The sequence below is a fragment of the Medicago truncatula genome, chromosome 6 (assembly GCF_003473485.1).
Source record: "Medicago truncatula cultivar Jemalong A17 chromosome 6, MtrunA17r5.0-ANR, whole genome shotgun sequence".
Taxonomy (NCBI): domain Eukaryota; kingdom Viridiplantae; phylum Streptophyta; class Magnoliopsida; order Fabales; family Fabaceae; genus Medicago; species Medicago truncatula.
In genome coordinates, this window is record NC_053047.1 from 6,753,900 (window position 1) to 6,825,988 (window position 72,089).

Sequence of the window (72,089 nt, forward strand, 5' to 3'; positions counted from 1 at the left end):
AATTTACCACTATTTATAAAATACACATACAACATACATGTTACTTCCATTCGTTTTCATGGACGACAACCTCTATTACATGGTACCTTTTGCACCACATGGAGTTGGCATTGGTAAAAAATAGATTCATATTTACTTTGGAGAAAAATAGTTAGACCTACAAATTCCAATTGATCAAATGTTTAGAGAAAAAATTCGCTAATCAATATTAATTATAAAAAACTCTCTTTCATATACTTGACAATTAGCACGGGACAATAACAAAGAATCAAGCGATCTAACAAAACAAAGAAACATTTTGAGACATAATCACATAATGCATAGTTCACAACTTATCATATTATATAAATGGTTTCATCCACAATAATTAAGGATGATGCTAAGGATGAAGCAAATGTGGTTGTGGGGTTAGTAGCTACAGTGGCTTCAGATGTTAAACCTGAACCAAACTCTGAAGATGAAAATGAGGCATACTCTAAAATTCTCAGAAAAGAACTTATTGAATCACTTAAATAGCTCCTCACACACTTTGAACACAGAACCAATGAGCTGAAAGATTTAAAAGATAAATATGTTGATTTAATGAAACAACAATAAAAGACTTTATTGGATCTGAAAGCATCTAAGGAAGGGCTTAGAGGTTTTGACTTCATTTGTAAAACTTGTGAAATACAAACTCAAGTTTCTTTGTCAGAAGCTTCAAGAAAAGTGTGAAGTAAAACCTTTAAGTAAACAAGATATTGCTCTTGAAGATTTCATTTTATCAGGCATTGACAGAAGGAAAATAGCTTCTACGATTTACAACATATACAAGAACAATGGTAAAGGGATTGAATTCCCAGAAGGGAAACCTAATGAAATCAATCTTAAATCATGTTGTGCATTCATTAAGGAAGGGTTGAAAACTTATTTTGTGACTGTAGGTGTTGAGCCTGAGATTAAAAAATTTCCTTGCCTTGTCCTGAATCGCATTCAAATCCCGACCAAACAGTTTTTCTTCATCCCTTATGTCTTTCCAACCTTTTGCTTCTAAGAAAGACTTGTGCGCATTGTTTTCATCATTTGACCATGGCTTACCAATATTGTATCTAATTTTCGGATCTTGTCTTTCCTTTTAAAAAATTTCTTGGCCTTGTCCTGAATCGCATTCAAATCCCGACCAAACAGTTTTTCTTTATCCCTTATGTCTTACCAATTGATGTCTTTCCTACTTTTTGCATCTAAGAAGGACTTGAGCGCATTGTTTTTATCATCCGACCATCGCTTACCAATATTGTATCTAATTTACAGATCTTGTCTTTCCTTTTTAAAAAGTTTCCTTGCCTTGTCCCGAATCACTTTCAAATCCCGACCAAACAATTTTTCTTCATCCCTGATGTCTTTTCAATTGATGTCTTCCCAACTTTTTGTATCTAAGACGGACTTGAGCACATTATTTTCATCATCTGAGTTGGCATTGGGCAAGAAATAAATTCATTTTTACTTTGGAGAAAAATAGTTAGACAAATTCTAACTTATCAAATGTTTAGAGAAAAAGTTAACTAATCAATATTAATTATAAAAAAACTCTCTTTCATATATATGACAATTAGCACAAGACGATAACAAAGAATCAAGCGAACTAACAAAACAAAGAAACATTTTGAGACATAATCGTATAATGGACAATTCAGAACATATCATATTATATAAATGGTTTCATCCACAATAATTAAAAAGATTTGTCATGTTGAGGAATTTATTTTTATTTTGTTTTAACAATCCAGAATGAATTATATTAACAAAACTACAACAATCCCTTCAGCACAAAGCATGCCAAAGAGACTACTAAAAATACAAGCAGTCCAATGCGAAATAACAAAATAGTTCTAGCCGATACCCAAACACAATAGGGGGTTCGACCACCATATTTGGGTACCAAAAACAAAAGTAACCTATTTAACTTTCAGCCACCACAAAGAATTATATTTTACAAATACTATTATAACATTATTTAAAAAGATAAATCCTACAAATTCATAGGAAAAACAGACACCTTAAATTAAAAGATTTAATCAAACTAAAAAATAATAGTAAATATGGAACAGTAGATACGTGCATCCACCGTTTTTACCTTCATTGAAAGAAGCCAAGCGCAGAATCTCCTCGTACTTAATCAAAGAAATTACACTCGTCGAAGAAAATACTTGATATGATAGCCAATAAGGCGACCTTTGTTGCATCGGCCGTAGATCTAGTCGAGGAAAAACAATACAAACTTAAACAGGAGAAAAATCCCAACAATAAAAGATGCAATCAGTCATCTATAGAATCACATGACTTGTGTTTCGCCATATATGAATATGTTGTTTGAGTACAATGAATCAAAAATTGATGCATCCCTACCTAATTTATCATCATAATATATTCAATCATTCAACTATATGTGTGTGCTGTTCAAAAAAATAAGTATGCATATGTGCATGCGAACATATCTTAAATATCTAGTGATAATTGGATAGATAAAATAAAAGATCACTTTACCAGATCTCTGCAAATTCAAGATAATAAGAGAGGAGACGAAGGAAGAGATGTAATTTGGAAAAACGGCGCCGCTAACTCCTGTAATTGTCAAACTGATTGCAAGCTCAACATGTATAAGGGGTTTATAGAGGAAGGGTTGGTTTTAGGTTAAAAATTGACTTTACCTAAATTCATAATTATATAAATAAAAAAAGTAAAATTATTTTTTATTCATTACGCCAAAGCGAATTTCACAGTTAAAGATGTGATTAATCACGGGTTAATTTTTTAAAATAACCATGTAATATGGGCAAGTTTTTGAATTTTTCATTCCATAAAATGTTACAAAAAACTTGCATGTTTATAAGCTATTTTCATTTTTCACGAGTTATTTTTTTGAAGAAGCTAAATTTGCCCACCTAAATTGACACCAGAGAGAATCGATCTTGAGACCTCGAGGTGGAGCACACTCCCAAATCCTAAGCCAATACCACCAGGCCAACACAAGTGGGTATTTTTCACGGGTTATTAAAGATGACTTATGAACTATATGAAAATAATTTAACTTTATTTAAAAAAAGCATCAATTTATTTTGTAAACTATGTAAAGATTTAAGTATGTTTGGATTGAGCTTATGCAAAACAACTTATGCAAATAAATAAGCTTTTGTTTATTATCCATAAGCTTGTTAAGGTAGTTTATGAAAAATTAACTTATCAAGATACAAATTTCGTTAGTGAGAACTTATGAATTAATATAAAAAGCTTATTTATTTGCATAAGCTATTTTTCAGAAGCTTAAAATAAGCTCAATCCAAACGGGGAGTCTCTAAACTATCTTTGTAGGGACTAAAAACAAAATTTTGAAAATTTATAAGAGGGAGAAGCATATGTAACCCAAAAATAAATAATTCTTAAATTATATGAAATAAATCAATTTAGTTTATACTATTAAGATTTTAATTTAGAGATTAGATTGACAAAATTTTATATATTTTAAAAAATTTCATATAATTTAAAGGGTTAATAGTATTTTACACCCTTGTAATATTGACCACTTTTGTTTTGTCCACTGTAAAAAATTTTTATTAGATTCCGTCCTTGTAAAATAAAGATTCTTCATAAATGAACCCTAGTCAATCTGACTCAGCAGATTCGCTGATGTGGCATGCAAAGTGAACATTTTTTTGATGATGTGCCATGATGACTAATGACAGTAAAATAAATTTTGTTTTTGATTTTTTTAGGTACATGTGGCATTTGTAGCTAATTTTTTTTATTAATTAAATATAATAAAACAAATTATAAATTATATTCTTCCAAATATTCCTTTCAACACCTCTTCATCTTCTTTAAACTGTAAAATCCAAAAAAATTTCAATTCAACACCATCTTCATCTTCTTTAACTTATAAACTCATGGTGTTCATCGTAAATCCAGATTTTTTTATTAATTTCTTTTACAAATTCATTAAAAAAACAATTCAAACACAACAATACAGCAATAACAACAACACACCAACATCAACAACACGGCTTGCTTTCCATCTCTTCACAAGAAGAACAATGATAGAACATCATTAATTAATTAAAAAAACCCAAAATTTATGAAATTAAAAACATAATTTTTTTAACGATCTTCTTTCTTTGTGGTTTATTTCATCTTCTTTCATCTCCACTCAATCTAAAAGCGGAAGTCATAGAGTCTTCTGGGTGATGATAATTGCACAAATCCATGACTTAAGGTACTTTCAACTCTGTAATTTGATGATTCTTTAGTTTTGGATTTTCATGAGATCAAATTTCAAAATTTAAGGTACTTTCACCCCCTTTAATTTGAGCGAGTTTTGATTTACCTACCATATCATCAATTTTGTAGAGTCAAGATTCATAAAGATTCAATGCCAAAGAATCTTCAAATTACATGGTTAAAATCTATTTTTTTTACAGGGGTAAACCAAAAATATTACAGAAGATAAACATATATTAACCCAAATTTGAGAATTGCTGTTGACACATTACCTTTGGCTGAGAAACACTAGTAATTTACCCAAATGCCCCTCGGCAGTAAACTAGCGAGGAAAATTGAAAACTTCGGCAATTAACTGCCGAGGAAACCTCAAATCTGTTTGTTTGTTTTTTTTTTTTTGATTTGCCTTCCTTATTTATTTGATTTGCCTTCCTTATTTATTTTATTGATTTGCCTTCCTTATTTATTTTAATTGTATTACTCCTTTGATCTTCTTCTTTTTTTGTTATAATTGTTTTGATCTTCAACAATAGTGAATATTTTATTTCCAAAGAACTTTCACGGAATTTTCTTCTTTTATTTCATTTTTACGGAAATATTCACAATTATTTTAATTGCATTACTCATTTGATCTTCTTCTTTTTTTGCCTATTTTATTTCCAAAGAACTTTCACGGAATTTTCTTCTTTTATTTCCTTTTTCTTTGTTTTAGGCTTAACATTTAAGTCCTCAAAAAACATTTCAATAAGTGTAAAAATTAAGTATTTGAATATTGTTTTGCAAATTACTTAAATAAAAAAAAAAAAATCTTTGTACACAATTATTTTAATGTAGAAAATATAACAACATATTATACCTTAAAAAAAATCGTTGTGCACAATTATTTTAACGATTTTTTTATTGTTATTTGTATTTAAGTAATGTGCAAAATAATATTCAAATGCTTAATTTTTACACTGATTTAAATGTTATTCTTATTAAGATATATACGCATAAGTATAATACTGCAATTGTTTGAAACGTACCAAAATAATGATTGAAACATTCAAAATCAATAAATATTATTAAAGACAATTTATGGTTTTTGTAAAAAAAAAAAAAAGTTTGTTATTAATGACAATTTATGGATTTTATCAAAAAAAAAAAAAAACAGGTTTGAGGTTTCCTCGGCAGTTAACTGCCGAAGTTTTCAGTGTTCCTCGGTAGTTTACTGCCGAAGTTTTCCTCGGCAATTAACTGCAGCCGTATTTCTAAAACTTCGGCAGTTAACTACCAAGGGGCATTTGAGTAATTTACTCGTGTGGCACAGCCAAACCAAATGTGGGAACAGCAATTCTCCCCAAATTTTGACCCACTCATACTTTTGAAATTTATGATTTAAAACAATAAATAAAAGTTATTCTTTTTGCAACTTGTATTGTTTTCAAAACTTTCTAAAGCTCCATTGTTCTTCATTATATTGCTTCCATAACTTCATGAGATGTGTTTGTTTATAAAGTCATGGATCAAGGATGTTGATGGAAAGGATAATTCTAGATAAATGAGCAGAAACAACACACCTCTCTTTATATCTCCATATAATAGCTTGATACAGACCATAATCACATAAATCAAATCAAATTTCATCTACTACAAATTTAGCAAACCAAAGTAGATGATGATCCATACAATTGTATTTGCACTACAATTTGGTAGAAAATTTTGCCGGAGGTAGAGCATAAACCAAAGTGACATCATTATCTGAGGTTTCCTAGTAAAAGAAGAAAAAAACTAGTAATGAACTTTTCTTGTATGAATCTGAAAGTGAGGATTGCACACATAAATCATCCAAACAACTAATCACATACATTACATAGAAAAGTAGGGGTGTGAACACTATCAAAAAATAAGTTATAAGTGTCATATTTCAAGTCAATAAGATGAGTGTACACAACTCGAAGTCAAACTTTCCAAATAAAGAACTTTTAAGCCAAACAAGACTAACTTCCATAAAACAGAAGGAAACTATACATAGGCATAAACTAACATGCACATCTTACCTTCATGGCCAACTATCTGTCATCTATAAGCGAAAAATCATTTATAAGTAGAGATAAAATATAAAGCTTAATAAACGATGAATTAATCAAAATATGCTACTAACAATCTAAAACTAGACTATATAACATTATCAATGCAAACAGAAAGGGTACCTTTACGCCCACTTTTTCCCTTTTATGGTTACTAATAGCTATGAAAATATTAACAAGGCTAAAATTTATTCCAAGTCTGTTTTTACGAGATATTGAGAAAATACTTCTTTTACAATTTTCTAAGTTAAATCCTAAGCTTGTAATTGTTAACAGAGAACAATCTAACATAGCATAGCATTAGGAGATGAAGAAGTGAAAAAACATACATGAAGAAGAGGAGGAACCCGTATAGCAGCTAGGGTTTCATAACCAAAATAAACATTACAATTAGACAAAGTCATACTATATCAACTAACAATGATCTCCCAACCAAATTTTGTGTAGACGTGATAACAAATATTTACGAATTGTGAAGAAAAAAGACACACGCTCCTCTTGTTCGCTCATACAAACTCTGGCAACTCCCTCTTCCGCGTTGGTTGTGGTTTCTCTCGCCCTCTCATATCGTGTTCTTTTTTCTCCTTGAATAGTTTTTGATGAGTATACCACAAAGTTAAACCTTTGTAGGACGCTCTCAAATAAATATCTGATTTATGAATAATTTAAAAAGATTCTTGATTATGTAAAATTTTACACATATTTGTACTTCAAAGAATATGTTATAGACCAAATTTATAGTAAAATTTTAAAATATAGAAACTTAATTTTTTAGTAAGTGGTAAGGGACTTGAGCTCCTTAAGCATGTGGCCATGGGTTCCATTCATGGCTTCTTAAGAGAGAACCAGTTTATGAAAGAAAAAAAATCGGAAGAGAGAACCAATCTTGTGTGCCCAATAAGTTCTCGACGAAGATTAATCACTGTTAAGCGGTGGTGGAAACTTTGTGCTAATATTATGGTAACCCAAAAAAAAAAAAAAACACCAACTTGACACTTTATTATTGTTAGATACTTTTTGAAATATTCATAATCTCATGAACTTGATTGAGAGTGTCCTATAAAGTTATATATTAATTTGGTGTTTTGCCCATTACCTGATTATAAATTTAATTAGCACATAAATATTAATGCCATGGATACATACAGTCTTGTACCTGCAACTTAAATTGAATGGTCATCTCAATCCCAACGTCAAGTTCCTCATCTGCCACAACTGAGGGGAGCCTTTTCTCAAAGAAATGGCGAGTTAGTATATAATTAGAAACAATGTTTCAATATCTCATATATTTTTTTATGAGAATAATTTATTTTGATACTAATATTTTTTAATAGGGGATTAACTATTGACTAACTTATTATATTATGTGTATACATGAATCTCTTTTTAGTATAAGATGCGGGCAAAATCGCTTCCAAGGTACATGGGAAAAGAGGAAGTATGACTAGAATTAAAGATAGGTCTTCCAACAAGCTCATCACATAGACATTTTCTAAAGTTAGGGGTGGGCGAAAGCACTTCCTTGAATCTAGATTTGGTTCAATTTCAAAATTTTCTTTAGTTTTGGATGAAAATATGTTGTCGAAACAACCACGGCGCAATTTCAAAATTTTCTTTAGTATTAAAATAAATTATTCACAAAAAAAATGTGATATTGAAACATTGTATCTAGTTATACGAACTCACCCTTTTTTTGAGAAGAGGCTCCTCTCAGTTGTGGATAGTTGGTGAGGAACTTGAAGCTGGGATTGAGATGACGATTCGTCACGATCTGAAGAATCAATGATATATAGTAATTTGTATCTTGGAGTATGTGTTTCTTCCTTTAACCATTGGATGTAAGCTGCAACCAGAAGTGTGTATGTAACAATGACATTAATATTTTTGTACAAAGTAAATTAATAATCAGAAATTGGGTAAAACACAAAATTAGTCTCTAACTTTATAGGCATGGTTGTGATGCTCTCTTAGGCATGGTGGCGATGCTCCCAACACCAGCAAAATAATTACATTATCTTGACTACAGAATATCACTTTTTGCATGTCATGTGTTCAAGTTCTATTCTACTTGTATATTCCCCTTCTGTTGTAGATTTGAATAATTTAAAATGTCTTTTAATACGGTTGTTGGCATTCAATAATAGAAAAATAATCAATAAATTGTGTTGATGAATCAGTAAATTATCTGGGGAAATAGTTTTGTTGTGGTATTTCATGCGGAACGTTCGCAGGAAACATTCAGGGGCAGGGAATCTCTCCTACTTTTACCGAACTTCCTGCGGAACGTCCTCAGGAAAGGTATTACCTGGGAGTGAAAATCTGCAGGAAACCTATTTCCTGCGAATTTGTCAACAGATTCCGCAGGCAAATCCACAGGAAAATTGAGAGTTTCTTGTAGTGTCTTAAAAATAGAGCATAACAAAACTGCATTTGTAGAGGAAACCTACAAGGTGGTGATCCTTAGTTGGTACTTGGTACCTCTTGCACCACATGAAGTTGGCATTCAGCATGAAATTAACACACACACACACAGAGTAGTATTAGTAAAGGAAAATCTTATATTCTCTCATGGAGGTTTGAGTCTCGAAAAGCTATAAAAAAGTTTTACTTTACTAATTAATTATTCACTTTAGAGGAGTTGCCAATACTTATCGCGGTTGTTTGACAAAAAAAAATAAAAATACTTATCGCTGTTTCAATAAGTTTTTTTTATTTTTTTATTAAAAAAGACCTAAGTCAACAAACATACAACTACCACGAACCCTCTGATACAACACCATCACAACAAACATATGATCATGTGACATACAACATTTTTTTAAGGATTAAACCCTTACACCAAATTCATCAAAGCAGAAGAGAAATTGTTTGTCACAAGAGATTCATTAACCAATTTGCTTGATTTTTGTCAATATCAAGGGACATTTTGCATAAAGTGTGAAATTTGAAGGGGGTATTTACACAAAGTGGATTACATACTTTTTTTGAAATCATTAATACACGTTTAAATAAAACAAAAGTGTTGATCGTACTTTATAGGAGTGCATATCATATCAACTTTAAATAAGATGTTTTTCACTTTAGATCTGAATGATAAAATTTTGTACAAAAATTATGATCATCAAGAAATGGAGATAAAAGAAGCTACAAAGTAAAGAATAAACACGAGAATAGTGAAACTATGGCAACACATAGAATTTTTACCATTGAGCTGTTCTTTGTGTTTTTCTCCAAAATTGCATGAAAAGCCATCAATGTGGCACTTCAAACATTTAAATTGATGTATACATTCAAAACAATACAAAATTGATTTTCTAATATCTAAGTCTCTTAAAATGAGACTTGAATTGAATAGTTGGAGCTTAGGCTCTTAAGGAAGGGTTGCAAACTTATTTTGTGCCTGAAGGTGTTGAGTCTGAGATTGAAAATTTTCCTGGCCTTGTCCTGAATCGCATTCAAATCCCGACCAAACAGTTTTTCTTTATCCCTTATTTCTTTTCAATTGATGTCTTTCCAACTTTTTGCATCTAAGAAGGACTTGAGCGCATTGTTTTCATCATCTGACCATGGCTTACCATTATTGTATTTAATTTTCGGATCTTGTCTTTCCATATTAAAAAGTTTCCTTGCCTTGTCCCGAATCGCTTTCAAATCCCGACCAAACAATTTTTCTTCGTCAGCCTTTTTTAGCATTGAAAGATACCTGCACAAATAAATATTATGAACAAATGGTAAAAGAAGGAAAATCGTACTCTCAAATTCTCAATGTATTACGTAGCGGCACATAAGGAGAAAATAAGACTGACCATCGGCGTAGTTTATCATTCTTCGGAGTCTTTTGCTCTTCGAGATGACAATATAATATATAATCATCACCTTTTTTTGGAGCACAGGCCCATATGTAGCAAGTTGAGAAACCCCTTTCCTTACAAAAATCAAGATATCCAATCTGATGATATAAGAAGAAAAAAAAAGCATAAGCAAAAAAAAAGGAAGGATTAAGTGTTCATTTTATTAGTTCTATTGGCATAAAAATAGAGTTTGAAAGAAAAATACCAATATCTCATGGTAAACGACGGTACGAAGGGCATCGCCACTCTTTGTCCTTTTTTCAGGCCTAAAATACTTGACGGAATCAAGATATGATACATCATTAAAAAGCCATGACATTCATCATTAAAAACCTAGCTACATAATATGGAGGAAGAATATCGAGAAAAAATAAGACTCATGACATTCATCATCCTCATCATTTTTAAATGTCTTCTATTCATATTATATTCTTAGATCACTAGGAAGAGCAAGACATGCAAATCAAATAATCGATGTTTGAATTTACCACTATTTATAAAATGACCTAGCTACACACACATACAACATACATGTTACTTCTTTTGCACCACATGTAGTTGGCATTGGGAAAGAAATAAATTCATTTTTACTTTGGAGAAAAATAGTTAGACAAATTCCAATTGATCAAATGTTTAGAGAAAAAGTTCGCTAATCAATATTAATTATAAAAAACTCTCTTTCATATATATGACAATTAGCACAAGACAATAACAAAGAATCAAGCGATCTAACAAAACAAAGAAACATTGACATAATCGCATAATGGACAATTCACAACATATCATATTATATAAATGGTTCCATCCACAATAATTAAAAAGATTTGTCATGTTGAAGATTTTTTTTTTTAACAAATCAAAATGAGTTATATTAACAAAACCACAACAATCCCTTCAGCACAAGGCATGCCAAAGAGACTACTAAGAATACAAGCAGTCCAATGGAAAATAAGAAAACAGTGTTAACCGATACTCAAACACATTAGGGGGTTCGACCACCGCATTTGGGTACCAAAAACAAAAGTAACCTGCTTAGCTTTCAACTACCACAAAGAATAATATTTTCCAACACTATTATAACATTATTATCATTCACCCACCCACTGAACCTTGTTAAAAAGATAAATCCTACAAATTCATAGGAAAAACAGACACCTTAAATTAAAAGATTTAATCAAACTAAAAAATAATAGTAAATATGGAACAGTTGATACGTGCATCCAGTATATTTACCTTCATTGAAAAACACAAGCGCATAATCTCCTCGTACTTAATCAAAGAAATTACACTCGTCGAACAAAATACTTGATATGATAGCCAATGAGTTGACCTTTGTTGCATCGATTTTAGATCTAGTAGAGGAAAAACAATACAAAATTAAATAGGAGAAAAATCCCAACAATAAAAGATGCAATTAGTCATCTATAGAATCATATGACTTGTGTTTCGCCAAATATGAATATGTTGTCTGTGTAAAATGAATCAAAAATTGATGTATCCTACCTAATTTATCATCCTAATAAATTCAATCGTTCAACTATATGCGTGCGTTGTTCAAAAACATAAGTATACATATGTGTGCGAACAGATCTTAAATATCTAGTGATAATTGGATAGATAAAATAAAAAATCACTTTACCAGATCTCTGCAAATGCAAGATAATAAGAGAGGAGACGAAGGAAGAGATGAAATTTGGAGAAACGGCGTTGCTAGCTCCTTGTAATTGTCAGATTGATTGCAAACTCAACATTTATAAGGGTTTTATAGAGGAAGAGTTGATTTTAGGTTAAAATTTGACTTTACCTAAATTCATAATAATATAAAGAAAAAAAGTAAAATTATTTTGTTACTCAAAATTATATTTTATTCATTGCGCCAAAGTGAGTTTCATAGTTAAAGATACAATTAATCATGGGTTAATTTTTTAAAATGACCGGAGAATGATACCCGTAAGCCTGTAATATCATATTCTTCTTGATTTTGACCTCACTTACAATCATAAAAAACTGATGACATGTGACTGCTACATTGGTATATATTTTTATATAAAAAAAAAACATGGTTGACACGTGTATTTTGTTTTTTTTTGCAATGATTTGAAAAAAAATGTGTTAATTATTTAAATTGATCATGTAATATTGACGAAGTTTGAAAAATGACCCTGTAGAAAAAAAAAAATTGTCCCTGTAACAATGACTTTATTGTTTCTTGGGTTTATTTTTTTTGTCCATTTTAGGTAATTAACAACTTGTAAACTATATAAATTCATCATATCATATCAAAAGCACTTAAAAGTAGCAAGAAAAGCTTTGTTCCAATTACAATCAAAATAGGAGAATACCAAAATATCTTACAAGTCACACCTAACATGATGGTAGGATCTTTTTCATCATATTTCCCTCAAATCTCTTCCTATGTACATACACAAGTCCCCTTCTTTAAAGCCTTATGATTCTTCACACTTCCATCTAGAGTCATAAAACCATCCTCTTGAGTCATCACACCATCTTTCGGTTCATCATTAATATATAGTACCTCAACTGATCGTAACCTTCTTGGTGTAAGTGATTTACAACTTCCTTAACTGATCGTAATTTCTTACCATGAGTTTTATTATCTTTGACAAATATATATATTATCTATCATATATTATCTGGTATAAGGAGGGGGATCTGAACACTCGATTCTTTCACGCAGCTGCATCAACGCGTAGAAAAATCAACAAAATCGAACATTTGCAAGATAACAATGGTGGAATATGCAGAAGTGATGAGGGACTCAAAAGAATTGCTAGAGATTATATTCTAGAGCTGTTCGAAAAAGGCCCAAGTGTTCGTGAGAATGTTGTTGCCACGGTTAACACAGTAATAACAATAGAAGACAATGAGACTCTGACTGCTCCGTTTTCTATTGATGAGTTTAAAGAGGCCACTTTCTCAATGCAAGCTGATAAGTGTCCGAGGGCAGATGGATTCAACCCCGGTTTTTACCGTAATTTTTGGAATATGTGTGGCAAAGAAGTTTATGATGCTGGCTGTTCTTGGCTAGCCGCAGGTGTTTTCCCACCAAATCTGAATTCAACAAATATTACTTTAATTCCAAAAGGAGAAACTCAAGCTTCTATGAAGGATTGGCGACCAATTGCCTTGTGTAATGTGTTGTACAAAGTAGTAGCTAAAGTTCTTGCCAACCGATTGAAACCGATCCTAGACAAATGCGTCTCAGATAATCAATCAGCATTTGTGCCAGAAAGATCCATTCTTGATAATGCCATGGCAGCCATTGATATTGTTCATTATATGAAGACCAAGAGGAAAGGTAAAAAATATGATGCTGCTCTCAAACTAGACATCAGTAAAGCTTATGACCGTATTGAGTGGGATTATCTCCGAGATATTATGACCAAAATGGGTTTCTCTGACCGGTGGGTGAAGTGGATCATGTTATGCGTGGAATAGGTAGACTATTCGGTTCTTGTCAATGGAGCTGCAGTAGGTCCTATTGTTCCTGGACGGGGTTTACGTCAGGGAGACCTCCTGTCGCCTTATCTTTCCATCTTATGCGCAGAAGGATTATCAGCACTTATCAAACGAGCAGAGGGGCAAGGAGTTTTACATGGTGTTAAGATTTGCACAGCTGCACCTATTATTTCTCACTTACTCTTTGCTGTCGACTGTTTTCTCTTCTTCAAAGGTTCAACAAATGAAGCTATTGTCATGAAAGATATTCTAGCTTCCTATGAAGCGGCATCCGGGCAGGCTATTAATCTCCAAAAGCCTGAGATTTTTTTCAGTCGCAATACACCAGAGGAAACAAAAAATAATATATCAAATATACTGGGAGTGCGACAAGTCTTAGGCACAGGAAAGTATCTAGGGGTCCCTTCAATGATTGGCAGAAGCAAGAATTCTACTTTCAAATTTATAAAAGATCGCATTTGGAACAAAATTAACTCTTGGAGTAGTAGGTGCCTCTATCAAGCAGAAAGAGAAGTTTTAATCAAGTCCGTTCTACATTCTATTCCATCTTACTTAATGAGCATATGTTCTTACTCCCAAATACCTTAATAAAGGAGATAGAGAAAATGCTCAACGCCTTCTGGTGGGGTCACGGAAATGGTAATAGAAGAGGTATGCACTGGCTATCTTGGAAACGACTTACCGTTCCTAAGAAATATGGAGGAATGGGATTTAAAGGACTCAAAGCTTTTAACATGGCAATGTTAGGGAAGCAGACTTGGAAGATTCTCACACAACCTGACTCATTGATCACTAAATTATTCAAAGCTAAATATTTCCCAAATAGTGATTATTTCACCGCAAGAGCAGGTCATAATCCGAGTTATGTTTGGAAGAGTATGTGGAGCGTCAAAGATGTTATCCGAAATGGCTTTAAGTGGAGCATAGGAACAGGAACTAGTATCTCAGTGTGGGATCCAGCTTGGATTTCGAACAATTATTCTATTCCCCAACCATCTCATATGAATCCGGCTTTGGCTGATGTGAAAGTATCAGATTTGTTCTTTCCAAATTCAAAGCAATGGCATATGGAGAATATTTACATACTGTTCGATAATATATCAGTTCAGCATATTTGTAATACCCCTTTGTTTCATTCGGTTCAGCAGGATACACCAGTTTGGATGTTCGAAAAACATGGAAATTACTCAGTTCGCAGCGCATACAGAGATATCATGATCCGTAGTAATAATGTCCAGCAACACGGTATTGACGGTCAATGGAATCAAATTTGGTGGTGTAGAGCACCACCTCGAATTAAAAATTTCTTATGGCGTGTTGCTCATGGCTGCCTAACGTCGCGTGTTCGTCTGCATTCTAGGGGCGTCAATTGCACAGTTCAATGTCCGTTTTGTGATGAGGAAGAAGACAGCTTGCACGCTCTCTTTCTTTGTTCAAAAAGAACGCAATGTTGGCAACACTCAGGGTTATGGAACGAGATTGCAGCTGTGACATTAAATGTTGGAAACATTTCCAATGTTTTCTTCGACATTTTTCAGCGAATCCAGATTTCCAAAATTCCTCTTTTTGGCACTCTAATGCATGTGGAGTATATGGAAGAACCGAAATAATAAGGTTTGGAATGATGTTTCTGAAAATTGTCAGAGCCACAACACTGTTAGCTAGTTGGGAGAATGCTCAAGATTTGAAAACAACGGCATCAACTTCTCAAGCAGAAAACGAATAAAAAAGTAGAATGTTAAACAGTACCATTAGGGCATTGGTTAAGCAACCAAAACAAGTCACTTTTTATAAAAAAAGTTATGTAATTATTATTTAATCAAAAGTCAAAATTTATATTTTCAAGATAAATTTTCTATTTATAGTTTCCTTAACCAATGCCCTAAGGGCACTGGTTAGCAAGACCCTTAAATAAAACAAAAGTGTTGATCATACTTTATAGGAGTACATATCATATCAACTTTTGATAAGATATTTTTCACTTTAGATCTGAATGAATAAATTTTGTAGAAAATTTATGATCATAAAGAAACGGAGGTAAAAAAGCTACGAAGTAAAGTATAAACACAAGAATAGTGAAACTATGGCAACACATAATTTTTACCATTGAGCTGTTCTTTGTGTTTTTCTCCAAACATGAATGAAAAGCCATCAATGTGGCACTTCAAATATTTAAATTGATGTATACATTCACAAAAATACAAAATTGATTTTCTAATTTCAAGTCTCTTAAAATGAGAATTGAATAATTGGAGCTTAGCCTCTCAACCATTGAATATACTTTTAAAACAACACAAAATTGAATCTCTTATTTTAAGAGAATCAATAATAAGCCTATTCCTAAAACTTCAGCTCTGTCGCTTTCCAAAACTTCAGCTCTACGACAAGATTAAGAATGCATTGATCTCCGTTCTACTACATGCTTCTTCAGATCACTGCAAAATCAACATCAATATAAAAGAATAAGTCAGAAAGTAGAATATCAAAATTCTCTAGGCAGTGTAGAATTCTAATTGTAACACACCTGCAACGCGGTATTCTACATTCCGAGTCTTTGCAATCCCTGGAGTGCGTTGTTAGTATAAACCATATCTTTTTACAATGCGGGCAGCCCCCATTCACTCGAATTTTGCACTTACAGGCATGAGAGAACAACTTCTTGATCTGTGAATAGTTTGGATGAGATCATTGAGATGCTTCAAAACGTTCATCAGTTTCACGATATGTATGTCAGTAAGTATGATTAACAGTCTAGTCTAGAATAAATTAGTACTGAAAACAATAAATCAACAAAATTAAATTCATACCATTTCCTTATTTGACTCCTGATTCCGAGATTGACATACTAGTGTTGAACACTTTTGAGTCAATTGGTGTTCATTTTGAAACTGAAACTGAGACTTCTGGCACTGAGGAGTAGATGGTATAGGTTCATCATGGAGGAATACTTGGCACGACGGAGTGTGTCAAACTGAAACTGAGACTTCTGGCAGAATATCAAAAAGTTGTCCCTATTTTCAAACAATCCACTCTTAAGGACGATATCATTATGTTTAGTGTCGGAGGGGAAATCATCAACAGCCTGAAAATGGCACATAATTCAATGTTTTGCATGAAATTACCTAATGATAAGATAATTATATGAAAAACATCAGGTCTAGGTTGTTACCTGACAAAGTGTATGCACCTCGCCCTTCTTTGAAGTTTGTTTGTCAGAACTATGGCAACTGAAATATGTGAAATGGAAGTCAATGAAAAAATCCCTTTTTATTTCATTCAATGCTAAACATTTCAAATATGTATTCAAGTTATCATACCTTTCACAAATCACAATCCTGAAATTTCTCGCATTCAGTGCAAAACCATCGCTTCCCAAACACAATCACTTCACGGCAGTGCATGCATGAATATCACAAATGAGCTACGAGGAAGTTTTCTCTTATAGGCAATATATTTTGGCCAACCTAATCAAAATTATGAAAATAACTTACATTGGCCTATAAAAAAGGATGAAGAAGAACACTACAAAGTAAAAGAGAAGATATACATCCTTTTTGCATCACCAGAATGTCTTTGGAAGACTTGGCCTGTCCCAAGTCCTTTACTGTTCTATTTGACACTTGTTAGTAGCTATGGTGGCTTCAAATGCTAAACCTGAACCAGACTCTGAAGATGAAAATGAGGCATACTCTAAAATTCCCAGAAAAGATCTTATTGAATCACTTAAAAAGCTCCTCACACACTTTGAACACAGAACCAATGAGTTGAAAGATTTAAAAGATAAATATGTTAATTTAATGAAACAACAAGAAAAGACTTTATTGGATCTAAAAGCATCTGAGGAAGGGCTTAGAGGTTTTGACTTCATTTATAAAACTTATGAAGACAAACTCAAGTTTCTTTGTCAGAAGCTTCAAGAAAAGTGTGAAGGAAAACCTTTAAATAAACAAAATATTTCTCTTGAAGATTTCATTTTATCAGGCATTGATAAAAGCAAAATAGATTCTATGATTTACAGCATATACAAATACAATGGTAAAGGGATTGGATTCTCAAAAGGGAAACCTAATGAAATCAATCTTAAATCATGTTGTGAATTTAAGGAAGGGTTGAAAACTTATTTTGTGCCTAAAGGTGTTGAGTCTGATATTGGAAATTTTCATGGCCTTGTCCTGAATCGCATTCAAATCCCGACCAAACAGTTTTTCTTCATCCCTTATGTCTTTCCAATTGATGTCTTTCCAACTTTTTGCATCTAAGAAGGACTTGAGCGCATTGTTTTCATCATCTGACCATGGTTTACCAATATTGTATCTAATTTTCGGATCTTGTCTTTCCTTTTTAAAATTTTTTCTGGCCTTGTCCTGAATCGCATTCAAATCCCGACCAAACAGTTTTTCTTCATCCCTTATGTCTTCCCAATTGATTTCTTTCCAACTTATTGCATATAAGAAGGGTTTGAGCGCATTGTTTTCATCATCTGACCATGGCTTACCAATATTGTATCTAATTTTCGGATCTTGTATTTCCTTTTTAAAAAATTTCCTGGCCTTGTCCTGAATTGCATTCAAATCCCGACCAAACAGTTTTTCTTCATCCCTTATGTCTTTCCAATTGATGTCTTTCCGACTTTTTGCATCTAAGAAGGACTTGAGCGCATTGTTTTTATCATCTGACCAACGCTTACCAGTATTGTATCCAATTTTCGAATTAACATCCTTGGAAAGCTCTCCAATCTTACGGTTTTGGGACACCGCATTGTTAGTTGGATCACTATTTGCCGCCATTATCCTGTAGATTGATTATGCACAATAGGAAAGAGAGATATTAAATCAATCAATCAAACACTATCTATTGAATTTGTAATTATAGAACATAAATTAATTTACAAACAACATATATTAAATCAATCACAATAGAGAAATGCTAGGAACGATCACTTTCTAACCCTCACTCTTTTATTATGTGAAATCAATGTGGGTCTCATACTTCGAAAATGAGTCCATAAATGGTCAAACCAACATTATTTTCATCCAATAAGGGAGTGAATACTAGAGAGAATGTTGTATCCAAAAAAAAGTATTAGAAAGAGGTTGTTCATAGCACTCTCATCACAATATTACAAACTACACAGCATTACCGCACCAGCGGTCTCCATCAAAGTATGGCAAACGAGAAGCTGTCACCTTGGAGTTCCCTTTTTCAGTAGGAAGAAAGAAATGATGATATACGTTGGTAACCAACGACAATATTTTCTTCGGCAGCCTTTTTGAGCATTGAAAGATACCTACACAAATAAATATTATGAGCAAATGATAAATGAAGGAAAATCATACTCTCAAATATTCTCAATGTATTGTATACACTAGCTCATTAAAGGATAAGCAGAAGCATAAGCAAAAAGAATGGAAGGATTAAGTGTTCGTTTTATTAGTTCTATTGGCATAGAAATAGAGTTTAAAAGAAAAATACCAATATCTCATGGTAAACGAAGGTACGTAGGGCTTCTCCACTCTTTGTCCTTTGTTTAGGCCTAAAATACTTGACGGAATCAAGATATGATATGTATACACAACGCTGATTGGGATTGCCGCCGCATTCAGAGCCAAATTCCTGGACATACATTCCAAAAATGCATACATCTACTCCTTCAATCTCTTGAAACAGAAGTATAACCTGAAACCAAGGGAACTTCTATTAAATCCTGAGACATATTAGTTCAGAAGAAAGAATTGGTGATAAACCACTGAACATACTCTTGATCTATAAGAGAATTCAGTAGGGTAATTTTCCTCTGGGATGATGTCCAGAAATTCACTTTCAATTGTTTGTCGACAGATAGCAATTCTCTAATTAAGAGACTTTTCGCTTGATTCACTTTCAATTGTTTATTCACTTTCAAGATATGGTAAACAGCATATCATATCATATTCTTAGATCACTAGGAAGAGCGACGTTTGAATTTACCACTATTTATAAAATGACCTAGCTACACACACATAGAACATACATATTACTTCTATTCATATTCATGGACAACCTCTATTGATTCTATATCTTCCATTCATGGTACATTTTGACAAATTCTAATTGATCAAATGTTTAGAGAAAACGTTCACTATTCAGTATTAATTATAAAAAACTCTCTTTCATATATATGACAATTAGCACAAAACAATAACAAAGAATCAAGCGATTTAACAAAACAAAGAAACATTTTGAGACATAATCGCATAATAGACAGTTCACAACATATCATATTATATAAATATAAATGGTTCCTTCCACAATAAATCTTTTATTTTTAACAAAACTACTACAATTCCTTCAGCATAAGATTGGCATGCCAAAGAGACTACTAAAAATACAAGCAGTCCAATAAGAAATAAAAAACTAGTGCTAGCCGATACCCAAACACATTAGGGGGTTCGACCACCATATTTAGGTAACAAAAACAAAAGTAACCTGCTTAACTTTCAACAACCACAAAGAATAATATTTTACAAAATACTATTATAACATTATTATCATCCACCCACTCACTGAACATTATTAAAAAAAGATAAATCCTACAAATTCATAGGAAAAACAGTCACCTTAAATTAAAAGATTTAATCAAACTAAAAAGTAATAGTAAATATGGAACAGTAGATACGTGCATCCATCGTTTTTACCTTCATTGAAAGAAGCACAAGCGCAGAATCTCCTCGTACTTAATCAAAGAAATTACACTCGTCGAAGAATATACTTGATATGATAGCCAATGAGTCGAACTTTGTTCCATCGGTTGTAGATCTATCTAATAGAGGAAAAACAATATAAAATTAAATAGGAGAAAAATCCCAACAATAAAAGATGCAATTAGTCATCTATAGAATCATATGACTTGTGTTTCGCCATGTATGAATATGTGGTTTGAGTACAATGAATCAAAATTTGATGTATCCCTACCTAATGGTTGTTAAAAAAATAAGTATACATATGTGTGCGCGAACATATCTTAAACATCTAGTGATAATTGAATAGATAAAATAAAATATCACTTTACCAGATCTCCGCAACTGCAAGATAATAAGAGAGGGATGAAGGAAGAGATGAAATTTGGAGAAACGGCGCCGCTAGGTTCTTCTAATTGTTAAACTGATTGCAAACTCAACATTTGTAAGGGTTTTATAGAGGAAGGGTTGATTTTAGGTTAAAAATTGACTTTACCTAAATTCATAATTATATAAAGAAAAAAAGTAAAATTATTTTTTTATTCAAAATTCTATTTTATTCATTACGCCAAAGCGAATTTCATAATTAAAGATGCGATTAATCATGGGTTAATTTTTAAAAATGACCATTTAATATGGGCAAGTCTTTGAATTTTTCATTCCATAAACATGTGTGTTATAAGCTTTGAATAAGTTGTTTGCCTAAACATTCCTTTAATCCATAAAATGTTAGAAAAGACTTGCATATGTTTCTAAGCTATTTTCATTTTTCACGGGTTATTTTTTGAATAATCTAAATTTAACCATCCAAATTGAAACCAGAGAGAATCAAACTTGAGACATCGAGGAGGAGCACACCCCCAGATCCCAAGCCAATACCACCAGGCCAACCCAAGTGAGTATTTTTCACGGGTTATTAAAGATGGCTTATGAAAATAACTTATGAATTATATGAAAATAATTTAACTTTTAAAAAAAGCATCAATTTAGTTTGTAAACTATGTAAAGATTTAAGTGTGTTTGGATTGAGCTTATGCAAATAAATAAGCTTTTATTTAATATCCATAAGCTTGTTAAGGTAGTTTATGGAAAAATAACTTATGAAGATACAAATTTCATTAGTGAGAACTGATACTTTAATATAAAAACTTATTTATTTGCATAAGCTATTTTTCATAAGCTTAAACTAAGCTCAATCCAAACGGGGAGTCTCTAAACTATCTTAGAAACAAAATTTTGAAAATTTATAAGAGGCGAAAGCATAACTAACCCAAAAGTAAATAATTCTTAAATTATATGAAATCTATCAATTTAGTTTATGCTATTATGATTGACAAAATTTTATATTTTTAAAAAAATTGCTTATATATAATTTAAATACTGGAAATACTATATTTCTAACACTCTTTATGACTCATTCTTTAATTGAGTGAAACTAATGTGGATCATATCACTTTATATAGAACCTATTTTTAAAATATGAAACACATGAATTTCAACAAATAAAAGAGTAAATGTTGGAGTGTTCATGTAACACCCTAAACCCTTAAAGCGAGAAATCACGCAAATAATACAATTATACAAAGGATCTAGATTCTACTTCTTCTATAAGTCCAAACATGCATGAGTAATTTTTTTCAAAACATCACAGCGGAAAATAATATCACAATATCTCAACAACAGATAATAAAATCCTCCAAAGTAGTCATGTCACATAATCATACTACATAACCAAATAAAATATCATCTCAACATATTGAGTGATAAAAATCTCAACAAGTCATAAAACATAATCAGATAGACACCCTAATCACATCCGACACACTAAGACTCTGAAATAAAAGACAAGGTAGCTTCAAGCTAGCCTCCAGCAACTCACCTAGCAAAGCAAAACTACTCATGCACGCCGTCTATCCATCTATATGAATAGGCAGGCGGTCAACTGAACGACCACTAGGGGTTAGATAACATTCAACAATTAAAGTATAATCAAACATAAGCATTCAAGGATTTCATGCATAGCACATATACATACTCAACAACCCTAGATTACTAACTTCACATGAATATTATCTTCAAATTCAATTCAAATCATGTTATCATACTTCTATCAAAGCACATCAAGCATATTCCATTCATCAACAAAGTACATCACTTAATAACATTAAATCAATACAAGGATTTATCACCTCATTCATTATTTAGCTTAATCTTTAAACTGCATCAACTTCGTCATTTAGAAAGTATAATCATACATGCAACTTCACTCATCTCACATAAAGCATATACTTCACATAACGCACGCAATTCATCTAATTTACATCAATCATATGGATCATATAAACTCTTGCCTAATTAACTCAACAAATACAATTCATCAAAATTGCCCTATCTCTTCTCGTTTTACTTTTATGTCGAATAGGAAAATAGTTTTACACAAACAAACAATTTATACCCAAATACTTAAAGTGATAAACATTGTGAATATGCTTATGAAATATGCAACTCCCTGCAGAAACGATCATATTATACTCACATGTAAATAGTTTTATGACATGTAAAAATCTTACATCAGCAATCCCTTCCGACTACGTATTAACATAATTCCCTCCGGTTACTTCTATTTTCAAATAATGCATTCTCAAGGATGATATCATTATCTTTAGTGTTGAGAGGAATATCATCTACCAAGACCTGAAAACGGCATAAAATTCAAAGATTATACTAATTTGCATGGAACGACTAATGATGAGAAAATCATATGAATTTAACTTCAGGTTTAGACTGTTACCTCACTAAGTGGATGGACCTCATTTTTAATTGAAGTGTGTTCGTCCGCGGTATGACATCTGAAATATATTGAAATCAACACAATTATATCTCATATTTGAACAAAAGAATCAAAGGGAACAAAGAAGGCCGAGAACAACTAATGCACATGTGTAACCAAATATGTATTCATTTTAGGTTATCTTTAATGAGAGAAGAGGATCATCACCTTTCACACTCTTGAACTTTCTTGCATTTGGTGCAACACCATCGCTTCCTAGACACTACTGGTTTACAGCAGTGCATGCATGAATACTGCAAGTGTGCCACAATAAAGTTTTGCTTCGTAGGCAATATAATTTGGCCGAGCTGATAGATATTGATTGAAAAGGAAAAGGAAGAAAGATCAGATTACGCAGACATATAATGTAAACATTGTAAAAGAGAAGTCAGTAATGTCCCGAATGCGTTAATGCAGCAGGGAATCAGAATGTCTTTCGATGAAGTTAAAAGAGAAGGTTGACATACCTTTTGCATCACCAGAATGTCTTTAGCTTTGGCTTTGGCATTGGGAGGATTGACATATCCCATAGCCTTTAGAGATCGACTTTTCAGTACTTTCTTCAATGCATTTCCATAGTCGCTTCACACTCTTTTTCAATGATCACGGCTTGATCCATAGCAGCACCAGACCAGCAGTCTCCATCAAAGTACGGCATACGAGCAGTTGTTACCTTGGAGTACCGTGTTTCAGTAGAAACAAAGAAATGATCATACATGTTGGTTAAATCAACAACTACATTTTCTTTAGTGGCCTTTGTAAGCATTGAAATATACCTGAAAAAACAAAGAATATTAATACTCAATGGTTACACAAGCTCATGAAAATTCAACAAACACATGCGCATACATAAGGAGGGGAAAAAAGAGAGGGACTGACCACTTCCGTAACTTATTATCCTTCGGCATTTTCTGAGTTTTCGGATGGCAATTTAGAATGTAATCATCCCCTCGTCTCTTAGGAGCACATGCATGAATGTAGCAAGTTGCAAAACCTCGTTTCTTACAGAAGTCAAGGTACCCGATCTAGAAAAAATAAAGCATAAATACATTGACCGATATCTCATGGAAAACAATTAGCAACAATAGGAATCAAGTGCAATGTCATCTAAAGTAAAGCAATTAGCAACAAGTCTTGAAATAAAATTACCAATATCTCATGGTAAACAAATGTACGAAGAGCTTCTCCGCTTGAAGTCTGTCTTCGAGGTGTAAAATGATTGACAGAATCGAGATATGAAATATATACACATCGTTGATTGGTATTGCCACATTCCGATCCATACTCCTGGACATACATTGCAAATATGCATACATCCGCTCCTTCAATCTTCTGAAATAGAAGAATAACCTAAAACCACAGAAAATTCTGTTATTTAATCTGAAATAGAAACGACACAAAGAGAAAGCTAATAGGTTAATCGATTTAGACTTACTCTTGATCTATAAGAGAATTCAGCAGGGTAATTCTCCTCTGGAATGATGTCCCGAAATTGCTTCTTCACTGTCAGTTGTTTGTCAACAGATATCACTTTTCTAACAGTGAGACTATCCGCAACTTTAACCTACAGTATTGGAGTCATACGTGACAAATCAGACAATAATATTCAATAAATAAGAATCTGAATCAGTAGCATTATTAAATAAAGACGAATGTGTATGGCAGACTACTATTTTCAATTTATTGATCGGACTGATTGTTATATAAATGGAACCAATTATCTAACTAACTATTAGTGACAGCAGTTGTTACTGAAATGTAAAATAATATATTTCCGTACAGTATTAAACCGTTTTAAATGTATAGCTTTCTTAATCTTACCTCGTCAAAATTCTCGTTCCCTTCAATTTTCTGCCTTTCTTCTCTCTCTTGCATTAGGCGCTCAAAAAGTCTTTTCTCTATATGGTCACTAAGCACGGTTTTCGGCAGGTCCTTAGTGCCAAAAGCAGTCCAAATATCTTTTAAGGGGATTTGAATTCCATTTTTAATCTCGTTTATGCGGCATAAAGGACATGTATACACAGAATTGCAGTGCAAATCTTTGTTATAGAGTGCACATATTTAATGCTGCCATTTTTTGCATTTATTGCATTGAACCCACTAGAAGAAATAACAGTCATAATGAGTTAGTTTGAATTTCTCTATATCAAACTGAATTATATATTAAAGGTTATTAAAACTTACCGGTTCATTTATAACTTCATCATTTGTCTTTCGTTCAAGAAGTTGCTTTGTAACAGATGTCCCGTTGAATGTGATGCGTCCGCCTTTAGACATCTTATAGCAATCAGAGCAAAAGCAACACTCTGGATCAAATTCTTCTCCTTTTTAACCAATATAGTTAACATTTCGATTGATGCATTTGCCACAACTTGAACAAAAGATTTGTACGGGTGAAAAGGGAAGTCATTCATTGCACAGAGGTTGCATGTGTCGTTGTCGACCGCAGTTGTACACTGTTAAAAAAGTGTCAACTTCAGGTTAAAGCTATAAACAAATACTTTATCCTCATTTTCATAACAAAATCTTCATTAGGCTTATACAATGTAATTATTGACACAGGAAGGTGGTGTACTAATCTTCATTAGGCTTTTTCAGACTTGTAATATGTTCGGTTATTTGATCATGTATGAACATATCAATCGAGGAAACAGCATCATTTACTTGATCAGCATCTGTCCCCTCCTGGTTGAATTCAATTCCATCTTGTTTGTGCTCGATATCAATAGGAATTGGAACCTCTCTTATGCAGGCATGCATATTGTCATTCGCTTCAATGTCAATTTCCATTGGAACCTCCTGATTGGTTTTGTCTGTCATGGCATGTCTTTCAAGATCATCTGCCCCTTCCTGGCTAAATACCGTTATGTCTTGAATGTCCTCTTCATCAGCATCATCATCATCATCAATAATAATAACATCTTTATGTTGAATAGAGACATCACAACCAGACTCCGTTTTCCGTCTTTTGTTGTTGATATCATGAGCAAGAATATCTAACATCTGTGATTGACATTCACTGAAGAAATCAGAGAAGTCTATACAAGACAAGATGTCAGGAAAATAATTGGAAAATTCTTCAGGTTTTCCCATTGTCATATCAATCTCCACTGCAAAAGTAAAACAGGAAACACAAAGTCAATAAATATAGCGGCAAAGACGAAATCACTATTCCACAAATAAGGATTGAAACTTGAAAAGAAATCACAATCTGATTTTAACGTACAGTTATTTGCATTTGGTTGAGGAACATAGTTTCCATCACCAGAAATAGTTACATTATACAGCATATCCGTATCAGCAATTGTGGGGATTGATTCGAGCAAACGAGGCAGCTCGTGAGCAACCAGAAGGCTGCACGCCATAATAAGCATCAGCAAAAGAGATTGCATCATCATCCAGTTCAGCTGCCACACGTTGATTCAATGTCTCCAAGTTCATGTATGCTTCCTGCGAAATATGTAGAAAACCAATTGAGCTTAATTAACAGCATACGCCAAATATATAGCATAAAATTGATCCTCTTATTGCCTGAAATGCTATTAACAAACCTTTGAATCAGCAGACACAAATAGCCTCCATTCCAGAACAGTTGCAATTTTCTCATTATTAATTGCATTAACTGCAAACTGGATCAACGTTACAATTTTTTTTTCATAAACGTATATACCAACATTTAGTTTTAAAATAACTGGTTTATTGAGTTTCAGGATTCGAATAAAATTAGGGTTAGTTTAGGGTTAACGAAAAGAGTAGTTATTAAGATGAGAGATTCGTAATGATGGCCGCATTAGAAAACAATGAATTGATTAATCACTTGGCTTAAAACCAAACCCTTCACATGAAGCCACACCTGAGAAGCAAAGTCACAACCAATGAAGATGTGATGAGCTGTTTCGGAATGCCCACAGTTGATTGCACAATGAAGCTCCGTTGAAAGAAGAATGCTCCTTCGCGCCAAATTATCTTTTGTTGGATAATCTGTTGCGAAGAAGGCGCCAAACGAACAAGGAGACCTTCGATGGGATATTCCTATGCCAAATGTCGTGAGTAATGTCCACAGTCCTGTCTTCGTCAGATGTAGTCAGAAGATGGTAAACACCTCCCACTGTATAGCCATGAATAAGATCAAGCAACCATTTCCACCTATCAAGAACTATTGCCGGCAAAACAATGTCATGTAATAAAGTGGAACACTCCCTCATACAAGGTGAATTTGACTTTGTTGATGTACCTTTATGACATATTCACACTTATTTTAATTTTATGACATTTTGCTATATATATAATCTCTTGCATGTTAAAATATTAATAAAGTTAGGGACTAATTTGATAATCACTTATAAAGATAGGTATCCAATTTGGTGGTTTACTTAAAATGAAATGGAAGTATGGAACATAGATTTTATTTTATTGTTTGAATAGTTTACGAGTTAACATGATGATATAAAATAAATTTAATTATTTTTCTTTTTTTCGTTGTTTATTATTTTGTGTTTAGTTTTGTGACATGCAACATGCAATACTAGCTTCCTTCTTACGGTTATATATAACGTACCATTACTAGTGAGTGACATTCCCCTCACTTGATTATAGCTAGTACCACACTTTTCCACTTTCTCATCAATATTCCAAACTAAAATCATAGAAAATTATATCTTCCTCATCCTTTGCTTTGAGAACAATTTCTTCTTTCTATGCCAAACCTTCCAACACAAAATCATCACAACTAAACATCTCATCCAAATTAACTATCTTATCATTCCCTTATATCTTTCTTGTTTGTTAAAGATATCTATGGAACTTGCTTGTTAATAATACCTATGTTGACCCTTTGATTTTTCTTTTCTTGCTTGAATTTGTAGTCAAAGTACAAAAACTTATTAGTGTTTATGAGATAAATGAAAAATATCGTAGAAAATAATCCCATTTTAAATGTAATTGGTAAGCTAAGAATGACAGCCACATGAAGAAGGGTTTTTCCATTGTAGCTCTTCCATACCAGTAAATAACCCTATGCATGCAGCATGCAATATTAGCAAGGTCGATCCAATCAAATTAGAGACCCGATTCTACTATTAAAAATGGATCTCTAATGAAATAAAAACCTAAAATTGTAGCTACTACCTCAATCATTTTACAGACTCAAGAGAATCTTAATTTCTTAGATCAAATATATCTACACTACACCGATGTGAATTTCATTAACATTGCTAACATTTTCACTTTTAGCATCTAAATTATCATTTTTAGTAGCATCAACTCCATGTTTCATGCCTTTTTATGGTTTTGATTTTAGTTTTTTCTCTCCTAGATCCTTTAACGATTAGTGGTGATTTTGTTTTCAAACCTTTGTTGGTCTCCCTTTTTTTTTGGAGGGGGTATCCTTTTGTAAATTTTCTTTTCATAATGCACATAAAAAAATAGTCAAAACGATGATTCAATTTAAGTTATACAAATATGCAACATACCAACATGCTTCTCATACATATATTTCAATAAAATTATATGTAACAACATTGATATACTGTCGTTAAAAACAACATTTCAACATATACACGGTTTTACTTGTCATGAAAGAATTATTTATGGGCATCAAATATCTTAGGCATCAACCATCACTAACTTGAGCTTCAATTATATATCTCTAACTAATATAGTATAATATACTAATAGAGATGTGCTATATAATTGTACCAAAAAAAGAGATGTGCTATATAAAGCGAAGGAAATCATCCCAAAATCATCCCGATAGAGCCATTGACCAATCAAAACACTGCCCTTGCGGAATACACGGAGGTGAGAGAAAATTCAGCATGAGTGAGAAACCAAAAAATGCACTGATATTTTATTCGGGAAGGTTTTGCTATTTAATTTCTCGGAAGATATAGCAATTTTCATACAAATAATTTATACAATGAATATTTTATATTCTCTAATAATGTTTTTATAAGGAAAATAATGTACTTAATGCATCAAGAGGTTTGAAAAGATTGGCTATGTATACCGTATATTTGTGAGCATTACGAGTTGTACACATTATAAGATGGGAAATGATAGATATAGTGACAAAATGCATCAAGAAAATTTCGAGATAGTGTATTTGCTAACACCTTTTCTTAATTACACACCATTATCTCCCTTGATTTCCGACAAATAACAAATTTAATTGGCTGAGATCTTTTATTGATAAATTGTTGATAAAAACTCTCTAGATAAATAGCAATGCTCAAAATGGGAAATGATAGTTCTTCAAAAAAAAAAAAGGGAAATGATGGATACACAGTACATAAAAATCAATGATGTGTTACTATTAATGTGAGTATGGTTTTTTATCCGTTACTGGGTTGATCTATGTGGGAAACTAACTTTCATTTTGTACCAAGATATCACCTAGGTCAAATGCATCTAAAGGTTCTTTAAGTTTTTCGTTTTTTTCAAAGTGGTCCTTTATGTTTCAAAAGTCTCAAACAAGTCTTTTTAGTTTTTGAATCGTTTCAAACAAGTCCTAATGTAGATAACATAATTGGTTGCTTCCTTGAACTCATATTTGGTACCAAATCTGGCTCCTAACACCCACTTAAAATTAGTCATCTTTTTAGGCATGGCAAATGGTGGATAATGCTCTTTGTTGCTATCATCTGAATCATCATCATCATCCTCTAAAAGGACTTGTTTGAAACGATTCAAAAACTAAAAGGACTTGTTTGGGACTTTTGAAACTTAAAAGACTTGTTTGAGACTTTTGAAACTTAAAGGACCACTTTGAAAAAAACTAAAAACTTAAAGGACCTTTAGATGTATTTGACCTATCACCTATCTTAAAGTGAGATTTCACTCAATTACCTAATTGATTAAAGTACACTTTTAGAGCCTAGGACTTATCGATCAAAAATATGAGAAACTCGAGAAAAAATAGAGCAGATTATATATGAGAAACTTTTATTATATTGAGTCGATCTAGAAGCATATAGATCATTGGATTGATTACAAAGTAAGTACGTACGTGAAACCATGCACATGCAACATTTATTTTAATCATGTTGGATATCTAAGAAATCCAATTGTTTATTTAAGTATTAGGTTCATCATGTCATGCATGCATGACTTTTATTTTTGCATATATCAATAGTAAGTTGTGGAATGCATCTTCAAGAGGTCTTTTGTAAGTTCAGAGTTAGAGGAAATGTTGAAGAATACGTCTCGTGCTTCAGAGTTAGAGGCAAAATACCATCCATATTCGATATTAGGATTAGGATAACGAGCACAAAAACTCCCACTTTTCTTCTTTGTACAATCAACATGAGACTGGCATAAATTAGGATGTTCCTCGACCATCTTCATAATAGATGATATTGGATTTATGCAGAAACCTCCAATTAGCGCAATAGGGATGCAACGACAATCGCTAGAGCGACATGGTGGCATCTCAAATGGCGAACAAATACCCGAACAGTCTGCTGCTATTACCAGCTTCTTCATAGAGAACGTTGCTGTAAATAGAAAAAGGCAATTAGAGTTGGAAGAATACATGCAATTATAAATAGATATGACCAATATGTATATATTGATGAGAAATATATCTAAAATACATACAGAATATGGCAAGCAAGAAGACAACCAAAGGAATGAGCCTAACATAAGCCATTTTTTATCGATAAAAAGAACCAACTATATGACTTTGTGTTATAAGCTTAGTTTTGTGTTGCATTAGTTTAATCTTGTATGTAACAATTTATAGAGATACTTCATGAAAATAATGCTCCTAAATTGCTTAATACTTTAAATTGAAGATATACATTTTTCACCGAACACCACATTACCAAAAAAGTGTGTCCTAAGCAATTCGTATATCACATCAAACTCTCTTCTAGAATTGTTTTTGTGGGAAATCATCTATGTGCTTTTCTCTGGCTTTTGGCAAGATTGATCTCTTTATCAGTTATCACCTTTGGCCATTATTTTTTTTTTTGTGTCCGGGGTTCAAACCCCGACATTGCATATATTATAACCTTTGACTAATGTGTCTCTTACATTTAGACCTAACATTTTCAATAAAATATTGCAAGATGGTTACTTACTTATTTTGTTTGATGGTTAAATTTAGGAGTGACAAAATGTACGGGTCATGTGATTAAACCGTCCAAAGTGGTGTGGGTTAACTTGGATGGTTGAGTTGAAACTCTCGGTCTTTTTGAATGTGGATCTTACTATTTTTATGACATTAATTTTTATTTTTTACCAAAGACATTCATTAATTGTATATAAAATGCTCAAGTGATAAAGAGTTGCCGGCTTATTATCTTTGATTATAGACTGAAGTTAAATAATCAACTATATATCAAGAAGAAATGCAAGAATTAGCTTTGTACAAGGAACACAAACAAAACAGTAAAATGCGAAATACATGCAAACGATAGTTGAAAATATATATACGGTTGAGATTCTATTCTTCCTTTTCATTTGTAAGTGAATGGTAACAATAAGCATTACCTAACTAAAATCATATTTTTTTACAATCACAAAAAAAAAATTAGGGAACAGAAAATATTTAAAGTTAAGAACAACATGGAAAAACATACTCCCTCCGTCTCATAATAAGTGAGTTTTTGTAAAAAAATATTGTGCTAAAATAAATTACTCATTTCACTTTTCAATGCAATATTAATTATTTTTTTCTAAATATAACTCTAATTAAAACTACTTTCATCACTTTCAATTAAATATATTCTAGTAGTAGAATAATTCTACTTTGTATTTTGTTAATGGTTAGTATTTTGTTAATGGTTAGTTAATGCACTAATATTTAACAGGAGCACTTAAACCAATTTTTCTTTTTCATTCACTAATATATTTTTCTTAATAAGTGTGCAATGAATAAAGGATCACTTAAATTTGTACGTCATTTTTTATATTACATTGATCAATTTTTGAATTGTTGAATCTGATTTGTTTTGAAACCTGATGATGCTCTTGCAATGAATTGAATTTCTGAATTGAATTTGATTACTTTCCAATCGATGGTATCTCATGATTTGCAATTTGAGTTAAGAGTTTATGATTTCTAAAATCAAGTTCTCCTCACCCATCTTTCTCTGGCCAACATTATTTACCTTATATTTATAGCAAAATGATAAAGAGTGCCCTTAGGCTTTGCTTGCGAGTTTAGAAATGAAGGGAGGGATTTGTAAAATGACTAATAAAGGACCCTAAAAATATGATAAGACAGACTTCTCCACAAGCTACTTAACAATTCTATATGAACCCCACCCCCACCTCCACACACACAAAAAAAAAAAAAAAAAAAAAAAAAAAACCCGAAGTTCCATCTAATTCCACTATAACCCTGTGTCTTAAAAGATCTACCAAGTAGAAAATTTATCTAGGAAGAGCTTCCATGAGCTAACATGAACCTTAGATGGTGTCCAACCTTTTCGGACCAATGATATCAATGTTCCACAAATCGCGTGTCAACTCGGCGAGTTTACCGAGTTTACGTGTTTAGGTGCTAAAAACGTGTTAACTCGGAGGTAAACTCGATTTCTGGTAAAATCGGAAAGTTTGACGAGTTTGACCGAGTTAACACTCAGTAAACTCGTGTAAAATCGGGCGAGTTTACCGTTTTTTGCGAGTTTACTCCTGTATTTTTTTTCTTCAAAAATGACCCCTTTTTTTTTTTGCCCATTTTTTTCAAGCCCAAACTTTCTACGTTTCAACTGAAGTGAAAATTACTACAGGGTCCCATCTAGATTTTAACGTTTCGTTTCATTTTCTTTTCGTTTTCAAGAACAGGGGGCGGTGGAGAAACCTGGAAATTCTGACGATGGAGAAACATTGAAATTTCGATTCCAATTCCGATTCTTTGCGTTTTCGAGTTGGGTTGCGGTGTTATTGTGGTGGTGTTTGTTGTCAGCTGTAACGTTAGATTATAAGGCATATATACAATCTTGTTTGAACGAAAAACAGAGCTTCAAAGTTCAGATTCAGACTCTCTTTTTCCTTTCCTTTATTGTTTCTTTTATCATCAAAGCTTCAAAAGGCATCTTTTCTAGATAGTTGTTACATGTTATTGTTAGGGTTTTTAACTTTGATCATCAGGTTTCTATTTCTGTTTCTATTTCTATTATTTAACATAGATTACATGTTTTTTTTCTTCTAAATAGCGGTGTTACACTGTTACTGGTTTAGTTTAGGCATCTCGTGAATTTGTGAACGTGCATTTTTTCTAAATAACTTATTACTGTTTGTTAATATTCAGAAGCTTGTTATTTAAACTTGGTTATGTTTTGTTTTCTAGGTCAGAACCATGTTTTGTTTTCTAACTTATTACTTTGCATTTATAATTAAGTCTATATTTTTCACTATTGATCTTTTTACAGTATTATATTAGCTTACATATGTCATGCATATAATAAATTGTATAAAATTTCAATTTTAGGTAAACTCGTACGAGTTTACGATTCGAGTTTACGAGTCGAGTTTACCTAGGTAAAACGAGTTGAGGTAAACTCTCGAGTTGCAAAACCTTGAATGATATGATAAAATAAATATCCCCACCCTATCCCTTTCTTGAGAGACAAACCTAAGAGGTAACCACATGCCAAGAAATCCTCCTCGAACTCAGCTTCCAAGACCAATAATCATCCCCCTCTAACAACGATCAAGCTTCCATCACACCCAACATAGCAACTAAGACTCATTATCTAAATGTTTTAACCATTTATTTTAAATAAATAAAAAGAATCCTTACTGTTTATAGTTTTGGGACCAAGAAAGACCTTTCGAGGAGTTTGTTTGGTTGGTCAAACATATTGATTAGGCGCACACACAACAACAACAACATAATTTTTTATATTTTTTTTATTGATGTTTATTATTTTGTGTTTAGTTTATGCATTTTGTTTTGTGACATGCAACCAGCTCCCTTCTTATGGCTATATATATATATATATATTATATATATATATATATATATATATATATATATATATATATATATATATCACACCATTACTAGTAACATTCCCCTCGCTTAAATATAGACAACAACAACAAAAATTTGTTTTTCTTTTTTATTGATGCTTATTATTTTTGTTTAGTGTATGCATTTTGTTTTGTGACATGCAACACCAGCTCTATTCTTATAGTTATATATATCACACCATTACTAGTAACATCCCCGACGACAACAACAACAACAATAATTTGTTTTTTTTCTTTATTGATGTTTATTATTTTGTGTTTAGTTTATGCATTTTGTTTTGTGACATGCAATACCAGCTCTCTTTTTATGGTTATATATATATATATGTATATATATATATATATATATATATATATATATATCACATCATTACTAGTAACATCCCCCTCGTTTGATTATAGACAACAACAACAGCAACAACAACAATAATTTGTTTTTCTTTTTCATTGATGTTTATTATTTTGTGTTTAGTTTATGCATTTTGTTTTATGACATGCAATATCAGCCCCCTTTTTATGGTTATATATATATATATATATATATATATATATATATATATATATATATATATATATATATATATATATATCACATCATTACTAGTAACATCCCCCTCGTTTGATTATAGAAAATAACAACAGCAACAACAACAATAATTTGTTTTTCTTTTTTATTGATGTTTATTATTTTGTGCTTAGTTTATGCATTTTGTTTTGTGCCATGCAATACCAGCTCCCTTCTTGTGGTTATATATATCACACCATTACCAGTAACACCCCCCTCACTTGATTATAGACAACAACGACAACAACAATAATTTGTTTTTCTTTTTTATTGATGTTTATTATTTTGTTTTTAGTTTATGCATTTTGTTTTGTGACATTCAATACCAGCTCCCTTATTATGGTTATATATATCACACCTTTACCATTAACATTTTGATAGCTAGTACTCCACTTTTCCATTTTCTCATCATAAAAAATTATGTCTTCCTCATTCTTTGCTTTGAGAAAAATTTCTTCTTTCTATGCCAAACCTTCCAACACAAAATCATCACAACCAAACATCTCATACAAATCAACTATCTTACCCTTCCCTTCACTCACTACAACAACACTCAACAACCTAAACATTAATACCTCACTACACTCTTACCAATCAAACAAGTCTTTCATTTGCAAAAGTCAAGATCAATCATCTAACTCAGGTTCACTCCTTATATCTTTCTTGTTTGTTTGTCAAGGAACTATGATGGAATTCGTTGCTTGTTAATAATATCTATGTTGACCCTTTGATTTTTTTTTTTTTTGTTGCTTGATTAATAGTCAAAGTACAAGAACTTAGTGTTTATGAGATCAATGAAAAAGATCGTGGAAGCCCTGTTTATCTTAGATTGAGTCAAAAAAATGTCAACATACTTGATGATCTAATTTCATTTAGCAACAAGGTGAGTTGGTTATCATTATTTTGGTCTTTCTTAAAAATATCTGCACAATTGTGACACGAACTATAACCCAACAATTTAATTTTAAAAGTTTTTATTTGACGGAAAAAAAATTAAAAGGAAAAAGCATGTCAATTAAGTACTCCATATAAGAAAAGTATTTATTGTTTTTTGAGGTATATAAGAAAAGTATATATTGTTTTTTAGGGGATAAAAAGTAAAGAATTGTGCTAACGCTCTAAAAATTAATTTTTAAAACTAAAATGTAAATATTGATTTTTGAGGTTTTTACAAATAGAAAGTACTCCCTCCATCCCCTTATGTTAGCCCCTTTTGCTTTTTTCACATTTCTTAAAAAAAGTTGTCAATGTAATTAATGTGTGTTTTGTGTGTTAATATTATTAAATTGTCATTTGTTTGTATGTGTATTAAATTTGACTTTTTAAATTTCAAGACAAGATAATTGTATTAACTAGGAGTATGTTTAGGAAAAAAATAATAAATGCATCTAGTAAGTTGAAAAGGGGTTTACATTTAAAGACAAAAATAAAATCAAATGGGTGCTTAGATATAGGGACAGAAGAAAATATTATTAATTGATAAAAATTAATTTTTGACTTTTTTAGAAATAATTTGGAACAATTTACGAAACAAATTTTTAACATTGAGTTTCTTAACCTGTGTCATTAAAACACATGTTAGCATTTCCCAAAAGTAAGCTAGTTCCTAAAAAATACTCCCTCCGTCTCAAATTGTATGACGTTTTGGACATTTCACACATATTAAGAAATGCAATTAATATTGTGTGAAAAAATAGATATTATGAGTTGTTTTACAAAATTGTCCTTAATAAATAACATGGGAAAGATAAATGAAAGAATTGAAAGAAGATATAGTAATAAATAGTTAAGGTTATAATAGGAAAAGTAACATTAATGTTGCATTGGTATTGTAAAGCGACATATAATTTGGAACAAATTTTTTTCCCTGGAGTATGAAGTAAATATTATTAGTATTTATAAGACCAACACACATGGATTGGTCTAGTGGTGTTGCCTCGAGATATTGGAGTGTACTACTATTAAAAACCATAAATAAGTGATGTATACACGAGATTTATTTAAGTACTCCATTCTAATAGTATTATATTGAAAGTTGTGAAATCAATGCCTCAAAAGTCTAAATTATGTCATTTTTAATTTTTTTTTTTTTTTTTTTTGCTTCTTTAACCGGTTCTTGTGAACCAATTAGGATGACCCTTATTTTTTAAAGGTAATATTGTCCATTAGAAACTACAAACTTTGCATCATGTAGGCCTAATTTATGCAAATTTAAAAAAAAATAACTAAAAATTAGAAATTAGGATTGTACCAACAAAATATAGAATTAGGATAAAGGTAAAGGAATTTATTTGATTTTGGGGTTATGGAATTTGCAGTTGTACTCAGGATGTTTACAAAAGAGGGTAGGAATAACAGCTGGAATATGTGTTTTGATTCAAAACAAAGCAGAGAAAAAAGGGGACATATATGAAGCAATATATAGTTTTTATTTTGGAGAGTATGGTCATATTTCTGTGCAAGGTTCTTATTTAACTTATGAGGAGGATACTTATTTGGCTGTGACTGGTGGAACTGGAATATTTGAAGGTGTTTATGGTCAAGTTAAGCTTCATCAAATTGTGTTTCCATTTAAGATATTTTACACATTTTATCTTAAGGGTATTAAGGATTTGCCACATGAGTTTCTTGTTAATCCTATTGAGCCTAACCTAGCTGTTAAGCCAAGTTTAGATGCCAAAGATTATGAGCCTCATGCTGTTATTGCTGGTTTCACCAACTAATTAAGAAATGGTGGTAATTAAGTTTGGATTTAAAACTTAAAAATGTTATTAACTTTATGTTGTGTAAAAGTATACTTTCAAACAATTTTCTTTTTTTCTTTTTCAAGTAGTCTAATAAGGTGTCCGAGGTTCAAACCTCAGCCCCAACATATGATAGGTAATATACATACTAATTGAGTTAAGTTCACAAAAATTATAATTTTTTTTTCTAGTTTGATAGCGAGTGTGAGAAGACATGGTCTTTATACTTAATATCCGATTTGCATTTATCATTTATTATCATTTTTTTAAATCTAATTTAGCTTAGCAATCATATATTGTGAGTTTATTAATTTTGTAAAAAATAGCATAAATACGAATCACTTGAAAGAAACTACTTTCTATTGATATCTAAAACAGTTTTAACCAAATCTTATATATCTTACGTTAAATTTTGTTACTTCCACTTAATAATCCACGGGTTTCGATAAAATAAGGGTTATGATAACCGATGCCTCCGGGGCACTGGTTAACGATACTAAAATGAAAGTTATTACTTAAAAAAGAAATTTGTTTTGACTTTTTATAAATTAATTAAATTTTCGGGTAGCATTTCGATGACTTTGTGTTTGGTGATTTTGTCTCTATCTCTATCCTAACCAATAATTATCTCTCATCAAAATAATTTATTTTAATCACTCATCTATCGTTCTCTCTCATCTAAAATACACTAAAGTCACCAAAGTCACATAACACAAAGTCACTGAAGTGCTACCCACAATTTTCAATGCAATAACTACTATAAAATTCCTTTTTTGGTAGCTTTAGGCATTGTCCCAAGAGCACCGGTTAGTATTTCCCATAAATAATTGTTGTTAAATATTGCATGTGCCACGAAGCATTAAATTATTGTGAAGATGTTGTTTAGTTTATTGAATCAAATAAAGAAAATGCTAACTTGTGATTTAAGAGCATCCACAATGGCGATTCTCATCTTTGAGGTCTTAAATGTGTCCCACATTGATACATTATTTTTTAATACTTTTTTAATAATAGTACCTAATAGGTACTCAACCACTCCAATGGAAACCCTCTAACAAAAGGTCTAATTGGGTCCCACCAATATTATTGATTTAATACACTATCTATTTTAGTACACTTTTTAATTATTATTTTAATAAAAAGGTAGTGTGGGTCCATTTAAGAATGAGGTCTTAGTTTAGACCTTGCATCTTTTAAGGCCCTCATTTTTTTTCACAATGGGGATACCTATTAGGTACCAGGTCTTAAATGTTTAAGACCCTCCCATTGTGGATGCTCTAAGGCATAAGTTGGTAAACTAAAGATAGATGTTTTTTCTTGGAACTTGTGTATTTAATGATGTAAAAGTTTAAGAACTTATATTTTCAATATAATTTTTTTTACTATTTCGTTTTTTAATTCGTGCCCTTAGAACACAAGTTAACATGACACATCAAATAATAATTTTGTTTTATGCAAGATCTTGTTGTGATTCTTGTCTTTGGCGTGTTGGTTTTTTTTTTTTTTTGACAAGGTGTTGGATTTTATTTATGACTCCATAATGTCAATGTATGTAATAAATTCTTCGATATCTTAAAATTTGATTGGGTATGGATACCTTGTAAAAAAAATCATTTAAAATTTAAACAACTTGATGAGTCAATAATTAGTAGTTTTAATATAAATATTTGATTTCGTTTTATTTAGATTTAAGTTTATTTTATTTAAATATTATTTCATTTTAGAACTATTTTACTTCAATTGCATATTATTATATTTTATGAACGAATATTTGATAGATTGAGTCTTGGAGCAAAAGAAAGAGGATTAGAAGCTGATTCAGGATGAAAATACGAAATATGGGACAAAAATATGTCACTCCCCAAGTTAGAGAGGAGGCACGACCCGTGCCACTAGCAGCACGGTCGTGCCAAGCTTCAGGATTCTCTTTTGCTTCTTTTGCTTCGGAAACAAGCTATCTATTTTGACCGAAAAGCTCGTGGTTTCTTGTAGAACATTCTAGTGAATAGTTGCTTAGGTTTTAAGTCGACATAAGACTATAAATAGAGTAGCTAGCTATCACAACAATTCATCTTTTGTTCTTGGAATAAAAGTTCACCTTTATTTTACTATTATTTACTTTTATGTTCTTCTTCTTCTTCTTTTTCTCTTCTATGTCTACAATGAACGTGAGTGAGTAGACTCTTCTTGTCTTGGGATTGTTGGATAAGTCAAATGACATAATCCTAATCAAACCAAGCCTTAAACCCTAATTTTATGTAACCCTAATTTCTAATCTAAATTCACCGTTTTAATATGAATTAACAATTATCAAACTGTAGAAGCGAAAGTGGAGGGTTAGTAATTGTTAATTCATCATATCAAATATCAATTCGTAAAACGAAAGTGGAGTTTTGGTATTCGCACAAGTGAATTTAGACAAGGATTGCGAAACATGAAAATAGTCTAGCAAACCTTGAGACATATAAAGTTTTGAACTTCAAGGATTCTAATAGCAATCAACCATGAAAATAGGTGTGGTTGCTAGAGGAACACACTCATTGAGACCGAAAGGAGATGTGATAGACTAAAGAGAAACTTGTATTTAGAAAATAGGTATAACATAAAGTTCTAGGTTTAAAGGTTTGGTTTGTGAAGGATTTGTCATCATGACGGACCAATGATCTTAAGGCACCTTTTTATTATTATTGTTATTTCTTTTTAAAAACAAAATCCAAACTTTTCAACTAAAACTCTTTTCTAATCATTATTGAAAGTTAATTGAATTCATAACTCCCTGTCGAAACAATTTACTTTTATTACTACTTCGGTAGAACCGTGCACTTGCGGTTTTACTCATCACAACTCCAATCCCAAATGAACTCGCTCAGATAACTCACTCGTCTGCGCCATCATCACCAATGGCCAATGACGTCTTCCACACCACTCAACAACAGTCGCCCTCTTCATAAACTTCCAATGAGCTCGACCAACCCACTCAATCATCTTCACCCTCTTCACCAAACTCCAATGAGGTCGCCCAAAACATTCAAATGTCCTCGCCCACGTCCTCAACATCCAATGAATTGGCCCACATCACTACATCGCCAATGCCTCCAGCACCGCCCCCACCCACTCCTCGCCCACACAAAAACTGGTAATCCAACGTCGATGGGATAATCACCCGGTCTCAAAACAACATTGTTAAACCCATCAAAAAGCTTAACCTTCATGTTCGCCCCTTATTTCCCATCGAACCCAACAATATGACTCAAGCCCTTCGTGACCCTGATTGGCGCTCGGCCATGCAAGCTGAATTTAATGCCTTACACAACAATAACACATGGGATCTTGTTAATCGGTCCTCTGCTCAGAATTTGGTTGGGTGTAAATGGGTTTTTTGTATCAAACGAAATCAGGATGGCTCCATTGATCGTTACAAGGCACGACTACACGGAAACACCCTGGTTGTTTGTGACTACACGGAAACATTCAGTCCAGTTTTAATAAAGAAGAAGAAGATAAAAATAATCTAGGAGGGATACCACATTTTTGAATAGAATGACCCATGTTCATATCCATTTATAAATTGAATACCAAATTTCCGCAACAAAGTTACATCTACAAAACAAGTGATCCTCCATCTCTCGAATCCCCCATACACCACACATAATCCGAACAAACACCACCCACTAAAACTCCTCTTCTAGATAAATTTGATTGAGTCTACCAAAAATTGCTTGTCAAGAGAAAATTTGAACCTTTTTGGAGGCAAACTCGACCATATTCCCCTAAACCCCCTTCTTGTTGCCAATCTCGGCAATAAGCATTTTCTAACAAAAATCATTTTCTTTTTTTGCAATCATAAAAAATATTTAAAGTTAAGAACAACACAAAAAACATTTTTAAAAAAAAAACATGGAAAAACATACCTAAAAAAAGGGAAAAACATAACAAGTAAACCTTACTTTTGGTCAAAATAAATAAAGGTCATGCTAACAAATTTGACACTTGAAATTAACAATTTTTAAATTTACAACTTTTAAAGATCATGCTAATAGGTTTGTATTGGAATTTACAACTGTTAAATTTTTGAGAAGTTGAATTCATCACTTTTTACCACTTTTTTAACAGTGAAAAATGCTAACTTGTGTACTTGGGGCATAAGTTAAAAGGCTAAATATAGGGAAAATTTTTGGAAATTATACATTCAATGCATTAAAAGTTTCAAAAGTTGTATTTTCAATATAAAAGTTACTTTGAATTTCCATTTTAACCTTTAATATATTTCTATTATTATTTTCTTACCCAATGTCCTCCCAGGATATTCTTTAAAATTTTCCAATAAATATTTACACATTTTTTTCTTTAAAAAAAAAAATCACCGATTCAATTCACATTGATTAGAATTCAGCACAACCAGAAAAAGAAAAATGAAACAAGAGTATATAAATTGAAAAATTGACAATTTATATGTCCTGACATACTGTCTCCGGTCACTATTATAAGCAAAAGTCAACTTTTAAAATTTATTAAATAAATAATGTATTTGCTCAATAATATAAACTAAATACAACATTTAATGAATGAACCTAAAAAATTGATTTGTGTTTATAATAGTGACCAGAGGGAGTAAGAGATAAGCCTTAATATGAAATAATGAATTTGAGATTTATTGCTCCACCTAGGGATGATAATGGGAACGGATAGTAAGTATTGTTTGGTCATACATATTGATTAGGCACACACAAACACATTAAAGATACACTTTCTCTAATGTTAATAAGTTCTTTTTTATTGATCTTTATTATTGTGTTTAGTTTATGCATTTAGTTTTGTGACATGCAATACCAGCTCCCTTCTTATGGTTATATATATAACACCATTACTAGTAACATCCCCTCACTTTTCCACTTTCTCATCATAAAAAGTTATGTCTTCTTCATCCTTTTCTTTGAGAACAATTTCTTCTTTCTATACCAAACCTTCCAATACAAAATCATCACAACTAAACATCTCATCCAAATCTACTATCTTACCATTCTCTTCACTCACTACACCAACACTCAACCTAAACATTAATACCTCATCATTAAACTCTTACCAATCAAACAAGTCTTTCATTTGCAAAAGCCAAGCTTATCAATCATCTAACTCAGGTTCACTCCTAACATCTTTCTTTCTTGTTTGTTTGTTTGTTAAGGAACTATGGAACTTGCTTGTTAATAATATCTATGTTGACCCTTTGAAAATTTATTTTTTTTGCTTAATTTGTAGTCAAAGTGCAAGAACTTAGTGTTTATGAGATCAATGAAAAAGATCGTGGAAGCCCTGCTTATCTTAGGTTGAGTCAAAAAAATGTCAACACACTTAATGATCTAGTTCCCTTTAGCAACAAGGTGAGTCGGTTATATCACTATTTTGGTCTTTATTTTTTTGTCTAAATAATCACATTGTGTAATAAATATTTTTTAGAGCTTTTATTACTAGTTGCAATTTTGGGTTTAAACTTTAAAGTTTCTTTTTTCAATTTTGGGTAAAACTTATTTTTAAGTTTTAAGTTAGTACATATTCTAAAACAAAGAGTTTGACAAATCGCATTGACACCATGATTTTGTTAATTGCGAAAAGTAATCTTTGTCAAATTTATGTTTGCATGTTGTGATTTTGAGATACTCAATCTTAATTCAAGGATGCACTTATAGTTGATTTTTTGTTTATTTCAATTTACTTGAATATAAATAAATTTATATAAAATATAAGTGTGACTCATGGTGATCCATACAAAAAAAAAAAAGCTTGCCTCGTGGCTCATATATTTTTTTTGAGAAGTCCTCGTGGCTCATAGTCATACATAATCTGCTGCACAATTATGACACGAATTAAAACCCAAAAGTTATTTTTTAAAATTTCTATTTGACAACAAAAAAGTTTATTTTAAATATAAGAAAACGTAAATATTGTTGGGATCCATATAAGAAAAGTAAATATTGTTTTTTAAGGGCTAAAAAGTAAATATTGTTAGTCCCGTGAAAAATAAGAAGTAAATATTGCTAGTATTTATAAGGCGTCTCGTCAGTGGCAAGAATCTAACTCTGTGTCCTCATGAGTAGGGATGGTAATTGGATCCAGATTCTATGGGCATCCGCAAAAAATACCCGCTATGGGTAGGTAAAACCCCGTTTTTATGGATCCGGACTTGGGTATGAGTAATTACCCGCAAATTTATATGGATAAGGGCACTGTACTACCCAGCTTCGCAACCCGCATATATGTATTTATATAATATTATAAATAATTTATTTATTTTTGGTGTACAATTAATTAATAAATTTAACTATTTAAGCCTAACCTTACACCTAAAACAGATTAATAAAAACTTTAGTAACAATTTATTATGATTTTAACATGCAACTACAACTTTTTAACGTATAACTGATGTAAGGTATCAATTTTTTTTTCTTTCCGGAAATAATTTGGATGTTTTTTTATTTGGTTAAATATTACGATTCATATTATTTCGTAAGTTGATTTAAAAAAATTTAGATCATAGTTTTATTTCAAGTGTGGTGTTTTTTATTATCTTTCCATGGCTAAAGTGCGGGTATGGACATTTAAGTGCCCATAAGGTATGGGGAAGGGCACTAAAGATGTTGCCCACGAGGGTACGGGTACGGGTACGGGCATTTTTTACAAACGCGGGTATGGGGATGGATACTATAGTACCTTACCCATTGGGTACCCATTGCCATCCCTACTCGTGAGCTTAACTCAGTTAACATGGACAATACATAATATATGTAAAGGTCGTGGGTTCAGACGCCGGACACCACAAAAAAAATCTAATTTTGTACAAATAACAACTTGTATTATTGTGTTTTTTTTTTTTTTTGAGGGAAACTTGTATTATTGATGATATGACTTGAACCCCACTTATTAAAATTTTTGGATTCGTCAGTGCATGTATGCTTTATTGAAGTAAATTTAAAAAAAAAAAAAAAAAACTAAAAATTAGAAATTATGATAAAGTATTTTTATTTTTTATTTTTGGGGGTGTGGAATGTGCAGTTGTACTCAGGATGCTTACAAAAGAGGGTGGGAATAACAGCTGGAATATGTGTTTTAATTCAAAACAAAGCAGAGAAAAAAGGGGACATATATGAAGCAATATACAGTTTTTATTTTGGAGACTATGGTCATATTTATGTACAAGGTTCTTATTTAACTTATGAGGATACTTACTTGGTTGTAACTGGTGGAACTGGAATATTTGAAGGTGTTTATGGTCAAGTTAAGCTTCATCAAATTGTGTTTCCATTTAAGCTATTTTACACATTTTATCTTATGGGTATTAAGGATTTGCCACATGAATTTCTTGTTGATCCTATTGAGCCTAATGATGTTATTGCTTGTTTCACCAATTAATTAAGAAATGCTGTTAATTAAGTTTGGATGTAAAATTCAAAAATGTTATTAACTTTATGTTGGCTAAAAGTATACAATAAAGTTTATGAGACGATAAGTAAATGTGGTTGTTTATATATGTAAAAGAATGTTTGTGTTTGTTAGTTGAGCCGATCATTATACTTAATATCCAATTGCATTTATTATTTATTATCAATCATTTTTCTTAACACAAATGCTAATGAGCACGACAACAATTTGTCGTGGAATCCACACAACAACATATTATATGAGCGCACAATTTCAGATCTTATTCATTTATTTCAATTAAAATTTATTTAGATCTATAGCATACCTTACTTAGTGGGATAAGACTTAGTTGTTGTTGCTGCATTTTAATTAAAATTTATTTAAGCAATGAGGTTATGCCAAATAACATGTCGTGCGGGTTGTGTGGTGAATATTGTCGTGCACAATAACACTTCTCTTTTTTCTAATTCTAATTAGCTTATCAATCATATAATGTGAGTTTATTAATTTTGTAAAAAAATAGCATAAATACCAATCATTTGAAAGAAACTAATTTCTATCGATATCTAAAACTGTTTATATATCTTTGGTTAAATTTTGAGTTCTTGTCCCTATTAATTTCCCAAGACCCGGATGATTAAGACTAAAATAAAAGTTTACAATTTGATCATAATGTGTTTGCTTCCAATTATAATCTATGGGTCCAGATTAAAATATTCGTTGTCAAATATTGCATGAGTCACGAGGCATTATTGTGAAGGTGTTGTTTAGTTTATTGAATAATCAGATGATAATTTCATTTTATGCAAGATCTTGTTGTGATTTTTGTCTTTGGCGTCTTGGCCTTTATTTATGACTCACATATATACAAAATGCCAATATAAAGTATGTCATAAATTCTTAGATAGCTATCTAAGATATCTTCTTTGAAAAATATAATTAAATTTTTTTTTTAAGGAAAAAGAGAATTTAATTCTTAGATATCTTAAAATTTGATTGTGTATCGATATTTGTAAAAATAATCATTAAAAATTTAAATTTACTTTTAAAATAAATTAATGTAAAAATATGACATGAAATTGACCGATTAAATGATGGATATATATATACCCAAACAAACTCAAAGGGTACTCAATCAAGGATATCTAAGGGTAGTCACCATGTCAATGTATACTTGTTGTCTATATGTGATGTGAGAATCTTGTCATTTGCCACACATGATTGATAATATATATATACTCCATCCGATTCTATTTATATAATAAGGTTAACTTTTTAGATACATTGAATAATGTATGTATCTAGTCAAGAACCTAAACCAAATACATGAATTATTTAATGTATCTAAAAAGTAAATTGTTTCTTGTAAATAGGACTGGATGAAGTATTAATTACGATGAACAAGTAAGGTGTTTGGGGTTCGAACTCCAACCCATACCTATATAATGTAATGTCTCTAATAATTGAGTTGAGCTACGTAGATTGATTGATAATATATTATATACTCACTCCGTCTCACAATAATTATCTTTTTACCCATTTTTCTTTTTCTCAAAATAATTGTCACTTTATAATATCAATGCAACATTTATTATTTTTTTTCCATTATAATACCCTTATTTATCGAACTTCATCCAACTTAACTACTCCACTAACTACAATTAATAAGGGCGTTTTAGTAAATGATATTAATTTTACCATCAAAATCAACATAATTAATCATTTTCTTAATAACCATGCATCAATCTTAAACGACTATTATTTAGAGATGGAGGGAGTAGAATACAATAAGTTAAATGTGGCTATATTATAAGGGTCATGCTAATCGGTGCCACCGGATGACTGATTAAGGATATTAAAAAAGGAAGTTATTACTAAGAAATAAAACTTTTTTGACTTTTTATGAATTGATTATACAATTTTCAATGCAATAATTCTTACTATATAATTTTCTTTTTTAATATTTTAACTAGTGCCCTGGACACCCGTTAGCATTTTCCATATTACAATGGCACGTTTGTTGGTGTGCAGTTTTTTTAACTCTAATTAAACAAATTTTCTTATTCTTAGGAATTAAAAACATGAAGAAAAATAATAATATTTGTATAACCATTTTAACAGTTTTAAAACCACTTCTCTTATAGTATTATTATATTTTTATTTTCTTTCTATTGCTTTTATTTTCATGTTAATACATATATTTCTTTATATATTTTTTGTTGTTTCATTTGTTATCTTAAAATGGTTGTTTAAATAATATACTTTAAAAAACTGTCTTTTCCTCAAACAAAAATTAATTTAATTTTATAAAATTCAAAGGACACTAACAAGGGCTTTTAAAACCAGACCAAACTTTATCATATTAAGTAGATCTAGAAGAGCAGCATCACACTGCTTGCAAAGTAACTACATATATTATACAAGCACATACATGCACATAGAACATTTATTGTAGTCGTGGTGGATATGTAGATTTTTTTTTTTTGGTAGTGTGGATGGATATATAGAATATTTTATTGATATTATAAAGTGACTTATAATTTATAACAAAATCTTTTTAAATAGACTTATAATTTGGGACGGAAGGAGTATGCAGTATGTGTAACTTTGTGTAGCCTTATATGAATTCATAGTTAGAAAAAATTTCGAAGAATACTTCTTGTGCTTTAGAGTTAGAGGCAAAACACCATCCATATTCGATATCAAGATTAGGATAACGAGCGCAAAAACTCCCACTTCCTTTCTTCGTGCAATCAGCATGAGACTGACATAAGTTAGGATGTTCCTCAACCATCTTCATAACAGTTGGGGATGATGCATGCGAGCAGTAACCTACAACTAAAAAAAGAGGGATGCAATAACACTTTGAAAGGGGACATGGCGGCGTCTGAAGTACCGAACAAGGACCCCAACATTCATCTGCTCCTACCTTCTTCATCAGAAACATCACTGTAAAAAGCAAAGACAATTAGGGTAGAAACAATGCACATACCATTAAACAATAAAATTAGTGATAAGTTTGTGAGAGAGAAAAATTCTAACTAATTTGATTATGGCAAAATTTTGTGAGAAAATTGGTGAATGATTTTATATGTAAGTAGTAATTGGGAGAAGTTTGGAATTAAATTTCTCATGAGTTCTAAACTATAAATAAAAAAAATATAAACATGGTATGTGTTGATGAGAAGTTTAGTTGAAATACATACATAATGTGGCAAACAAGAAGACAACCAAAGGAGCAAGCCTAACATAAGTCATTTTTTTAGAGCTTAGTTTTGTGTTGCATTATTTCATTCTTGCATGCAACAATATATAGTTACATGTTGAAACTAGTAACATAATGCTTCCTAATTACTTAATACTATACATGTTTCACCAACCACCATATTATATACATGTTTCACCAAACAAATGTGTGTTTAGCAATTTGTTGTCATATTAAATTCTCTTCCATAAAGAAAGTAGTTTTTGGGGAGGTCATTGGGGGATTCATGTTTCTTTTATGAATAGGTGAAACTATCTTTGTGTTTTTCTTGTTAAGTTTTTCGCTGACTTTTCTCTTATCTCATTTGGTTATTATGTCACTATTGTCACTATTAAATTTAAATCTTTAATTAACATATGAATATGGTTTGATGGTTTACACTTTTTAAAATGTTTTTTTAAACAAGCCAAAATTAATTTGTATTACTCACAAAACATGCGTCGAGTCCAATCAAGACGCACAAAGTTCACAATAAAATTACAATCCAAACAACAAAAAACAAGGCCACCAAATTAAGATTCCTCATGGAGAATATACCTCAACGGAAAAAGTTATCTTTGGTTGGGATGTGGTTGCGAAAAAGGCGTCAAGCAAATAAAGAGATTTTAAGTGGAATTTGCTTATACCAAATTAAATATGATACTACCGAATACACAAACTACCCCACCTTCGATAAAAAATGATAAACACCTCTAAAATAATAACCATTGATAGGATCCAAACACTATTATCACATATCTCATTGAATCAACCTACAAAATAACATCAAGTAATAATGCACGACACTCCACCACTTTTTAAAATGTTACTAAAATCCATTTATAGTAATTTTGTCAAAAAACAAATATTGCAAGATTATAAATTATAAATTATAGTTTTGTTTGATGGTTCATTTAGGAGTGGTGAAATTGGCCACCCATCCCCATTTTGGTCCAACTTACGATTAATCTGTCAAGCGGGATGAATCAACTTAAGTGGTATAGTCTAAACTCCCACTTCGCCTCAAGTCAACTTGAGTGAGCGAGTTAACTTGACTCATCAATATTTCTTTTTTCTTTTTCATCATCCACATCTCATCAATTATATAAAAAGTTGTTAAGCATGACATAAACAGGCATGGCAAGCCTGAAAGATGTCAAGTTTTCCAAATTATCCAAATTATCATTTTAAGGTAGATTGTGATTTTTTTTTTATTTCTTCTGAAGTGAAGTGATTTATTATTTCTAATAAAATAAAATAAAGTTGGAATAATAAAATAATTGAATTAAAATCGGGGTTATAAAAATTAAAATAAATTTGAAAGAGATATGTTATAATTTAATTCATACAATATTTTCACAAACAGTTACATAATTTGATCAGATGTATATGATAGAAAAGATTGTTTTTGATAGCTAGATGAAATAATAATATTTATTCAAATTCATTCCCTTAAATATAAGAGTCGAGATTTAAACTCCAAGATAAAATATGTATTTAAGTGTTAAGCTTAAAACCCGAATATAAGATAGGTAAAATTAAATTAAATTAATCCAACATTGAGTCCAACTAATTACTAATTTGATTTTTTGATCCTTAGAACAAACAAATTTGATTTTTTGATTTAAAATCCCAATTGGCATAAAATTTTGGAAAAAATAACTTATTTTCAAAATCGAAGCCATATCGGTTCCTTCTTCTTCTTCTCTACGCTCTCGACTCTCACTTTCTTCCAAAACACCATCGCCGTAATCGCACCGCCGCCGCCGTACAAATCCGGCCACCCGTAACCTCTCAACTGCTGTTTCCCAAACCACCACCGGCAGCGACGCACACAACCACCGATCTAGTAAGCTTTTTAATCTTCTCCAACAAAGATTTATCAACTTCTTTATTCATATTCTCATGCCAATGTTTCAAATTACGTTGCTGAAAGCTCATGATAGAATTATAATCATATTGCTAGTAATTGTAGTTGTCAAATTTTGATTTATAGTTATATATTTGAATCGATTCACCGTTAGGATCTGTTAAATTAGCTATTAGTGTAGTTGTTTTTGTTTAAGTTAGCTTTTAATTTGTAGAAATACATACAATTTTGTTAATAGGATCTGTTTTTTTCGGTTATCTTCAATTATAGCAAAGGTTAGGATCTGATTCTTTTTAGGGCCTGTTTGGATTGGCATTTTTTTTAGCTTATGCAAATAATCAACTTGTCAAGGTAGTTTATGAAAAAACAGTTAGGAAGAAACGATTTTTGTTAGTGAGAGTTTATGAGTTAACGTAAAAGCTTATTTATTTGCATAAACTATTCTTTATAAGCTAAAAAATAAGCCAGTCACAAAGTAAACAAGGGGGCCTAAGTTTCTTGTTGATTTGTGTTTAAATCTGTTGCTTTTAATGGTTTGTGTGTGGAGTGTGAGGAGGGATTCTTCTTGCATTGCAGTGAGCTACCAAGGGTGAGGCAAGTCATGTTTTACATTAGATGACTCAATTTGAGTTAGTAAAGCTTTAGCTTTAAGATTTTAGATTTTGGATTTAGTAAACATAGGATTTTTGTTTGAAATTAGAGGACGAGGATAGAATCATCCTCTGTTGTCAAACGCGGCTGCTCCCGGCGCGGAGCGGCCAAAATCAAAGGGGCGCGTCACAACGCTATCGATTCACGCGTTTGTGGATAGCGGGTATCGCGGACGAGTTTCTGCGACGCGGAGCGGATCAATTGCGGGTCAAATCGCCCGCTTTCCTGGGTCGTAGAGAAAATACGAAACTGCCCCTCACTTAAGAACCGTTTGGAGGGTCATTTTCGTCATTTTTCAAACCCTGTTTTTCTACTCCAATTCAATCGTACAGAAAGAGAAACGGCCGCTCTTCTCTGTTCTCCAATTCCATTCATCCATCGTACACAGAGAAGAGAACAACAACACAGCTCCATCATCCAAGTCAACAACAACAAAACAGTTGCTCCTGCTCTGATCTTCATCAGGTTTGTTCTTTCTTTCTCCATTCAACTTATTTTATTTTATTTTTTTCGTTTTTGTTTTCTGATTTATTTTCAATCTTTTTTGTTTTTTTTTTCAACTTCTCTTTTGTTTGTGAAATCTTTTCAAACTTCTTTGTGAAACCTTCATTCATTTTTTTATTTATTTTTTTCGTTTTTGGTTTTCTTTTTTATTTTTTAAAAACTATATTCAATTATATAAGTTATAATAATCAAATTAAAGTGTTTTTATTTATAAGAAGTAAAATTAAAAAGTGATTAAAAATGAATCTGTTAGAGGGAGAAAGTGATTATGTGATAGTTACTGAATTTGTTCGTAAAAAAAATTAATTATTCTTCGTGACATTTTTGTGAGTGAGTTGAGTTAATCAGTCTGAAGCTCCCTTCCAGTCGCAGCCGCCTTTAGCTCGCATTTCACTCCCATCGTCAGACGTCGAACTCGCAATCGATAACTCTGACAGGTATTTCCAATATGATTCGCTACCCTTCCTCTATTCTCATTTACAAATTTCAATGACATGTTAATTCTTCTTTTACTTGATCTTTTCATCCTAATTCTTCTTTTCGTTATCAATGTTTTAATTCTAAGAGTTTTTATTTTATTTTAATTCTTTTCAACATTTACATGTGTTGTCCAAACTATTTATCTTCTGTCCAAACTAATGTTTCAATTGACTAAATGCTTTGTAAAGGAGAATGTTTGAATAATTCATTGTAGATTTGTAGTGGGATTGTGTTGTTTCATATTATGCATAAACAGTATGTCAATTTAAATCATTCTTCATTATATATAGTCAATTTAAATCATATATTTTATTTTATTTTGATGGCGGGATGGCGGCCACCCCAAACTTTTTTGTCTGGCTCCGCCACTGGTTATATTGACAGTTTTTTTTTAGTAATGGCATGTGTAATTGCATAAGACATGTTTTATTTCAAATCATGAATACATTATGAATTTTGAGTAATATTTAAGTTGTTTTAGTATTTTTTTCTCTCAACATTATAGTATTTTAGTATTAAATATATTACTGTCCGCGTCATGAAATAGCTCCCGCGTCGCGCCCGCATACCGCACCGCGTCAATTTTTGGGGTGGCCGCGCCGCGCCGCGTTTCCGCTTTGATAACAGAGCTATGAAGTCACCTCACCACCATAGAAGCCTTCTAGAAGCAGCTGGAAGCCTCAGTGCTTATCTCATTCCTAGTAACTTAATGCCTAAGTTAACGCACTAAACGAGCCCAAAACTACGGCTATAAATACTAACCTTGAGAGCACTCTCAGGGCATCTCATAAACAGTCTAAACCCTAAATACGATTATTGTACTCTCTGCAAGTATAGTTTTGGTGGTTGATGGAAAAATTAGATAAGCCAATGGAAGCAGGGTTGTGAAAACTATAGGTGTTAATTTCGAGTTAAATTGCTTATAAAATTGTTTGTGTAAACTCAGGCAGAATCACACAGCTCGTAATATAAATAAAATCACTAACCAAAAAACATGAACAATCCTCGGAGGGTTGCCTCCTTGAACTAGAATTCAATTCGGGCAGAATCACATACCTTATAGCTCGTAACATAAACAAAGTCACTAACCAAAAAACATGAACGAATCCAACTTTGATGAGCTGAACCTAACTCTGCCGAGTTGAATCCTAGTCCAAAGAGTAGACCATACCATACCAGAACTTTAGAACACAAAAAAGGGAGGTTTCTCTGTCTCTGAGTAGACCATACCATACATTGTCCGCGTGCCTTGATAATTGCCTCAACCTGCTGTTTCCATATCATGATTTTTGTTGTCTAGCTTGACAGAGATTGTGTGAGTGAAGTTCACCGGTGCCAGAGAAGATGGTGCGGTGGCACCGAGAATAATTGTATTTTTAGAGGATGTTTTTGTCATTGGAGTAATGGTGGGACCCCTTCCCGGACCCTGTGTATGCGGGAGCTTTAGTGCACCGGGTTGCCCTTTTTCTTTTTGTCATTGGAGTACTCGACCATAACTGTGGATTTCGGGCCTAATAAAAGGCTCTAGATACCATGTTAGAAATGAAGCAATAAAAGAAAACAGTCCAGGAAGAGAGAGCGCTTTGATCTATGAAAAGTCTGAAAATGTTCAATTGAATTAACATAATAAAGCTCACTTTGTACTATATAGGGGTTGAGCCCTAAGAGGCTCAAGCTAACTAAACTAACTGTAATCTAAATAACTTAACAGAATATGCTGACCTGGCATACTCAGTTACAACGGTAACAAACATAACAATCTGTACAAATACTTAATATGACTGCTGTAGACTAAGAACGATACTCATAATTAATGTGGTTTTACTTTTAAATCTAAGCTACTTTTTACTGTTTCTGTGTTATTAATCTGGTTTCTATATATTTATTTTCAGGGTTTGTAGGTAAAGATGAGTGTTGTTCAGAAGTTTTTCATTGCATCACTGTTCATGTGGGCAATCCCTATTGCAATATTATATGCTTTCAACCATGATCTGCTTCCTGGTAAGATTCTGGAATACTTATGCTTTTTGTGAGTTTGTGTGTGTTCTGCAATGGGTATTGACTTGTACTCTAATTTGCGTGCTTGATATTTTCTCACTGTTAACTTTGATTGGCAGACCTAGTGAAACACCTTTAAGTGGAAAGATATGTGTTAACATTGTCTTGTATTGTTATCAAAGCAAACTTTGTTGCTCGTTTTTTTGTTTCGTTGTCGAAGAGATGGTATCTTTCTATTTTTAACTGTCAGAAACTGATAATGAGAACTTTTAACAACTGGTGATAAAAGTTATTGTTTCAACACTGACTAACTTAGAATGTGTTTTGTTGAACCATCTTTAAAATTTGGTCTGAATACACATAACAAAATACATGTATCATGCCTCCGAGGAAATGGATATTTGGCCCTGATATATGGTATATACCATTATAAAGGAATGTGATTTACTGCTTCCGATGTAGTTAAACATGCTAAAGTTTATACTTTATATCATAAGAATAATTTAGATCATTCTCCGAGTAAGTGGTTTATACTTTAGATCATTGCAATATATACTGACATTACACTAACCACAAATCTCCTACTTGTGGTCTCAAGAATAATTTCTAATATGTAGTTAATTTTTAGCATTCTGTTATTTATTTATTTTGAGATGGTTGTTGTGTGTCTAAATGGTGCTGCTCTCTCTTTTGCGTATTTTTTCTTTTTGATTTATTTGCATAGAATCAATCAAACGATGGATCTGTTTTCATGCATCCTTACATGTGGTATTGTTGGACTAAGCATGTCATTCACACCCCATTGTCACCAAGAATGTGTTGTTTTTGTCATATGCCAAAAAAGATTAAATGATTTTTCTTTCAATGAATGTGTTTGCTGTTATTTTCACATGACAGATGAAAATGATTATGAACCTGGATATCGCATAAATGTCTAATCTCAAATATTAAGGTGCCAAAGAAATTTATGGCAATCATTGCACACAGTTCAAAATAGTAGTTTGTCACTTTGTCTATGCTTCTGCAATCACTGCTTTAAGTCAGTACTTCAAAATGCTGCATAAGTCTTTAGGTAAATCACTGCAGAATCTATATTCTCTTTTCTATCTGGACTGGCCTCTAAATGATATTCAACTTTTGAGTTTCTATTTATCTTCTTTTTTGAGCGCTTCACCCTATCTGCCTGGACATAACGAATCTCATCATTCTCCTCAGATTATGCCGCATCATAAAAACCAATGGAAGTTTTGAAACTACCTTAATGTGTTTCCTTTTCTGTAACAGGAACATCCAATTTGTCCCCTTACTCTATGACACTAGTAAGCGGATTTCTAGCTGTCATATCTGTGAACATGGTCATTGCATTTTACATATATTTGGCAATGAGAGAACCAGCTGATAAACACGAGCCTGATCCCAAATTTCTTGCCGAGGCCAAAGCTAGTATAAAGCAGTCTACAACTGATGATCAACAATCTTCCCAGTCTCTCAAGAAACAGCAGTAGGTTGGTGTTCTTAGGTTTCTTTATGGTATCATGAGTTGTTCATCTTGGCAAGAAGAAGGAAGAATGGGGATGAAGGGAGAAGGTCCTGAATTGTGTGCTGATCATACTTCTGTTATGAAGTTTGCACATGATCCATCTTGTGCACAATTTATGTTAGTTTTGTATCATTTTATTTATATATATTCAATTTACTTTCAGGTCAGAATCTTTTTCATAAGTTTTTTTTTTTTTGGATCCGACTAAAGAAGTAAGAACAATAGGTATGGTTTGTGTTATCAATGAGGTTCGCATAAAAATTACTAACCTACTAGTGTTCACAAGAGTTGCTTTAAAAATTACCCAAAAAAGCACTTCTATGCATTTGATTGGATGATATAGAAATGAGTTTTGACTAAAGTAAGAAAGTGTCCCTCAAGTAGAACTAGGTCATAAGGATCATCAAATTGGACATAAGACCATATCCCCAATGGTGAAGTGTACCTAATAGGTACCTCATTGAGGAATTTTTTTGGGGTCTTCTAACGTCTTGGGTTTCACCAAAGCATTTTATTTTTAAGTGGATTCCACAATACTTTTTATTAAAATAGTCATTGTACATTTACTTTTCAATTGCAATTTACATTGGCTTTTTTTATGTCATTTATTTATAACCGTTGGCTTTTTACCGTAGGCTTTTCATTCTTGCTTTGTGTAAACATATAGTTGACAATATGTTAGAGCATCTTCAATGGGGGGTCCTTACTTAACAAAGACCACTCCCTGTTAAGGACCCTCCATTGAAGGAAGAAAAAATGAGTCCCTATTAGACAACATACAACTATATAAGGACCCTTTCTCTCTTGGACAACTAACGGGTATCATGTTTAAAAGAAAAAATAAAATATGTATTAGTTTGTTCCACTTGTAAAATAAGTAATATTTTATCTATTTATTAATAGTTATTTTCTAATAATGATAATTAATTATAAACATAATAAAAACTAATTGATTGATTAATTATTAAAAAAATAAATTGAATTAAATTATAAAAAAGAAAGGATCATATTGAATGAACCATGAACCCTAATTATAAAATTCCCAGTATTCATTCATGAACCCTGATTATAGAAGAAAGGAGGATGAGTGAATATTGAGATCGTAAAGTTTAGGGTTTATGGTTCATTCAATATGATTCCCTTCCTTTTTATAATTTAATTCAATTTTTCTAATAATTAATCAATTAGTTTTTATTACGTATAAAATTAATTATCATTATTAAAAAAATTATTAATGACATGGAAAATGAGAAAAACAACACACACATGCTATGTCACTAATGAGATTGACAATGGAGGGACTAAAGTTTCGATTAAGTTAAAATAGGGGACCAAAAGTGCATTTAAGCCTTCAATTTATTAAAATGTTGCAGAAATTTAAGTTCATACGAATAAATATTTATGTTAAAGATTTTAATTAAATATTATGAGATAATTTATAATTTAATAAATAAATTATTTTTGTATAATGATGTAAAGTTAGTGGAACCTATTTAAGTACTTTTCATTGGAGTCTTTATTAGTGTATTGCCATTGGAGTCATTGAGTTCTTAATAGATGTTTAATTAAAAAATTATAAATAAATGATATGTACATGTGTGGTCCATTTAAGAAACCTCTATTAGTGGAGTGCAATTGTGAATGCTCTTAGTACATGTTTCTCTCATTTTCTCAAAGTCCTTAAAAATTATTCATCCCTTCTTATCCTGTTTTCTCATAATTATATCTCTGTCTTTTTTATAAGGGGTTTTGAGCTCTGAAGCATGGACTCTAACATGGCACTGATATATACAGACATGTTGATATCGCTGATGTAAAAAAAATGGGACACCAACATCGCTACCTATATATTAATTTACTTATAAAAAATCTAAATTGGACAATTTATTTCATTAAAAAAAAGTTGCATAACAAGGTGCAACAATATTTGAAATTTATTTATTTATCTACTATAGAAAAAATTTAAAAACGTTCTAATCAAATTTAATGTCTATAACTATAACCCCTCGTTCCTTAAAAAAAAATTATAACCCCTCGTTGATCAACAATTTTTAAACATCTTTAACTCTTGAATCTACCATGTCTAGAGCGGAAAAAAATTCAAACATTTATCGGAGTTATCTGACACGTCTCATATAGGTGTTATACATGTGTCAGACAGCGGTGCAAAGAGTGTTCAAGTAAAAAAGAAAACAAATTTATTTAGGATACTTGTCAGAAACCGACGTCGGACATCACGACACATCTAATCCTAAAGATGTCCTTGTTTTATACGTCTTGATTGTCTTATTATAAAGTTGATTGTCTTATTGTAAAACTTTTCATGAATAGCCTCAATGAGCTATCCTTTGTGCAACTGTGCAAGGGTATCCTAATATTTTGCCCCCTTGTCGAGTGGACAAAACGCAAAGGCAAATGATACAGAGATTATAAGACAAAGTTATTACCAGTGATGAGCTGATATCTCATGAAGTGTAACCCAAAATTAAATTCACTCTTGGTAAATTTGATTTCTACGTACGCTTATAAAAAGGCAAGAATTCTGTGTATTATATTTCAATCACATTGGATTCAAAACTATTAAGGACTTTTCTGTGTTTAATTTAGAAGCTTAATACATTGCCACTCTTTGATTTTCGGTACATATAGATTGCATTGTTTTCTATTCTCTCTTAAAGCCTCTAATCTCGTAAGTTGAAAAAAGCTGAAAGGACAAAGTTTGCAGGAACAATATTGGTTTTGGATAAATCCTTCAACAAGGTACAATCTCTACAACATGAAGTGGAAATCATATTTTTATAAGATCAGAGGTTATTATGATTAAATATTTTATTTGTAGCCTTTTATGATTAATTATTATTCAAATATTAAATATGAAAACATATGTGCCCTTTCTTAAGTATTCTAATTCTAACAATATGTGAATGGAATACGAGAAGACTAAAATGCATGTGAATTGAATATGAGAAGACTAAAATGCATTAATGCAATATGAAGAGATATAGAAAATGAGAGAACTAATATTATAAAATGTAAGATTGATGAACAAATTGGATCATCTTCTTCCATTTTCCTTTCCATCTATCTCTAAACTTTCTACCTCTCTCTTAATCTCTTTTTCTTCAATATAAAATGAGTTTTTGATGCGGAGAGTGAGGCTAAGAGAGAGATGATGTTTTGAGAGAGAGAGAGACAGAGAGAGAGAAGAATAGGAAAGGATCCAATTCCCTTGTTGAGCATAAATAGACTAATTTGACTTGCACACAAAAAACGAATGTGTTTACCATGTTTGCACACAAATGGAAAAACCAAATAGCTAACAAAAAGTAAAGTTTGGCTTGTGCCAAGAATACTTAGAACCCACATGCTATGTCTAAGTGCACTTTCTCTATTTTTCGGGTAACAAACAATTTCGATTTTGAAGGTGCAAATCATTGTCACTATATGATTCGAATGTATTGAAATTGCAATCACATTTATAAATAGATATTTTATAAGTTATTTTGATTCTTATATATGTGTTTAGGGGGTCCGTTTAGTTTGCACCCATGAAAGTATAGGTCCAACTTGAATCACAATTTCTAATGGTGAAAAAAAAGTGGTCTAAGTTGGACCAATACTTTAAGTGATCCAAATTAAAATTACCATGTGTTTAGATTAGATAGTCAACCTAATTCTTGAATATATTTTTTTATTAGTCAAAGTCTGTAAGATTACCTTTTTCTTGCTAATAAGTCGATAAGATTTCCTTAATAAAAAAGTCTATAAGATTACAATCAAAAGAAACATTTAACTATTATATTCTTTTATTTAATTTTGATATATTAAAAAATTTATATATTGTATCTCACAATTTTATTTTTTTTGTGGTGACTGAGGTTTGAACTTCGAACGTTGCATATATTATGCATTATTCTTATTAATTAAGTTAAACTCACGAGGATCATTGTGCCTCACACATTAAATACCTAAATGGTTATTCACGCATGATTTTTATTTATTAAAACATATTGCGCTTGATTTTTATGCTCTTAATTTAATTTTTTTTTTTTTGACAAATTTATCTTATGTTATGTGTGTACTTATGAAAACGACTTATTTCTCTCGTGGGAGGTAGAAAACAAATGCAGGGCAAGGAAATACACTCGAGAGTCGTTGAGAGTTGGTAGATGCTTAATGAAAACGACCTTGTTCAAAGAATTCTAAACTTTGTATTAAAATATCTACGTTATATGAAATGAAGGCACAAGCCATTAAAATATAAATGTGTTAATCACTAATTTAATTAATTTTAGTTGGAGTCTGATCTAGTGGTAAAAAGTAAGATCATACCCGAAAGTTTTAGGTTCGAGCACTATTAGTACATTTAAAAGGAGATAAATGTAAATACATTTGTAACCGTTCTTTAAGTTTGAAGGTTTTCCCTACTTTAGATTAGAGCACCATCATTAATATAGTTTTATAAAAAATAAAAATAAAAAGTATGAAATCTCCCAACTAAGGATCACTTCCATCTTCAGTATCATTCTAATTTCTCTTTACAATCTACTCTTTTCGTTTTCCATTTTTGATTCAACAATAGCAAAGAAAACTGCCTCTTCACTTACTACAATTTTGATCTCATAACCACCAACACAGTACAATTTATCATGTTGCTCCTAGTTTAACCTAATTTTGAGTATAAATAGGAGCAAAGAAAAAATGTAGAGAAGATCAGAGAAAAGAGTAAACCCAAAAAATGGGTAAGAAAAAGAGAACTCTCACTCCTCTAAAAACAATATTTTCATGAGAAAAAATCCCCCATCTTCCTTTAATTAAATTACACCATTATTTTTCTACCACCAATATCTTCCATAAACTTCATCCACCATTTCATCATAACCCATGAACATGTACATTCTTCAATAGTCGTATTAGATTGATTATTACCTTCTCTTCTTTCATATTTTACATTCTTCAAAACTGTTTTCTTGCATTGGAGATCGGGTTCCAAGCTCATTTTCTATATTTTTTTTTACTTCATTATCATTGCGAATAAAAATAGCATCAAATAGTACCTATCATTAAGTAAACCAGACAAAATAGTTCTAAAACAACAAGTTCTATTGGTGCATACAGCTCCTAAGCAAACAAAATCTTGATTTTCTTTCCGTCAAACTATAATTCTTTTTTTCCAATCTCTATATATTTACTATCTTCAACTTCTTTTGTTAATTACTTTATTAAACGGAGGTTTATATTTTCAACGGGAAGAGTGAAGTGTTTGTAGATGATTTCATGCCTTACGTGAATCACAAATTTGGACGAGTTGAATTCATGATTAGATTGGGTTTATCACAACCTTTATGATAGAATGAGTTGGGACAATAAACTAAACAGCGAAAAGATAATATCTAAATCCAACATCTAATAATAAATAATGACATCCAATGCTTACCACTAGGATCGGGAAGAATTGGCTAAAAAGCAAAGAGATAACGCAAACTTTCTAGTGGGGATTTGTGCCATGATATTACTCTCATAGCATAAAGTCCCTCTATATAGTTTGTGCTCATCTCGGTACTTTCCTCCTATACTTCCAAGTTCGTAATGGTGACCATTGAAGTAACTGGTCATCTCCTCTTTTTTTTTTTGAAGAAAGGAAGCTTATAGCTTTTCATTATTAATCAAAGTAGTTATACAATGAGGAATGTTAAGAGAAACATTTTTTCCTGGGGATGAGTATTATTTCCTCTATTGACCATAAGTTTTAAATCTTCTATTTAATTTTATTATTCAAATCATTCAATCACCAAGGGAACAGTAAAACCTCTTTAGAAGTATAAAATGTCCAATCATGAATTAAATTTTTCCAAATTGTCACCCCTCGACATAATCCAGAAAACCATCTATGAACGCCTCATCGCTTATTTGTTATAAAAAAATATAACTTATATGTTTTGGACAATTTAAGATACGAAGGGATCGTTTGGTTTGTAGAATAAAGAGACATGATATGATAAAGTTATTCTATTCTACTTAAATATGTTTTTCATGCACCAATATTCAAGGGATCGTTTGGTTTGTAGAATAAAGAGACATGATATGATAAAGTTATTCTATTCTACTTAAATATGTTTTTCATGCACCAATATGATTGGTTACCATTGTGATAGGATTAAAAAACCTACGTATCACATAATTAATCTCTTACACACACTCATTAGGAAACACGATTGTCGCTTAAACTCGCTCTCTCATCGCATTCATCTTCAACCTCTCTGCGTCTCCAACCCTATGTTTCATCTACAACTTTGTTGTCTTTGATCAGGGTATTCTTTTTCAAATAAATTGTTTCTTGACAACGTTTGATGTTATTTGGGTTTACTCTAGCCATCTATGATGTATAGGTACGGGTACCGGTACCAGTACATAATACGACAAATTTTAAAAAATGAAGGTACGGGTAAAAACATCAAAAAAAAAAAAAAGATTTTTCAAGTGAATTACTACATTTCTATCATTATGTTGCTTGAAGTTTTTTTTTTCTTCGTGTTTCCCCTCTGCTACTTTCATCAGAAGCAAGGTAATTTTGGTTATTTTTTCAACGCCCGTACATTTTTGCTGCACCAACTACAACGAAATAACTAAATAAAAATAGGTACGGTTCGGTACTAAGTTACGAATACCATACGTGTACCCGGTACCATAGTTTTAAAACTCGGCTCGGTCATCGACTCGGTAAGGGTACTGGGTCATTGGGTTAATGGTCGAACCACTGAGTCACTGGTTGAACCGCATAACTAAATCGGATTAAACCGAATAATTCGGCTAGATGACTCGATTTTAAGATTTAATATTTATAGGTAATTAACCGATTAAATCGGATTGAACCAATGACCCGGTCGCTTAAAAAAAAAAAAAAACTGACATATAATATGTATAGTTATATTTTGATGTGTATATGTTTTCTAGGGGAGATGATAAGATATTAGATATTACTATTATTGTAATTTGTGTAAATAATATATCTAATAATGAAATACTTACTATCAAAGAAAAATATTATCTACTTAAATATATATAATAAATTTCATTTGTAAACAAAAAACAACTCATTGTTGTGGTGGTATGCTCCCACTTATTCCTTTTGATGTGTGTGGTTCGATTCCCATAATCCCCAACATTTTCAAATTCTGATTTTTTCTACGAAGTTTAAAAGTCAAAATATTTATGGTTTCTGATATTAAATAGCATTAAACTGAATCTTTCAACAAAAAAAAAAAAGCATTAAACTGAAAAAAAGTCTGACCATTTACGGTATTAAACAGCATTATGGATCATTAATGAATTTAATTAATAAATAATTATGATAAAAAACAATTGAACCGGGTTGGCTCCGAAAACCGGCCGAGTTGTCGGTTTAATCCGGTTTTTAGCGAGTCTTATCGGTTTCTACCGGTTTATTTACATAACCGATCCAATGTATGGCTCGAACTGGCATAGGCACCGGATCCAGGTCGGACCGGTTCGAGCCGGTTTTTAAAACTATACCCAGTATGAGTGTCATACGTGTACCCGGTACGAGTGTGTACCCGGTACCGGTACTTCTCCATGTTTGGAGTATCCATTCTTCAGAGCTAGCCATTGTCAGTTGATAGTTTGAAACAAGGATTCAATTAAATGTTTCATAGTTAATCAATCAAAATACGACACAAATTCAAAGAAGCTTCTCATTTAATCGATTCTTCGCATTAGTGCAAATCCTCATATAGTTAGATCTGTATCCTTTTATATACAAATTCAAAGAATCCATTAAATAAAAAACCACCTCGATTTATGTTTATGTATGAACCTAAGTTTTTATAAATATTGTGCTTATGGTCTTAATCTTATTTCAAAATGAGTTATAAATCCTAATGGTTGGATAAATGGATAAAAGTAGTGATTGAAAAAAATTAGGAGTGGAATGCCTCAATTAACTTAATATAATAATATATTTATGCATATAATGTTTATTTGGACCCAATTAATTCTTCATGTAAAACTAATTATTCTTTTTTCCCATCTCTATATATTTACTATCTTCAATTTATTTTGTTAATTTCTTTATTAAATGGAGGTTTATATTCTCAACGGAAAGAGTGAAGTGTTTGTGGATGATTTCACGCCTTATATGGATGACCACACATAATTATGCTCATTACTCAAATGGTACGTGACTTAAGATAGGTAGTCACCACACTATTATAAAATCTCTAATGTAATTTAAGTCACGCTGCGTGATTTAAGTCAATGCAAAATTTGCAAAAGCTCTAACGTGAGTTAACTCACTTACTACGATTTGTCTTCTCTTCTTTTTTCTTTTATGTCTTCTTCTTTGATCCAACCCTCCTTTCTGTTGTTGTTAGACAAGTAGTATTTAATTAATCTTGTAATGTTAATTAGCAATTAGTCTTAGTGTCAATTAGTTTGACAGGTAGCTAGTTAGTTATTGTGACAGCTATATAGCCTTAGTTAACAGCTCATGCTTAATTACTAGCTTGTATATAAACTCTTTTATCTCCTTTCAATGAGAATTAGATTCACCTTTACCATACTAACAGTTGCTGCATGGTGTGCTACGCAAACGAGATCCAGACGTGGCCAAACATAGTGCCTTACCATTCTAATAATCACACTTCTTTGGTCAGTAGCATCTAATCAAATTATATTTGTCTACCATTCCAAAAGTAAATAACGACAACCAATATTCCAAAAGTATTATTTCCTGTGATTGAGGTTGGAACCGTGATGGAGAATAACCCTAGTTCATCCAGAATTGACAGAAAATTCATTAACAGTGATGAAGAATAACCCGAATTCATCCAGAATTGACTGGAAATTCATTGAAAGGAATAGAAGAAATCAAACGGAATAGAAAGAAATCTTTCATTAACGTAAAGAAAGAAGAAGAAGAAGTGAAGAAAAAATGGCAGTGAAAAACCAAAGTGAGTTAACTCACCTAGCGTGACTTAACTCACACATGGGCAATATGGACATTTATTTTGGGAACGAGCAAAACTGTTTTGGTAAAGAGCAGAATTCGATCACAAATTTGGATGAGTTGAATTCATGATTAGACTAGGTTTATCATAGCTTTTATGAGAGAATGTTATGGGACAATAAACTAAACAGCTAAACTATAATATATGAATCCAACATCTAATAGTAAATAATGACTTCCAATGCTTATCGATAAGATCGGGGAAGAATTGGCTAAAAAGCGAAGCGATAAAGAAGACTTTCTACGGAGCTTTGTGCCATGATATTTCTCTCATGGCGTAAAGTCTCTCTAGAAACTTTGCTGTTATTGCTTCGCTTTCCACCAATACTTCTAAGTTTGAAAAGTAACCATCAAACTAACTCGTCATCTTATATTGACCGTGGGTTTTAAATATTCTATTTAATATCATTATTCAAATCATTCAATCACGAAGGTAACAATAAAACCTCTTTGGAAATATAGAATGTCCAATCATGAATTCAATTTTTCCAAATTCTCACCCTTCGACATAATCCTGAAAATCATATATGAAAGCTTCAATGCTAATTTGTTATAAAAAAAATATAGCTTATAAGTTTTGGACAATTTAAGATATCAAAGGTTCATTTGGTTTGTAGAATAAAGAGACGTGATATGTTAAAGTTATTCAATTCTATTTAAATATGTTTTTTTATGCATCAATATGATAGGTTAGCAATGTGATAGGATTAAAAAACCTATCTATCGCATAACTAATCCCTTACACACACTCGTTGGGAAACATGACTGTTGCTTAAACTCACTCTCTCATCACATTCATCTTCAACCTCTCTGCGTCTCCAACCCTTTGTCACTATATTGTAAACAAAATAAAAAATGTAGTTTGTCACTTTGTCTATTATTATTTTACAATCACTGTTTTAAGTCAGTACTTCAAAATGCTGCTTAAGTCTGTATGCAAATTATCGATCCTTTTAATCTACATTCTCTTCCTTCTGAACAAACTTCTTAATGATCTTCAAATTTTAAGTTTCTCTTTATCTTATTTATTGAGTATTTCATTATATCTGTCTGGATATAACGAATCTCATCATTCTCAGATTACGACGCATCATAAAAATGACTAACCTACTATAGTGTTTACAAGAGGAGTTGCTTTAAGAATTACCCAAAAAGTAGTTCTAGGCATTTGATTAGACGATACAGAAATGAATTTTGACTTTGGTAAGAAAGTGTCCCTTCAGTAGAACTAGGTGATAAGGATCATCAAGTTGGAGATAAGGGGTCTGGAGCTCTGAAGCATGGACTCTGACATGACATTGATACAGACATGTTGATACTGCTGATGGAAAAATCATTGGACACCGACATCGCTACTTATATATTAATTTACTTATAAAAAATCTAAATTTAGAATCAAAATATATACATATGCATCTATCTTGAGCAATTTATTTCATTAAAAATAGTTGTATAACAATGTGCAATAGTATTTGGAATTTATTTATCCATCTACTGTAAAAATTTTAAAAGTGTTGTAATTAAATTTAATATCTATAACTATAATTATAACCCCTCGTTGATCAATATTTCTCACTCATCGTTAACTATCTACTATGTGTGGAGCAGAGAACAAAATTCAAACATTTGTCTGAGTTGTCTAACACACTTCATATAAGTGTTATATAAGTGTGTGACATTGGTCCAAAGGGTGTTGAAATAAAGAAGAAAATAAATTTATTTAGGACACTTGTCTGACATCGACACGTGTTGGACACTACGACACGTCTAATCTTAGAGGTGTTCGTGTTTTATAGGTCTTGACTGTTTTATTATAAAAAAAATTCATGAATTGTCTCAATGAGCTATCCTTTGTGCAATTGTGGAAGGATATCCTGATATTTTGCCCCTATGTCGAGTGGACAAACACAAACACAAATGATACCGAGATTATATGCAAGACAAAGTTATTACGAGTGATGAGCTGATATCTAATGAAGTGTAACCTAAAATTAAATTCAATCTTGGTAAATTTGATTGAGGAATGCTAGTGACAGTTACTCAAACACTCTCTCTTAAATGCTCTATGAATGGTGCCACATTCCCCTCCTTTCCAATTAATAACCTTTTAACCGGTTCAAAATGTGAAATCACAATTTTTTTTAAAGAACATATTTTCCAAAATAAAATTGATGGAAGCTATTAGTGTGATTTTAACAGTCTTTTTTGTTAAAAATTGATAATAATTGAAGATGAAAAATCTGATTTGTTGTTTATAGCCACAGTGTGAAGCAAATGGTATTGAAATTATAGTAAAGATGGGCATGGCGGTTGTATAGTCTGTTTTCCATAAAAAAAAAAATTAGAGACTTGCACATGGCAGAGATGGGCGTGGAACCATTTGGAGAGATGAATTTTGAGATGCCAATAATAAAAAAAAATAACAAAAAGTATTAAAAACTTTCTCTACTTTAAAAGCTGGTAAACAAGTAAAGAGGTAAAAAAATGGAAACGGGACACCAGACACAAGATACATTTGTGGAAGAGTGTTTGAGCAAGTGTCCTTAGCATTACTCAATTTGATTTCTAAGTAAGCTTATAAAAAGGCAAGAATTCTGTGTATTATATTTACAATCAATTGGATTCAAAACTATTATAGATTTTTCTATGTTTAATTTAGGACTTTAATACATTGCCGGTCTTTGATATTGGGTGCATATAGATTGCATTATTTTTTGTTCTCTATCAAAGCATCTAATCTTTTGAGTTGAAAAAAAAAAGGAGAAAGGGCAAAGTTTGCAGGAACAATATTGGTTTTGGATAAAACCTTCAACGAGGTACAATCTCTACGACATGAAGTGGAAGCATTGACGAATCCAGGATTTTTTAATTGTGGGATACCATGTATAAAAAAATTTGTAGCATTAATAATTGTCCTTTACAATTTTTCATATTATGGAAACTTTGAATGATTTGTTCATTTTCAATATCAATAAAAATTTCTTTCTTTATATAAATAACTAAACAATTATTTAACCGATCATCTCTCATTCGATTTCACATCCGATTCTTGATAATATTCATATTATCATGAATAAATTTGAGATATATGATGATAGATGTGGGTCAAGAGAAAAATGATTTGTGATAAATGTGGATTATGTGATCAAAATGTCAATTATTGATACATTATTATACTACTAAAAAAAAGTTTTTAAAAATTTCGTGTCGGCATAAACCCACACATAACAACATACATCCGTCCGTGAGTTGAAAATATTTTTTGAAGATGAGAGGTTATTATGATTAAATATTTTAATGGTAGCCTATTATGATTAAATATTATTTAAATACTAAATATGAAAACATATATGCTGCCCAACTAATATTATAAAATGTAAGATCGATGAACAAATTGGATCATCTCTGTTAGAAAACATGACATTCATGGAAGGAAGGAGATAAATCTAACAAACTCTTTGTATTGATAGAAATGGAATATTACAAAATGAGAAAAAGTTATCCCACTAATAGGGTTATTACAAGTATATATACTACTACAAACTAGTATCTCTAATAGTCCCCCTCAAGTTGGAAGGTGTTCAAAAACACTTCCAACTTGAAATGAGAAAATACAAGGAAAGATGCCGGAAACACATCGGCTAAAAAAATATAGTCATCAAACAAGAGCTTATCCAACAAGAAGCAACCACAACTCAAGGTTGAACCAATTGAAGGAAGGAGCATCAAAGCAACGCTTAACCACCATCCGGTAGAAGCCAATATCCACAAAGCCATAAAAGGCACAACGCTTAACCATCAAGAGTTTTCCATAACTCAAGACAGAAGCACAAGAAGAAGAAGAAGAAGAAGAAGAAGAAGAAGAAGAAGAAGAAGAAGAAAAAACGACGCTTAACAATCCTTGGACAGAAGCACAACGCTTAACCATTCATGCCAGAAGCTTATCAACATAGCTTAACCATCATGAACAGAAGCACAAGACAAGAAAAACAAGGATATCCAACAACAATGATGATATCTAAAAAAAAAAGAAGCGCAAGGAAGGGCCAAAGTTTACAATGGAAGGAGGTCATATGTTGAACAAACTGCACACCAAAGATACCATGAAGCAACAAGACCAAGGTTCCAAAGTTAAAAAAGAGATGCCCTCCAATGCCGAGCCGAGACAAGAAAAACCAAATGCAAGCCAATAGAGATGCATAGCCATGTGATGTGTCTTCAAACCATAGAAAACAAATCCACGTTGATGCATTCAAACCATAGGCCAACAAATCAATACTTCCAACAATGAAGCTTAAGAAAATACCAACATAGCCAAAACTAGAACAAAAATGCAGCAGTAATGCTGCACAAAATAAAACCAAAATGTAGCCAAGAGACATCAAAAAGAACTCAAGAAGATGCTTTAACGGTCTGCCCAAAAATTCATCAACGATCCAGGAACAAGATGAAAAAGCAATCAATCAATAAACTCCAAACCATCCAAAACTGAGAGGAAACCTTAAGCCTCATTAATACCAATTGAACAAACAATTCCCTGAGCAAGAACTTGCAGTTGTCTTCAGCTCATGTACACCAAACAAACAGAAGGTATAAAGTGGATTGGCTTCAAAAAATAGAGGTCAATAATCCAACAAGGATATCACAAGTCTTTGTAGGAAAAGAACTGAAGCCATTACCAAAGAATTTCCTATCTTCTAACAACTATAGCACGGTTCCAAAACATACAAATGTAGTGAGAAACCCTTCAACAGTTCATAATACATGTAGCAAGGCTTCAATGTCCAAAAAATCAATCCAACAATCTCGATACCACTTACACAAACAGCAATCACCAATGATCCACAATTAATGAACAAAAAATGTTGGACATTCATCATTAACTATCTCAATTTGAAACAAGATGCATCCATATACCAAGGAAGAACCAAAAACTAGTGTATCATCATAGGAAATCAAACTTCAAATATGAGTAATGAAATATCAAAAGGAATCAATTAACATGTAGTTAACCCAGGGAAGTAAGAACTGGAATGTGTTACCAGAGAATGACAATTACTCACAAACCAGATACGGTAGCCGAAGAAAATCAAGCACCAAGACCGTATGTAGTATGTAAAAGCCCAAAGAACCATTCCAACACAAGTGAACCCGAAAGCAACATCAACCAAAGTAGAATCCAACTCTGTCAAACATCAATTACTCACAATTTATGATCCAAGAACCAATATGTTTTCAGCGAGGACTTTCCACAAACACCTTGGAAGCAATATCCATAAGTGATAAGGACCAAAGCGCCAAAATCTCAAGGTACAGATAAAACGAATCTCGAACCCTAAGAATTGGGGAAAGAAGCAAAACAAAATCGAACAGCAAAGAAATGCGATGAAACAGAATCACAATCGCAAGAACATAAGAAATCAAATCACGAAATTGCGAGATTCAAAAATTGGGAATTGCAATTGATGAAGAATTCGAACAAGACATATGGATCGCACGTGAAATTGAACCAAAAAACTAATAGAACAAAGAAGAACGAACAAAGAAAATCGATCGAGAGAGAAAAGGAAATCACGATTGTAACTGAATCGCAAACCCTAAGATTTGGGAAAAAGACACAAACGGAATCACGAAGCAATCGATCGAACAAAAAGATGTAAAAGAATCGAATGAAATTGAGATGCGGATCAAATGAGAAATCGATCGAACAAATCAATAACAGAAAAACGATTCGAGTACAAGACAAAGGAAAATGAAGTGATAAAAGAGAAAAATCAGAACGAGGAAGAAAAGGAAAATAGAACGAGAAAATTGAATTTTCTCGAGAAAATGCAGCGGAAAAATTGTTCAAGGTGGATACCAATCATGCTCTAATACCATGTTAGGAAACATGGCATCCATGGAAGGAAGGAGATAAATCTAACAAACTCTTTGTATTGATAGAAATGGAATATTACAAAATGAGAAAAAGTTATCCCACTAATGGGGTTATTACAAGTATATATACTACTACAAACTAGTATCTCTAATAATCTCCTTTCATTTTTCTCTCCAGCTATCTCCAAACTTTCTACCTCTCTCTTAATCTCTTTTTCTTCCCTATAAAATGAGTTCATGATGGGAGAGTGAAGCTAAGAGAAAGATGAAATTTTGGGAGAGAAATAGAGAAAAAAGAATAGGAGAGGATCCAATTTCCTTGTTGAGCTTAAATAGACTAATTTGACTTGCACACAAAAAATGAATGTGTTTACCATGTTTGCACACAAATGGAAAAACAAAATAGCTAACAAAAAGTAAAGTTGGCTTGTGCCACAATTACTAAGAGAACCCACATGCCATGTCTAAGTGTACTTTCTCTATTTTTTGGGAAACAAACAATTTCAATTTTGAAGGTGCTAATCATTGTCACTATATGATTGGAAGTATTGAAATTGCAATCACATTCACATGGAAATACACTCGAGTCGTTGAGAGTTGGTAGCTGCTTAATGAAAACGACCTTGTTAAAAGGAATTCTAAACTTTGTATTACAATATCTCCATTACATGAAATGAAGGCACATGCCTTTAAATACAAGTATGTTAATCACTAACTAATTTTAGTTGGATTTTGGTCTAGTGGTAAAGGTAAGATCGTTCATCCGAAAGTTTTGGATTCAAGCACTCTTGGTATATTTAGAGGGAGATAAGTGTAAATACTTTTGCAAATGTTCTTTAAGTTTAAAGATCTTTCCTATTTTAGTTGGAGCACCATCCTTAAATTTAGTTTTATATAAAAAGAAGTACAGAGTCTCACAAGTAAGGATCACTTCCATGTTCGATATCATTCTAATTTCTCTTTACCATTTACTTTTCCCCTTTTACATTTTTGATTCAACAACTAGTGTACATTGCAAGTTTGAAAACAATCTCTTCACCTACTACAATTTCGAGTGCATCTTTGCTCCATTTCACTTTCCTCAATTTACCCCATTTCTAATAATGGATGTGTGACATGTGTATAAAAGAAAATCAATGGCTGTGATTAAATGGCTTGGAAAAAGCAATTCTTAAATGAAAAAAAGACATACGCGCGCTCTCTACTCTTATCAAACTCTTCTTCTTCCTTTCTCAGATAGCTTTCCACCTTCCTCCCCCATTATCATCGAAGCCACCTCTTCCTCCAACCGGCGCCGGTGCCATCTCTCCCTCTCTCTCTCTCTCGCCGCTGCAGCTCTCTCTTGGTCTCCATCAGCGTCATGAGAGAACCCCACCATCCCGCTACCAACACTAGCCAACCCGTCGCCGCCGTCTCCAACCATCCCAGCGCCGCTGCCATTGTTTTTGATCAAGGTAATATAGTTTGACATCTCTGTTTTATTATTTGCCATCTCTTTACGTGATGATGTTTTACCCTGTTGATGAAAAATTAGGGTATTACGTGATGGTTAACTTAAGTCACCATCTGTATAAATCTATCTACCTTGTTTCATTTACATGATGGTTCACTTACGTGATAGTTTATGGACACCATTTTATAAATTTATCTACCTTGTTTAATGTAAGTCTAAGTTCTTATGTCACTATCTGTCCCCAATGCTTTTTTAATAGTAATAGATAGCTTTTATGGTCAAAAAATTCTTATGTAGTCTAAGTTCTTCAAGTATATTGATCTGAGACATTGTTTCATGTAAGTTTATGCCTGCAATTATCGGTTATGGCGATCTTAATTGTAAATTTTGGTTTTTTCAGATTGTGTCGATAAATTGGTGAACGACATTCATGAACATAATGTGCAACACGGACAAGGAAGTATTGCCAACAATGTACCTCACTTGGAAATGAAGTTTGATTCTGAGTCGGCGGCTTATGAATTTTATAATGAGTACAGTAAAAG

General features: G+C 31.9%; 6 protein-coding genes across 8 annotated transcripts; 3 read left to right on the plus strand and 3 right to left on the minus strand.

The window, feature by feature from the left end:
* Window positions 1–15,743: 15,743 nt before the first annotated feature.
* On the minus strand, window positions 15,744–20,774 carry LOC120580876 (uncharacterized). The gene is made up of 9 exons (XM_039835076.1): window positions 20,700–20,774; window positions 20,326–20,450; window positions 19,124–19,327; window positions 18,838–18,938; window positions 16,969–18,442; window positions 16,821–16,878; window positions 16,459–16,733; window positions 16,176–16,315; window positions 15,744–16,086 (listed from the first exon to the last, which is right to left on the minus strand). Exons 2-5 carry the CDS (start codon window positions 20,329–20,331, stop codon window positions 17,737–17,739), a joined length of 1,017 nt encoding a protein of 338 aa, XP_039691010.1. The 5' UTR covers window positions 20,332–20,450; window positions 20,700–20,774; the 3' UTR covers window positions 15,744–16,086; window positions 16,176–16,315; window positions 16,459–16,733; window positions 16,821–16,878; window positions 16,969–17,736.
* Window positions 20,775–30,125: 9,351 nt separating this feature from the next.
* LOC25495596 (albumin-1) lies at window positions 30,126–30,921 on the minus strand. The gene is made up of 2 exons (XM_013595821.3): window positions 30,794–30,921; window positions 30,126–30,690 (listed from the first exon to the last, which is right to left on the minus strand). Exons 1-2 carry the CDS (start codon window positions 30,843–30,845, stop codon window positions 30,323–30,325), a joined length of 420 nt encoding a protein of 139 aa, XP_013451275.1. The 5' UTR covers window positions 30,846–30,921; the 3' UTR covers window positions 30,126–30,322.
* Window positions 30,922–35,165: 4,244 nt separating this feature from the next.
* LOC25495597 (allene oxide cyclase, chloroplastic) lies at window positions 35,166–37,468 on the plus strand. The gene is made up of 3 exons (XM_013595822.3): window positions 35,166–35,388; window positions 35,507–35,628; window positions 37,064–37,468. The coding sequence occupies exons 1-3, from the start codon at window positions 35,166–35,168 to the stop codon at window positions 37,466–37,468; spliced, it is 750 nt and encodes a 249-aa protein (XP_013451276.1).
* Window positions 37,469–42,257: 4,789 nt separating this feature from the next.
* LOC25495598 (allene oxide cyclase, chloroplastic) lies at window positions 42,258–44,994 on the plus strand. The gene is made up of 3 exons (XM_013595823.3): window positions 42,258–42,627; window positions 42,746–42,867; window positions 44,537–44,994. The coding sequence occupies exons 1-3, from the start codon at window positions 42,402–42,404 to the stop codon at window positions 44,891–44,893; spliced, it is 705 nt and encodes a 234-aa protein (XP_013451277.1). The 5' UTR covers window positions 42,258–42,401; the 3' UTR covers window positions 44,894–44,994.
* Window positions 44,995–47,278: 2,284 nt separating this feature from the next.
* Window positions 47,279–48,207, minus strand: LOC25495599 (albumin-1). The gene is made up of 2 exons (XM_013595824.3): window positions 48,109–48,207; window positions 47,279–47,851 (listed from the first exon to the last, which is right to left on the minus strand). The coding sequence occupies exons 1-2, from the start codon at window positions 48,158–48,160 to the stop codon at window positions 47,520–47,522; spliced, it is 384 nt and encodes a 127-aa protein (XP_013451278.1). The 5' UTR covers window positions 48,161–48,207; the 3' UTR covers window positions 47,279–47,519.
* Window positions 48,208–49,794: 1,587 nt separating this feature from the next.
* LOC25495602 (uncharacterized) lies at window positions 49,795–55,514 on the plus strand. 3 transcript variants are annotated; one of them, XM_024786176.2, is made up of 4 exons: window positions 50,008–51,132; window positions 51,538–51,608; window positions 53,544–53,652; window positions 54,934–55,514. In XM_024786176.2, exons 3-4 carry the CDS (start codon window positions 53,559–53,561, stop codon window positions 55,152–55,154), a joined length of 315 nt encoding a protein of 104 aa, XP_024641944.1. In that variant the 5' UTR covers window positions 50,008–51,132; window positions 51,538–51,608; window positions 53,544–53,558; the 3' UTR covers window positions 55,155–55,514. The 3 variants fall into 3 exon arrangements, with proteins under 3 accessions (XP_024641946.1, XP_024641947.1, XP_024641944.1); XM_024786178.2 differs by lacking the exons at window positions 50,008–51,132; window positions 51,538–51,608 and adding an exon at window positions 49,795–49,995; XM_024786179.2 differs by lacking the exon at window positions 51,538–51,608 and having other exon boundaries at window positions 50,007–51,132.
* The last annotated feature ends 16,575 nt before the right edge of the window (window positions 55,515–72,089 follow it).

What these genes read in the sequence shown, in the direction of transcription:
- LOC120580876 (XM_039835076.1), bottom strand. An exon ending in TCGTTTACCATGAGATATTG is followed by an intron (nt 18,939 to 19,123) that starts GTATTTTTCTTT and finishes TTATTTGTGTAG; the next exon opens with GTATCTTTCAATGCTCAAAA. An exon ending in CTGAAAAAGGGAACTCCAAG is followed by an intron (nt 18,443 to 18,837) that starts GTGACAGCTTCT and finishes ATCAATCTACAG; the next exon opens with GATAATGGCGGCAAATAGTG.
- LOC25495596 (XM_013595821.3), bottom strand. Translation starts at nt 30,845, where the DNA reads ATGGCTTATGTTAGGCTCATTCCTTTGGTTGTCTTCTTGCTTGCCATA. An exon ending in CTTCTTGCTTGCCATATTCT is followed by an intron (nt 30,691 to 30,793) that starts GTATGTATTTTA and finishes TTCTATTTACAG; the next exon opens with CAACGTTCTCTATGAAGAAG.
- LOC25495597 (XM_013595822.3), top strand. Translation starts at nt 35,166, where the DNA reads ATGTCTTCCTCATTCTTTGCTTTGAGAAAAATTTCTTCTTTCTATGCC. An exon ending in AGATCAATCATCTAACTCAG is followed by an intron (nt 35,389 to 35,506) that starts GTTCACTCCTTA and finishes CTTGATTAATAG; the next exon opens with TCAAAGTACAAGAACTTAGT. An exon ending in TAATTTCATTTAGCAACAAG is followed by an intron (nt 35,629 to 37,063) that starts GTGAGTTGGTTA and finishes TGGAATTTGCAG; the next exon opens with TTGTACTCAGGATGTTTACA.
- LOC25495598 (XM_013595823.3), top strand. Translation starts at nt 42,402, where the DNA reads ATGTCTTCTTCATCCTTTTCTTTGAGAACAATTTCTTCTTTCTATACC. An exon ending in TTATCAATCATCTAACTCAG is followed by an intron (nt 42,628 to 42,745) that starts GTTCACTCCTAA and finishes CTTAATTTGTAG; the next exon opens with TCAAAGTGCAAGAACTTAGT. An exon ending in TAGTTCCCTTTAGCAACAAG is followed by an intron (nt 42,868 to 44,536) that starts GTGAGTCGGTTA and finishes TGGAATGTGCAG; the next exon opens with TTGTACTCAGGATGCTTACA.
- LOC25495599 (XM_013595824.3), bottom strand. Translation starts at nt 48,160, where the DNA reads ATGACTTATGTTAGGCTTGCTCCTTTGGTTGTCTTCTTGTTTGCCACA. An exon ending in CTTCTTGTTTGCCACATTAT is followed by an intron (nt 47,852 to 48,108) that starts GTATGTATTTCA and finishes TGCTTTTTACAG; the next exon opens with TGATGTTTCTGATGAAGAAG.
- LOC25495602 (XM_024786178.2), top strand. Translation starts at nt 53,559, where the DNA reads ATGAGTGTTGTTCAGAAGTTTTTCATTGCATCACTGTTCATGTGGGCA. An exon ending in CAACCATGATCTGCTTCCTG is followed by an intron (nt 53,653 to 54,933) that starts GTAAGATTCTGG and finishes TTTCTGTAACAG; the next exon opens with GAACATCCAATTTGTCCCCT.